The sequence below is a fragment of the Mytilus californianus genome, unplaced genomic scaffold (genome assembly GCF_021869535.1).
Source record: "Mytilus californianus isolate M0D057914Y unplaced genomic scaffold, xbMytCali1.0.p SCAF_8, whole genome shotgun sequence".
Lineage (NCBI taxonomy): Eukaryota > Metazoa > Mollusca > Bivalvia > Mytilida > Mytilidae > Mytilus > Mytilus californianus.
The window spans coordinates 104060143-104132231 of record NW_026262734.1 but is presented as its reverse complement, the minus strand read 5'-3'; the positions used below and the strand labels follow the sequence as shown (position 1 = coordinate 104132231).

The 72089-nt window shown below is 32.2% G+C and overlaps 1 protein-coding gene and 2 long non-coding RNA genes across 4 annotated transcripts; 1 reads left to right on the top strand and 2 right to left on the bottom strand.

Moving 5' to 3' along the window:
• Window positions 1-50668: 50668 nt before the first annotated feature.
• Window positions 50669-52002, bottom strand: LOC127712421 (uncharacterized). The gene is made up of 2 exons (XR_007987068.1): window positions 51940-52002; window positions 50669-51484 (listed from the first exon to the last, which is right to left on the bottom strand). It is a non-coding gene; the product is annotated as an uncharacterized LOC127712421 (long non-coding RNA).
• A 4647-nt stretch (window positions 52003-56649) lies between these two features.
• On the top strand, window positions 56650-58044 carry LOC127712946 (potassium voltage-gated channel subfamily C member 1-like). The gene is made up of 4 exons (XM_052219533.1): window positions 56650-56768; window positions 56858-56986; window positions 57343-57581; window positions 58034-58044. The coding sequence occupies exons 1-4, from the start codon at window positions 56650-56652 to the stop codon at window positions 58042-58044; spliced, it is 498 nt and encodes a 165-aa protein (XP_052075493.1).
• A 7467-nt stretch (window positions 58045-65511) lies between these two features.
• On the bottom strand, window positions 65512-66808 carry LOC127712420 (uncharacterized). 2 transcript variants are annotated; one of them, XR_007987067.1, is made up of 2 exons: window positions 66692-66808; window positions 65512-66306 (listed from the first exon to the last, which is right to left on the bottom strand). It is a non-coding gene; the product is annotated as an uncharacterized LOC127712420 (long non-coding RNA). The 2 variants fall into 2 exon arrangements; XR_007987066.1 differs by having other exon boundaries at window positions 66681-66802.
• Window positions 66809-72089: the final 5281 nt, after the last annotated feature.

Sequence of the window (72089 nt, the reverse complement as noted above, 5' to 3'; positions counted from 1 at the left end):
CAGCTTCAACTATAAATTATTATTATGATTATTATTATTTAGTATCATTATAGTAATTTTTTTGTTGCTGTTATTATTATTATTGTTATTTCAATCGATTTTATGCAAATTTCAATAAATATATACTTACAACTAACAGTTATGTTAATTTTTGATGAATCAGTTCCTACCCTATTTGTCACCTGACAGATGTATTGACCCATATCTTCTCTTGATACTTTATCGAAAGAAATACTGAGATATCCGCTCTTGATATGTTCACTTGAATTTGAACTTGTTTCTATCTTCTTCAGCCAGAGTATCTTATTGTATTGTATATTACTTGTATAGTTGCATGTTAAAGTCAACATTTGTCCTTCATTACAATTCGTTGACGGGTCCGCAGTGAGAATCACTCGAGGGCGCACTGTAAAAAACAAATTAGGCCGATGGCAATTTAAAGTTTTCTGTTAAATCATTTTATAAATCAGTGGTTTCAAATATCTGCGCAAGAATAACTATTTAATTATTGTTCAAATCAAAAACGCTTAAAATAATTGCTTGAGAGATAATGTCAAAATAGCATTCGAAATAACTTACGATTCACAAACAACTGTATTGTTCTTGTAAGAGGATAATCTGTAGCAGGATTTTGTGCGGAGCATGTGTATTTATCGCCATTATCCGATTCATTAGGAATAAAGGTTAAGGAAACATGATGTACGCCGAACAACAAGTGCTGACCATTTCGCATCCATTCAAGTGTTCCGACTGGTTTACCACTGTCTACTGTACAATTCAATGTAAATTTGATTCCTTCATCGACATCAAGAAACACGGTTTCTTTTTTCCCGTTTATCTTCATACCCGATGGTCTTTCTATATGAAAGATATGTTTAAAGCTTAAGTGATCATAGTTAAGAATAAGGTATAAAAATTATTGGGACAATCAACTTACTAATGATACGCATGCTACACACACGTTTATGTTAATCTTTCAGGCGCAAAGCAAATGTGTTAACTGTAAAGGAAAAGTAACATTTCAGCGAGTGTATTCATGAAAACACTACTGCAACAATCATATACATGTTAATTGCATTGAAATGATTAGGAATACGAATTTGAACAAACCGACATCATACAGTACAACTGAATAGATATGCTTGTACCATGGTCCAATTAAGTATTTGCATCTGACAACAATATTATGTTTTGGAAACACAATATATTCATGCCCTGTTTTAATCTAATTGTCTTTTACAGTTCCGTTATATTTTACATCGTATGTTATGCGACCACACAGGAGTGGTTTTTTTTTCTTTCATTGATCATTCAGTTTATAAAAATGACTTCGCCTGTTTACAAGATACTTTAAATCATATTTACGTGTGAGGAGAGGCTTGAAACTAAAAGTCTTGGGATGTTGTTTTCCTTGTTGACAAGTACAACGGTATATTCGTACATCACTTGATGTAAAGTTATGAATTATCAAATAAAAGTCCTCAGTTATTGTTAATCTAGGGGACATGTCCATATGTTTATTGGTTTCCAAACCAATAGCAAACATTTCTTTAGTCGCTGGATCGCTCCAGAAGATCACAGGTTTGTACGGACATTTTAAAACAACATTTGATCCTTGCTTGACATACATCGAATCCATGGTATCATATCCTGCAATAAAAAAGTTTCAATTTCCTGTTTTTTTTACAATTGAAACAAATTGCCAACAATTCTAAATAACAGATCAATTAACCTTATCAAGTGTATATGAAAAATCAGAAAATAAACATCACAATCGAGATATATTTATAATCATTAAAAAACATACGTTTTTTCTCAGTTATCCAACGTTTTAAATCAGAAAGGATGACTTGGAGTACTGCATAACCTTTATTCATTCTACTCTTATTTAAAATGTTCTATTCCTTGTATAATCAATTTAAATTCACGTTTCCATCGTTTAATAATATCTAAGAATTTTAAAAAAGAAATGAAATAACAAAATATTTTGGATAAATAGTTATCTTACTTTTGGATCGTCTACATGTGTGTGTTGTTTCCAATGATACGATATAAATTTTGTATCTAACTTTACCTTCAATTAAACAAAACATCAATATCCATTTGATGATTAGACCAGTCATGATATGGATATGGGGTTCAGTCCAAATACAAAATCAAAATTTGGTAGCCTGATGAAAAAGACATATATTGATAATTTGCAAGATATTGGAGATATCGAGAAGACCGTGTACAATTAGATGTAATATTGTTAATCCATGCAAACATAGTTTGTGTATAATTTAAAAGTGCAAAATATACATGGCTCTATAACAAATTTATTCAAAATCGTTTCTGCATTCATTTTCAATCAAAAAAAAAAAAAAAAACCAGCGAAATATTACAAAGTCAAAATTTGTATCCATAAAAAGCTTTTAAATTAAGAAAATGAAGTTGATTCATTTACTTTTGTTCTTGTTAAATTCACAGGGTCACAATCTAAGGATTGTCCAATGCTACCGGAAATTGTAATTAAATAACTAATTTTGAACATTTCATTACATTTATAATGTAATATAGTGATACGTGTTGCTCTTGAATGCAATTTGTTTAAAACAAATTCAATTTTTAGGGTTTTTGTATCTGCAGATGTCACCTAGAAATTAAGTTGTATATATCCGAAATAAACATTATAGTGTTACCTCCGTAAGAGATTTAGTTTTGGATAGTAATGACCAATTTATACATTTTTGTGATTAGTACTAAAAATTGCGAGACAAGCTGTAACATATGGGAGTTTTGGCTATATTTATGCATTAATAAAACGGTGATCTGTTTGGAAACAAGCCATACTTATTATATTGTTTAAACCGTGAAGAATACATATATATAGCTTTTCTTTTGTGAATTTCAATCGAAATTGCAATATGCATAAGGAAAATGGCTCGGTTGGGATACACATTCCGGAACAATGGGCCTTGCATATTCCGATATGTCATTTCAGAGATAAATGATTATATATGACGAAATGAAAAGCTCAAGTATGCCTACATCAATTGACTTTAAATTTTACACTGTTTTCGAGATTCGTCCAAGCAAGCTACTTGTTCATTTAAAACAAATTGCCAATTTGCTATTCAAACTAAACTATCAATATAGGATGTGATTTTATGCACCTAAGAATATACTCCTGAGGTTTTCTGCAGAGCTATTTTTACTGACTCCTAGTTCAATGTTTGCTACAATATGTCATACCTTTCGTGCAACAATTTCTAAATATACACCCGTACATATCATGCTCCTTTTATGCGGCTATTAAATTTATTTTGAATCTTGAATCCCCAGACCCAAGTTCTGTTAAAATGAACGTTTCACCTGCTCTTAACCTACATGCAGCAAGTTTTAAAAAAATGTCAAATCGAGGGATTATGTTACTACAAGCAAATATGGTGAAAGAATTAAACCTGATTGAGCCACTCCAGACATGTATTTATTCTTGCAAAGAGACGAGAGGAAAACATAAAATTTTGATATACGCCAAGGAGACTGCAAATCCACGAAACAAAAATAATCAAAATAGGTCAAAAGTCTTCAAGAATGAGCAGGTGCCAATCTCTTAATCACCAGAGTCTATAGATGTTATTAATAAAAGTAACAGAAACAATCGAAGCGGTGAAATATCTCCATGAAGCTGGCATGGACGGTATTCGTTCGCAAAATCGTGTTCACTGTTATGTATTCAAATAATTAAACATGTATTTACGAAGTGATTCTTCTTTATTTTTTACGATTACTTATTTCCCAAACAGAGATTATATGGCTAGCAAACAGAATGTGTTACCAACAATAACAGATATCAGATGAAACTTGACATTCAAAGTGATGAAATTATAAAGATATGTACGCCACGTTTGATAAGTCACAGTCATTATCATATACAAGACAGAAGAATTATTCCACTATTGCTATATGATATTCAATATATGAACCAACAAAGTACAACAAAATCAATATAAACCATTTAGTTTACCCTGGCCTGGTTTAATAAATGGACATTTTTATAATATGTTTTCTTTCACATGTTAAAGTGGTATTCACTTAAAAAAAAGTTTCACACATTGTTGGTGTCTCCTTTCAACGTGGACCAAGGTTAATACTTGATTGCTTGAGGCATATGACAAAACCAAACTCCTTTGTTGCCACTTAGCATTAAAAAAAAGAATTTAAATACTGTACTGCAGACAGTTTAAAAATCTATTGATATACTTATTTCCTTCTTCAATTAACTTATACTTGATGTAGCCGCAAAGTTATTTCTTACATCAAGAAATATGTGTTCAGGATGACAGTATCTTTTATATCTATTGCTATCAGTATCATGATATAACTTTTGATGAAAGAGAACAACTGTATGGAGGATGTTTAAAATTGACATATGTGAATAAACTCGTCATAGATACCAGGATTGAAATTTTGTATTTGCGCCAGACGCGCGTTTCGTCTACAAAAGACTCATCAGTGACGCTCGAATCAAAAAAAGTTAAAAAGGCCAAATAAAGTACGAAGTTGAAGAGCATTGAGGACCAAAAATGCCTAAAAGTTTTGCCAAATACAGCTAAGGTAATCTGTTCCTGAGGTAGAAACGCCTTAGTATTTTAAAAATTCAAAGTTTTTGTAAACAGTTAATTTATAATTTTGACCAAGTCAATGATAATTCATGTCAACACAGAAGTGTTTTGTATTGATGTACAATATCAAAATAATATTTTACCTACTAGTATTACAATTGAAATAAATTGAGATACTATGTACATAAATGCTCGCTTACCAAAGTTGACTTTAGATGAATTTGGCTATTTATTTTAGGTATTTTTGTCATAAAGCTCTTCAACGGTTTCGGTACTTATACATCCTCGGATTTCAAATGTTTGTATTTGAGCGTTCCTAATGAAGGTAAATCCAGAAAAGCGCTTTGAACGCATGAAATTATTTAACGTGTTGTTTTCAATTTTTTACATCACTTGGTCGATACCTCTGCTGGTGGACTATCAGTCCCCGAGGGTATCATCAGCTCAGAAGTCAGTACTTCGGTACTTACATGATTTAACTAACTTTTCTAAAATTGTCCGTTTTTAAATTTTTAAATTATTAAGAAACTAAGGTGTCACTCCCTCAGGCAAAGTTGACTTTAGATGAATTTGGCTATTTATTTTATGTATTTTTGTCATATAGCTCCTCAACGGTTTCGGTACTTATACATCCTCGGATTTCAAATGTTTGGCTTTGAGCGTTCCTGATGAAGGTAAATCCAGAAAAGCGCTTCGGACGCATGAAATTATTTAACGTGTTGTTTACAATTTTTTACCAAGAAAATATTTTATTTTATTATACTTTATGCAGATTTCTTATATTATCCATTCATTTCATTGGTCATGCGGCATTTGTTAATTTTCACTAGCCTTCTACAAGCCCCGCCATCCATAGCACCATGTGATAATAAAGGCAACGGGTGCTAATGCCTAAAATTAACACTCGCTGACCCCAAAGTTTGTCGATTCGGAACAATTAACACCTCCAAGGTCGAGGTTTACCGATTCTGATTTCTACCTCATTTCCGTTTGTTGTTGTTGTTGTTGCTGTTATTATTAAAAAAAACATGGTAAACTATCTTAATCTATTTTTTTATATTTTTGATAATTGTCCTTCTAATAGCATAGTGCACACTTGAATCATCAGGCATTCAGTATAATAAAAAAAACATTACTGCCCTTGGACGAAGCTGTTAGGGTGCTTAACTTACTCGATGAAAAATATTATCACCCGCGACTTCATCTTCGTCTTTGGTGATAATTCTTTCCCTCGTATATTAAACTACCCTACCACCTAACACCTTCATCCAAGGGCAGCATGTTTAAATTATTTTGGTACTTACTTTTTTATTAAATTCAAACCTATAATTTTCAATATTGTACCTTTTCAAACTAAACAAAACATTTAGATTTTAGCTAAACTGAAAATTTTTACTGAATTTAATACATATATACTTACTGATGCTGCTCGTTAATCAAATGATACAATAATCAATATAATATTTCCGTATGTTTGACTGAATATTTGAAAACAATAGTTAGTCAGGCATCCGGTGACATTTATTCTCATAAAAATAAACATTTTATTATGTCCTTGATAATATCAATTAGCAAGCTATTTGCATAAATAAATTAACCACACAAAAATAAAAACAACATCTTGCTATATCTTTTATTACGTTCCCTCTTCACGAATGTGACCTACCGAATTAGACTATTTACCGGCTTTGTAATAACATGAGCAACACGACGGGTGCCACATGTGGAGCAGGATCTGCTTACCTTTCTGGAGCACCTGAGATCACCGCCAGTTTTTGGTGGGGTTCGTGTTGTTGTTGTACCCCTTTTTGTGACATTTTTACCTATTGTGTCTGCTGTTTTGTTCACACATCGTTGTCAATATAATGGAATTTGATGCGACTGTCATACAAGTGAAAGGTTTAGCTAGCTTTAAAACCAGGTTTAATCCACCATTTTCTTCAAAAGAAATGCCTGTACCAAGTCAGGAATATGACAGTTGTTATCTATTCGTTTGATGTACTTGAGCTATTGATTTCGCCATTTGATTAGGGACTTTCCTTTTTGAATTTTCCTCGGAGTTCAGTATGTTTGTGATTTTACTTTTTCATACTTGTATAGGAAAATAAAACATCAAAAATACCTATACAAAAGTATTGTATAATACTCTTTTCTTTGCACAGGATACATGTTTCTTTATTAATCTATAAACCAATCACACTCGATTCTAATTTGTGATTGGATAGCCAAATATTTAACACATTCAAACCATTAAATCATCAAATGAACTAATAAAACAGTTATAACCGCCTTGGGTAAGTTTGTCCTGTTATCTATACATCTGTACAAGGCTGAACGTTAGGTAAGCTATCAATATACAAGGTTCGTGTCATGCCCTGTGGTTATGCGGTTAAATTATATTATGTTAAACATGCATAAAACAGAAATATACTACATACAATTTGGACTTGCAGTAAGTGCTTGATAATATTTATGCTCGTAAATTGTTATTGTAATGGGAACAGGGTTAAGCTGGGCGACTCTATTGCTGATTTATTATCCTTCTTTCATGAATCAAATTGTGCATTAAAAGTGCATGAAGACTCAAACGAAGTTGTAAGATGTCTTAACAGAACCTTTATAATACTTATTTTAGTCTAATCAATAAAACTTTTTATCTAATAATCGAATGCTATTTCGTTTCATCACCTTTGTCTTTATACAAGAAAAAAAAGTGTTGTGAATAATGTTAATTTAAGGATGTAGTATCATTTTAGGTTTAGGAATTTTTGTCAGATGGTCGGACTCCGTGGGCTTTTTCCCTACGATACAGAATAAAATATTTTGCCCCATATTACCTACTTTTCTTTCCACAGAAGACTTCAATAGCTCAATAAAGGTCATTACCAAAATTTAAGCAAAATCTAGATTTCTTTTCTTATGATTTGAGACCCAAATAATGTCAATGCTAAATATAAAGTAATAGTCCGAGTCAGCCTTTTCGCGTCATTTTTTTCACAGCTCAAATATCTAGAAAAGGAGTTCCATAACATATCAATATTTTTAGGTTTTTTTGTTCCTTCGCTATTGTTCTTCTGATATATATCGTATCAATTTTGAATTCCAGATTTTTTTAATTTCACATTACTACATCCTTAAAGACCATGATAGTAGACTTTCTCATTGAAATCTTTAGACACAAAATTGAGGTGTTGACAGGGGTTTTCTGGTCCCCACTTCCATAATTGCTTTTTCCCCCTCTACCTCCTTTTCCCTCCTTACTACTCCCACTGCCCTTGCCATACTCCAAGACGAAAATCGTTCAGATTTTTTTCCCAAAATATCCTTATTCTTATTTTCCACTCTAGCCCAGGCGATAGATGACCATACTGAACCTCAACAGAATAGCGAAATTTATCTAGATCAAATATGCCTGAGGGAGTATGGCCAGGGATTGCTGATATTGGTCCTTTGAGATGACAAAAAATAAAAAAAAGTCAAGGTGGATCCTTTAAAGGTAAAACATATTATCATATATCGTTATTTGTTATTACAGTCTAAAATGATATTTTTGTGACGTCATTAAGTTGCTTCAATACCCGGAATCAAACCGGAACTCTAAAAATATCGAAATTCTCAAAATATATTTCACACTTCCTGATCAAATTTCGCATTGGCCATAGGCCTCGACCAAAGTAATTGTAATCTTATATCAATTGTTTAATTGACACTTTGATGACGTTAGCAAAAATATTTAGCGTGGTCGAGGCCTGTGACCACATCGATAACACACGACTCCGTATTCGACTCTGTCATTTCCAAGGTATGATATATATTCTATGACGTAATATATGTACCAAGAACTTATGAATTATATAATTAATCTTTGTTTCTATTAATAAATTTTATCTTAATCATAATTTTCTGTTGGTATTGGAATTACCTTGCGCATGGTTGTGACAAGTCCCAACAGACATTTGGATGTCGAAAGCAGTTTTGCCACGTCATTTCGCATATCGTAATTTCTATATTAGCATTGTAGACCATTATGTGAATCTGTTCTTGGAACTGATGTGTAATTTTCGAGGGAGTGGAGGAGGCGCTTCCAAGAAAAAACGTGCTGCTGGAATAGGTCACATTTTCTAGCTTGAAAATATGTAAATTGGTGGGAAAACCTATCAGAAATATATGATGTCAATCAAGCTCCCATTACTTGTTATATGAAATCCCTGTAATTTTTGCACAGTCGAATGTCTCGCTGCTGAAAGGTGAACATTACATAAACTATCTGAGCACCAGATTTGACCTCAGAGCAAAGATGATATTTCCTTGAATATGTTAATATGTGGTACTTGTCCAAGCAATATTGGAAAAGGTTATAATTTTACCTACGCAATAGTTATCAAAGGTACAAGGATTATAGTTTAATACGCCAGACGCGCGTTTCGTCTACATAAGACTCATCAGTGACGCCCATTTCAAAAAAGTTATAAAGCCAAGCAAGTACAAAGTTGAAGTGCATTGAGGACCCGAAATTACAAAAAATTGTGCCAAATACGGCTAAGGTAATCTATGCCTAAGACAAGAAAATCCTCAGTATTTCGAAAAATTCATACTTTTGTAAACAGGAAAGTTATAAAATGACCACATAATTGATATCCATGTCAACACCGAAGTGCTGACTACTGGGCTGGTGATACCATTCGGGGACAAAGCCTCCACCATCAGTGGCATCGACCCAGTGGTGTTAATAGTTATCAAAATACCGGGATTATAATTTAATACCCAGGACGAACGTTTCGTCTACATAAGACTCATCAGTGACACTCAGATCAAAATAGTTATAAAGCCAAACAAGTACAAAGTTGAAGAGCATTGAGGACCCAAAATATGAAAAGGTATATATTTTTAAATTCCAAATTATATAAAAACTGTGGAGTGACAGACCCAAAGCGGCACCTAAAATCAATTAAGTATTGAAGTCACTTCAAAAAAATTTCTGATATTCACGCGGGATAGGGTGCATAACAGTAAAACTATATACAATGAGCAGTTAATTATTTGATCCCTTTTGTGGTGGTCTCTTTTAAAATTGGGTAATATTATGCTACAACCGACCAACAAAATGAATGAAATATCTATCAAAACACGCATAAGATATTTATATATTTCTAATTTTTCGATTTTTGTGGTGACCGGGTTGTGCGTCATCTGTAGTTACTTGTTTTATATTTTGTTTATCCTATTTGTTTTTTTGTCGCCTCTTTTTGGTCATGGTGTTGTATGTTTTTTTTTTTTACTAAAGATTCTTTATTCCCCTATTTTCGGGGAATTTTCTCTCCGTTTCAATTCAACGCGCGCAATGGTCTTGTTTCTTGATTGAAATTCAATCTCTAAATTGCTCTCCGTCATATATATGCATGATGTGTTTGCCACTAGCCATTCTCCTAACAACTATTATTCATATCACCTCGAAAAGTTCAGTACTTTAATAATAATGACTTTGAACATAATTAAATAAATAATTGAAAATAAATATAAAAGAATTGTTTAATCTTTTTGAGCTGTTACAGTCATGTATATACACTTTATGAAAAATAACCCTGCTTTGTACTAAACCGACACGCTGAGCCTTATTATTAACGTGCTAGTTCACAAGGTAACAGTCCGCAGGAAGACGTATCACCCTAGCCGGACATAATTTTTCTGCCTTCGAGTCTAAACGTCTTTGCTCCTACATGTACCTATTAATACAGCGTGATTAGCGGAGAAGCAAAGACCAATGTTAAAATCTTTAGTTTGACCAGTCCGGTGTTAGAAACCACGATCTCAAGCACTCGAGGCGAACACGCTTCAACGATGCCACCGAGACGGTGTTTGTTTGTCTCATGAGTTTTGAGCTGGATGGGAAAATGCCTGAGCAAGGAAAGCTGTGCGCCAAAATGTGCATGTTATTTTGAAAGATGAATGTCATATATTCACAAATAAAGTAAAACATACAAATGAAATTATAAATGTTTTACTAGTATATCTCAGTCTTAGTAAATAATACTTCACATATTATCATGATTAAAATTATCTTTTATTTCTAGCTGTATATTTTTATGCGCATTTGATTTGTGGTTTTTAAGCATGACTGTTTTCCCCGCTGATTATACAATTCGTAGTTTAATTGAGTGAACCTTTAAACGATTTTTTGGTGTAACATGTGTAATGGGTAAAAGAAATTGTTGTTCTTATGGATTGAATAAACGTTTGCTGAAATTACCGCATTGAACTGAACATGCAGATCAGGAACACGTGTAGTAGGAGTATTGCGTACATTGCCTCTTTACTCTTGTATCTAGGGTATTCGAATAAAATATAACTTTCATCATTGTTGGGTTTCTGTCACATTGACGTTTATCTCAATATTCGTATTGCTCTTCTATTTGAAAAAATATTTGATTAGATCGTAATTTTGTTTGGAAACTAAGGAAACTTTTTGAAAACTCTTAAATCATTTTTATTTGTGAATATACTATATTCATGAGACAAAGTTCACATTTCATATCACTTTTAAATGTTATTGCCTACAAGTTATAAAAGAAATAACATATGATATTTTTTTGGTTCAATCATTAATTAAAGTAAAATAGTAAAATAATAATTCGGTTTTTGCAGCCAGTTTGGTCCAATTTTGTCAAAAAAAGCTACGAAACATCGCATATTAATTATTCTCTTGCAAGTGAATACTTCGATCTCATTGAATCCGTATTCACGCGACCTTTAATTGAAACCCTTAGCAAGAGATAGGTTACGCATGAACTAGGCGTGTTCAGCTATTAAAAGGAAAAGAATGTCAACACTGAAAGAGAGAAAAGGGTAAACCATTTGGGTAACTGATTCGATCCACAAAAACTCATTCTTATACATGTAAACAACGATGATTAACATATTTTTTAACGTTTAACAGGAAATCAAACAGACAAAGAAAAATCCACTTGCACATTTTCACTATCTATTTACATCTATTTGTGTGTTTATTTCGGGTAATATAACCGTCGGCAGTCTTCGGAGGTCATATCCTTACAATCAACACCATATAGGAAAACTTATATTCATAGACTTCTATTAGTTTTAAAAAGCATCCATGCACGTCATTCAGTATCTTGTTTAAAGTTGTCTTCTTGGCAATACTATCAAATCTTTTTATTTTCAAACGGACTGGGGCATAATTCTGCATAATTTGACCAAATAATAAAGCAAATAATAAGCCAAACAAGTACAAAGGTAAAGAGCATTGAGGACCCAAAATTTCAAAAAGTTGTGCCAAATACGGCTAAGGTGATCTATGCCAGGGATAAGAAAATCCTTAGTATTTCGAAAAATTCATACTTTTGTAAACAGGAAATTTATAAAATGACCACATAATTGATATTCATGTCAACACCGAAGTGCTGACTTCTGGGCTAGTGATACCCTCGGAGACGAAACGTCCACCAGCAGTGGCATCGACCCAGTGGTGTTAATAGTTATCAAAGGTACCAGGATTATAATTTAATACGCAGGACGCGCGTTTAGTCTACATAAGACTCATCAGTGACGCTCAGATCAAAATAGTTATAAAGCCAAACAAGTACAAAGTTAAAGAGCATTGAGGACCCAAAATTTCAAAAAGTTGTGCCAAATACGGCTAAGGTAATCTATGCCTGGGATAAGAAAATCCTTAGTATTTCGAAAAATTCATACTTTTGTAAACAGGAAATTTATAAAATGACCACATAATTGATATTCATGTCAACACCGAAGTGCTGACTACTGGGCTGGTGATACCCTCATGGACGAAACGTTCATCACCAGTGGCATCAATCCAGTAGTATTAATAGTGATCAAAGGTACCGGGATTATAATTGAATACGCTAGACGCGCGTTTCGTCTACATAAGGCTCATCAGTGACACTCAGATCAAAATAGATATAAGGCAAACAAGTACAAAGTTGAAGAGCACTGAGGACCCAAAATATGAAAAGGTATACATTTTTAAATTCCAAATTATACAAAAACTGTGGAGTGACAGACCCAAAGCGGTACCTAAAATCAATTAAGTATTGAAGTCACTTCAAAAAAATATCTGATATTCACGCGGGATAGGGTGCATAACAGTAAAACTATAAACAATTCGGTAATATTATGCTACAACCGACCAACAAAATGAATGAGATATCTATCATAACATGCATAAGATATTTATATACTTCTAATTTTTCGATTTTTGTGGTGACCGGGGTTTGTGCGTCATCTGTAGTTACTTGTATTATATTTTGTTTTTCCTATTTGTCTTTTTGTCGCCTCTTTTTGGTCATGGTGTTGTTTGTTTTTATTTGACTTAAGATTCTTTATCCCCCTTTTTTGGGGGACTTTTCTCTCCGTTTAAATGTCAACACGCGCAATGGTCTTGTTTCTTGATTGAAATACAATCTCTAAATTGCTCTCCGTCATATATATGCATGTTGTGTTTGCCACAAGCCATTCTCCTAACAACTATTAATCATATCACCTCGAAAAGTTCAGTACTATAATGACTTTGAACATAATTAAATAAATAATTTAAAAAAATTATAAAAAAATTGATTAATCTTTTGAGCTGTTATAGTCATGTATATACACTTTATGAAAAATAACCCTGCTTTGTACTAAACCGACACGCTGAGCCTTATTTTTAACATGCTAGTTCACGAGGTAACAGTCCGCAGGAAGACGTATCACCCTAGCTGGACATAATTTTTCTGACTTTGAGTCTAAACGTCTTTGCTCCCACATGTACCTATTATTACAGCGTGATTAGCGGAGAAACAAAGACCAATGTTAAACTCTTTAGTTTGACCAGGCCGGTGTTAGAAACCACGACCTTAAGCACTCGAGGCGAACACGCCTCCACGATACCAACGAGACGGTGTTTGTTTGTCTCATGAGTTTCGAGCTGGATGGGAAAATGCCGAAGCAAGGAAAGCTGTGCGCCAAAATGTGCATGTTATTTTGAAAGATGAATGTCATTTGATTTGTGGTTTTTAAGCATGACTGTTTTCCCCGCTGATTATACAATTCGTAGTTTAATTGAGTGAACCTTTAAACGATTTTTTGGTGTAACATGTGTAATGGGTAAAAGAAATTGTTGTTCTTATGGATTGAATACACGTTTGCTGAAATTACCGAATGGTACTGAGCAGATCAGGAACACGTGTAGTAGGAGTATTGTGTAAAGAGCATTGAGGACCCAAAATTTGAAAAAGTTGTGCCAAATACGGCTAAGGTAATTTATGCCTGGGATAAGAAAATCCTTAGTATTTCGAAAAATTCATACTTTTGTAAACAGGAAATTTATAAAATGACCACATAATTGATATTCATGTCAACACCGAAGTGCTGACTACTGGGATGGTGATATCCTCGGGGACGAAACGTCCACCAGCAGTGGCATCGACCCAGTGGTGTTAATAGTTATCAAAGGTACCAGGATTATAATTTAATACGCAGGACGCGCGTTTTGTCTACATAAGACTCATCAGTGACGCTCAGATCAAAATAGTTATAAAGCCAAACAAGTACAAAGTTAAAGAGCATAGAGGACCCAAAATCAAGTCTTCTTATTTTCATACGGATTGGGACATAATTCTGCATAATTTGACCAAATAATAAAGCAAATAATAACAAAGTACACTCAAACTTTTTTAGAAATAATATAAAAAAGAAGATGTGGTATGATTGCCAATGAGACAAATCTTCACAAGAGACTAAATGACACAGAAATTAACAAATATAGGTCACTGTTCGGCCTTCAACAATGAGCAAAGCCCATACCGCATAGTCAGCTATAAAAGGCGCTGAAATGACAAATGGAAAACAATTCGAATAAGAAAACTGACAGCCTAATCTATGTACAAAAAATGAACGAAAAACAAATATGTAACACAGCAACAAACGACAACCAGTGAATTAAAGGTCCTGACTAGGAACAGGCACATACAGAATGTAGCGGGATTAAACAGGTTAGCGGCGCCCAACCCTCCCGTAACCTGGAACAGTGATGTAACAGTACAGCATATGAACAAACTATTAAAATCAGTTTAAAAACGGCTTAACTCATCCGATGGGTACAAATAGAAATACATCTTACAAAAACACAGAGTGAACTTGGCCGGGTACTTTTAAATCCCTTCAACAACAAAAATCAGAAAAAAAATACAGATCTGAGAGTACTAGCAGTTACTGTCAGCTAGCTCAAAGCCAATAACAACTAATAAAAAAATCATGCATCTAAGACTTAATTATCAATCAATACACATCCAACCTCCAATGATTGTTGTATGTTGATAACCAGGACACTTTGTCCACTAGCAGGACTAGCTAAGATAATAAGATAAAAACTAAATAAATACAGAATAAATTGACAATTGTGAAAACCTTAAAAAAGAATTGCATTTTAAAACTAAAAGAGAACACTTGAAATAATTAAACTATGTGCTCTTTTGAAACGGAATTAATAGAAACGTGCAATAGTCGGATAGATTTAAATAAATGTTGCTAAATCTCTAAATGAAATCGTCCACTATGGACCACATAACTGAGAATGAGTATTTTGTACAATATTTTAGCTTTTTAGACTATTACTTGAAAATAAGTTCTTGGATAATATAAAAAGGATTCATTAAACAATTTAAGAAAATTCCATTTTTATTTTGGAGGTGAATACATATTTCATTGGCTTTATGTACAGGGAGAGAGAGTATTACTATATTTATGTTATGTGGTCAGTGAAGTATAATTATAGTACTAGTATACTGATCGACTTTAGAAACGCAACACTAGATTATATTTTTAATTCCAATTCTAAAATATGCAATTTTTGTTAAACAAATATATAAACATAAAATTCATTCATTACTTCATTGTCTAAAAAATTTTACACTTCAAAAGTTCAATTGATTACGTCAAAATCATGTGGCATCAATGGATGTGCCACCGTCGAGGGCAACGACTGCCTGTAACCAAAGCCAAAATTATTGTCAAAAAGGTAAACCAATTCTGTTGGGCATGTTTTGACATCCGTTTTGTACCTTCTGATTTTGCCTTTGTCCCACCAATTACAGTGTGTTTTGGCAATAATGCGGTTTACACTTTAGGGCTTTAATTGTTTTTCTGCAGTCGAATCTTTGGCATTTCAGTTTATGGGAAACATTTTTGGCATAAATCTGACTACCATGGCATTCGGCGATTTGATTAACAGTTGACGTTGCGACCGTAAAGATGTCTTGCAAATGACGTTACGTAATCAAATTCTATTGGCGTGACATTGTCACTGCATATTGATTTGGGTCATTGATGGTCATCTACAAATCCTCTCTACCTGTATCGTTGTTGGAAGAACAGTCAGACGAGTTTTTGACGTGAAATTGTCTGGTTACAGCACGTTCACGTTTTCCAGCCTGCAATATTCTTATGAGCTGATTCAGATTTTTGTTGCTCAGTCTCGGCAATATGGAGATGCAACATTTTAAAACTGATTTAAGTGTGGGTATGGATTTAAAGAATTGTTTCACGAAGAAAAATACCTTAAAAAAATCATTAATGGGTTTTATATTTCGCTTAAAGAAGTTTGTTCGACTTCAATAATTCGGTATGTTCGATAACCACAGGTAAGTCAGATATTAAATTTTTCTAAACAAACAGAAGTATGGTAAGCATGAATAGTAGTTATTCAAGGATCAATCCTGATTTGGTTAAAAAAATCAACAAAATGTGTGTTGCGTTTTTAATGACGGTCAGTATATAAAATGAAACTATCGTTTGTACAAATGTTTAATTCTGAATGCTTATTTTTAAAGTAAGCATGTGATCCTCCGGAAAGCGCATGGTGTTTTTAAGTGCACATGTGGCTCTGGTGTCTGTCTGATTACTTTTATTTGAATATAATGTGTTAATATATTATTATTAAAGTATAATGATATGAACTGGTTATACCATTTGTTTATCTTTATTTATGTTTTTATTTTTATTTATATTCTAGAAAATAAACTTTTCTGTGTTTAAGTGAATCACGGTTTTTTTCCATTAACAAAAAATAAGATGATTTAAGATAGTTTACAGCTTTCAATAAGAATTCCTTCTTCCCCATAGAAAATTCATTGCTTATGTTTAAAAATCATTTAGGATTTTGATTTTAACATGTTAAATATATGCTATAGAATTATTTTTGTCTTCATGGTTTATGCAATTTCTATTTGGTGAACATCATTGCAGAAAAAGAGTATTCGGCCGGCCACTTCTACAAAATCCACATCTGTAAAAGGCCCTCCTTGTCTTGAGGAAAATATTGTTCTTTAAAAATGATTGAAACTTTTTATAAACAGTAAATTTTTAGACAAAATTAAATTATCTACAAACCATCACATTACAAACAGGGAAAAGAAAGAACGGCATTTTTAAATAGTGACCTATTTAAATAGACAACGACAATTGATGCGTTACAAAGCCTTTGACAAATTATTTCCTAGTATTGCATTGTATTTTTTTGTACTAATTCGAAAATCCCCACATCATCAAATTTTCTTGCACAATGCAAAAATATATCTTTTGTAGTTTTTATTGCAATTTGAGTTTGTTATTATTTCAAAATTTCTTTATTGTTGTTTATCTATATTAAACAAGTACGAATTACTTTTGTACAAGACTTTTTGAAATTTAATACTCTGAAAAAATGCCAGGAAAATTAATACTTTATTTCCTACTTAGATAATAAAGATTTTTGGCTGATCATCAGTTTCGGAATTGTTTTCCGTTGTTTTTTGTTTTCGGTTTTTTTCTTCATTTCATGTGGATATTTTAATGTAAAAGTAATAATTCTGGTACCTAAAAAAACATATCCCTTCCAAATTGAACATTTCACAATTTTTTAATGTAGATCTATGTCCTCTTCAAAGTCGCAACCGATTCTATATAAGATGCACGATTGTAAGTAACGTTTCGGTGACAAAAAAAAAAAAAAATAAAAAAAAACCAACACACACCTAAGCATTAAGTAGTTTAATAGTAAAGATCGTTAAAGTTATCAAAACTTCATGATGATAATTGACATACCCATAAATTATGTTTCCATCAATTCTTCCTCTGATGGTATTTATTGCGCTTATTAATATAGGGATCTATAGATTCGTATAATTCTAATATTGTCTCGCAAAAGGATTTTTAAACTATTTTATTGTATCTTCAAAGTCAAAAGTTGTTGTGTCAAATATTTTACTTGCGTTAATTGTTCTTTTTGGTATTTAATGTTTTCTGTTACATGTCTACAGCTTGTTTAGTCTCATGGCGGTTTTGACCTTGTTGTAATAACTGCGTGCTTGTCTCTCAGCTGGTTTGGACCTTCAAGGTTGACTGATTTTTTGTTAAGTGATCACTAAAGCAGTTATTGCCCTTTATTGATTTTTAACAAAACAACATATCATTATATTACTATTATTTGACCACAACTATAGATAAAAAAAAATGAATAGCAAAAATTATGAACAAAATCTGTCAGAAAATCAAATAGTCGAATTGGGCAGCTCACTCCTGAATGAAGGTATTGCCTCTTTACGATTGTAAAGACATTTTGAATTTTGTTTTGGCTATTATATTGGTAACTATAAAAGACTGATCGAAACTCAAAGTTTAAAAATTATCACCAAGATAATAAATACGAATGAGTCCGTATATAGCCGTATATGTCACGTTATATAAGTCATTGCTCTTCAATGATGATGTTTATTAATTTCTGTACTTTTGTTGAAAACTGTAATAAAAGAAAGAGAGATACCTCTATGACCAAAACGAATAACAAAGTAAGATCTCTAAAGCCAGAATTCGTCAGTTGACTCCATAAAGGAGTTATTGCCCTCAAATGATGAACTTTGCATATTCGTTTTTGTGTTTGGCAATTATCAATAGATGGAAAGCTTTAGAATAAAAACTAACAATTCAGCATGAAATAAAAGAAGATTGTTAACCGTTTGTCCACAATATGATAATATATTTAGTCATTCTGTAGACTGCAACATGATCATCAAGCTTACTTGACGGTAAGATCTACAAATTAGTCTACCCATGATCAAACAGATATAATAGGTTGATGTGACCACAATTGAGATCCAACAGCCAATACTGTGGAAACATACATCACAGACATACAACACAAGTGACTAAAAAATTCGAACACACATTAAATTAACCCCACAAAAACACCAACAAAAAAAGAGTCGAGAGCTAATACAGCTGAATCTTTACTAGGGTGAATATACCGTTCTGGTGATCGATCGACGGAAATGAAAAACAAAAATGATTTTAATCTAAAGTACACTCGGAAAAGCTTTGGAATATTTCCGTTAAAATGTGAATCAACGCGGAACATATTTTCAATATTTTGTGTTATTCTAAAGTAATTTGAAATATGAAAAAAACGTATTGTATACATCATAACACGAACTAAATTTTACGGGGCTCAAAATAAATACAACCGGAAGTGAATGTCATGTATATGCCATGTGATGGACCAAAAACTGTTTAAATATCAACTGAGCGGATCAATCAGAATTTCAAGTGCTGGTTTATCCGCAAAAGATCTGATTTGATCTTTTGATTTAATAATATTAATCATTATTTTACTTTGATGTTATTTTAAATGGATAAATGAACAAATTCTTTTTATTCTGATTTTGTCATACTTAAACATACGCAATTGGTTTTCAAACGAAAGAGTGTGTCTCTGTTACAATTTCATCAAATGGTTACATTCTTTTGCTTTTTTTTCTCAATTTTCAATTTTTTTAGGAAGAAAATTTTCCATATTACGCTACTCGAGTGATCTGGGTTTCAATTTGAAAGAGTATACATGACGTCATGAGCTTACTTCATTGATTCCTTCTGGGGGAAAAGCGATAAATAGATAAGCAATGGTCCTCCAATCTTGAGGAATTTTCTAGACTACTCAAGTAAGAGTTATCACCCTTCAGTAAGATTGTAGCTGAGAAACTCTATTTTGTTTGATGAACCATTGGTAATCTATATTATTATTCTATTGCTTCCGTCTAACTAAAGGACTTATCATAACCATATGTCTAAGACAGAAGGACATCATCATCAAAGTCCACAAAACACTTAAAGACAACTTCGAATTGAGCATAACAAACCAAACATCATCGAAAACTTGGACCTAATTTATAAAAATAACGCCACGCACTTGTTTTTAGCCTATCCCATGCCTAGAACATAATTTGTCATATCTTAATAATATTTGGGTATTGAAAGAGACATGAATATAAAGCTCATTTATTTTAAAATTTGCTCAAACTTAAATTATAATATACAACAGTTACCATGGTTACTATATAAATGACACTTATTATCCTACTCACAAGATTAATTGGAAACATTTAGTTTCGGTTTGAGTACGTTTACGTTCTTTAAAAAACCTGTTCCTGCATTTCATATCTATTATTTGAAATCGATGAAGAGATACAGTTGGAAATCTGGTGACTAAACAAGAACTTTCTCTAAATGTAATTCTCGATTTTTTGTGACTTTTTAGGTCAGACACTTATTAATTTGATAAGTTTATTCCATTTTCAAAGTGTGGTTTTGTTTTCAAATAGAGAATGTAACGGCTTCAACACGGAATCAAATGTGAAATGGTTAACTATCTGTAAAGCAACGCAGTATGTAATCTTTCAATTTCGTATTATCGGAAAAGAACATTTATAATAAAATGTTATCCATTGATTAAGAAGAGAGTGCAATAAGGTTTTCTTAAGACAACCGAAAATAGGTTGATTTTACGTGTATTCTGTACAAATATGTTATTATCTTTTAACAAATGGTATTTTATCAACATATTTATCAACACACGATTTCATTTCAATTATCAAATTGAGGTATAAATGACAAAATCTTACTTTCAACTCTTATTCAAATCTTTGAATCCGTGCGTTCATTTGAACCTCCGGTTTTTCCGTACCGTATCATAATAACGTTTTTAGGCCAACTGTCCGCTATACTTCACTATTTTTATAACTTGATTTTTCCTGTGGAAAAACTTGTAGACAAAACATCAATAATATTTTCCATAGGACAATGCCTAACTCGCACTATTACATTTCCACTCCTTATTCGGCATATATAGTAAAAAGTTCACATCACCGGTGTATATATGTTCAATGTAGACGGCTCTTATCTGATGGCTTACATTAGCGGAGTATAATCTGCGTATCATTCAAGTTCACCTTAAACCCCTTTCCCCAATATTTGGTTACAGGTTTTTTTGCACAGTCTTTTTTTTCTATGAAGAGTATTGTGAAGTCGTTTGTCTTTTCGCCATCTTTCGGTTTCTTTTCATGGCGTTTTCAACAAAGACGGACGAAGGATACCAGAGGGACAGTCAAACTCATAGATGGAAAACAAACTGACAACGCCATGGCCAAAAATAAAAAGACAACCAGACAAATAATAGTAGAGATGACACAACATAGAAAACTAAAGACTAAGCAACACGAACCCCAAAAAAACTGGGGGTGATCTCAGGTGCCCCGGAAGGGTAAGCAGATCCTGCTCCACAATTTACCACGACTTATGAGTTTTAATTGGCCTTTTTTGACAGGTATGTTAAAGGACGTTTGATAGACGTTTCACCATTAATATCCTGCATTCCTTATGCCTATATTTTTTATTAATTAGATATAAGAAGATGTGGTATGAGTGCCAATGAGACAACGCTCCATCCAATCACAATTTGTAAAAGTAAACCATTATAGGTCAAAGTACGGTCTTCAACACGGAGTCTTGGCTCACACCAAGCAGCAAGCTATAAAAGGCTCCAAAAATGACTAGTGTAAAACCATTCAAACAGGAAAACAAACGGTCTTATCTATATAAAAAAAGAGAAACGAGAAGCACTTATGAACCACATCAACAAACGACAACCACTGAACATCTGGTTCCTGACAATACGTTTGTTAAAAAAATAAACCAAGTATTCTGTTTGATAACTTTAAAAACAAATATAGACTTCACTTGTTTCCAAACAAATCACAATTATATATCACAATGATCATATTCGTCCTCGATATCAGATGACATACCACGATAGACAAAACCGTGTTTAACTGTATGTAAACGGGGCCAGCTGTTTAATAATCCTGGCTGAAGACTAACATTTTTCAACTGCACTTAGTTCTCCAAATTGTCGCTTTATTCGGAGAAAGTCTATTTTTGAAGGTGTAAAAATTGTTTGTATCAACGATAATGTAGGTGGATTGTTGTTGTCAGATTCTTCATCGATCTCTTCGATAATTGACTTGTTGTGTGCATTTTTTCAGAGGATCTCCTCTTTGTTGGAATCTCTTACGTTATTTATAATTTCTACAAGTTTTGCTGCATGAAGATCCACCTCGTTCAACTGTTCATCTAATTGAACCTTCCATACTTCTGTATATATTTGAATATGTTGTGCAAGTATTTCATTGCAAAGTATAACGTTGTTTGGTCTTGAAACTGATTTTAAAGCATGTCTTGCGAGTACTGATTCCACGCATTGATCACAAATGAATTGATTACAATCTGTGCATAGAAATGTAGTTTTTTTGTTATGTAACGAACAAAACACGTGCTCTGTACTCCTTTCTAAGACTGCACACTGCCTTCCTAACATGGCCGGAGTTTCAATTGGTCTATTTAACGAATAAAAAAAATAAATTAATTAAATCATTTTATAACTTAGCCAGTTCTTAATTTTGCCATTTCGTAACCAAAGTGACCATTTGTCACCAACATTTTCATTTTTACCAATTATCATGACAATTGTATACTCGATGGGATTACTGCATAATACATTTCGTACCCTATGGGCCAACTGCATTATCCATATCGTATCTTATGGTACGAAACATGGTTACTATTTCGCATACTAAATTTGTACATCTTTGAAATTTTGTACCAACATCGGTATTGGATATTCTGTACAACATAGGTAAATAATTCAAAAGATTCTTGATGGTGTCTTACTATGAGATTTTTAAATGTTTTATTTTCAATAAATTTTAGGTCCATTCAACAAGGTTAAAATATGTAAACTTTTTGGAGTAAACATAGACATTTTGAGATCATTTTAGAATTTTAAAATAACGTATTGTAACACAGTAAGGTAAAAAATGCTTCTAAAGACCTATAATTGGTTTAATTAAGGGTGTATGGAAACTAAATCGTTTTAATTACGCTTTGTTTGTGTTCAGGAATTATACATTATTGATATTTTCGTTCTAAAATTAATGAGTTTAATTAACCAACAGAACAGGACACACGTTGATATTCACATTAGAAGGAAGCCATAATATAAATGTTATTAAAAAATGGTACTTTATGTGAATAATAAAAAAAACTCACTTTGGCTTTGTTAATTTGAGAAAATACAAACAACTAATAGATACCTTTTTCGAAAGATGGTCGTCCATGTAATACATATACATCTATTATAAGATACAAATGGCATTGATATAAATCTTCAATAAGGTACAAATTGGCATATACATTAATCTTTCATAAGGTACAAAATGGCATAAATATAAATCTTCCATAAGGTACGAAATGCATATACATTTTCCACGAGGGCGGTACGAAAGGGCCAAGAAACGAAATAATAATTCACAGGGTCCGAAATGGACTGTATGAAATGGTTAGGTAACACAATTACTATAATTCAATTTAAACCAAAAGTATTCATATTCCTTTGTCTTCATTCTTTTTGTTAACTGTCTACCGTTATGTGGTAACTTTTGTTGAATAACTGAAAAGATAACATTCACTAATACATCTATCATTTTCATCGTTTTGCTTTCGAGTGCCATTTTTCATATTATGTGTTTGTAAACAATTCATTTGGAATGTGTATCTAATATAAGATAATAATTCTTCTTTTTTTTTTCATAAATTTACATGATACTTTTTGGACAGAAGGCAAAGTGGAAACCACAAAAACAATACCAATAAAATCTATATAACTGATTTTTTTTCGCAGCCTTTTAATCACAATTTATAACAATATTATTAGTATAGCCAGACTGAAATATCTAAATTGTAAAAAGTGTCGATTGAAAATAATGAGTATTAACTATTTTGATTAGAATACGAAATAATCATAATTCATAGTTACCATATCCTTACGTCTTCTTTTACGCATCATCTTCAGTTTAGAAAATCAATTATATGTATTGTTATTTATAAAGTCTTATGATGCGGACACTTATTGTATGTATTGTTCTACTTTCGAATCGAAATAGCTTCAGTAAAATAAAAGATACACATACAGGGAGGAAGATATTAAATCGAGTTTCGGTTTTATAAATCAATGCAGAGATTGATGGTACGATGAAAAAAAAAACAATCACGAGTTGTTGACTCTTGATCCATGAATAATAAGCAAGTCATGTGTATGTGTAGTAATAATGTAAAATGATGTTAACGATTTTGCAATAAACGTGATATGGTTTAAATTGTGACGGTATGTGCACTTTTTAATGCATTTCCAAAAAAAAAAATGCCGTTTTGCATGTTAGTATGACATTTTTCTATAATCATTGGCTTGTTTATTATAACTTCGTTCCTTTTTTATTACAAAATTTCTTGAACAGCATTACCGTTGTTTATTTTTTTTGGTAAAAATCTGATGGTCAGAACTGTTTTGGTTGTCTCGTGATTACAAACCGTCCTCGACTCGAGTGCGGATGTTGTAAGTGTAAACCCGGCTGGGTCAAACCAAGAACTTGAAAACTGATATTTACTACTTCTTAGCTAATTTCAGGATATTAAGAGTAATTACTTGTCGGCTCGGAGTAAGACTTCTGTGTAATGGTGTCATGTAGACTGTCCCCTTGTGCAATAACACGGTGAAAAGCTTGATAAGCCTGTTGGTATAGTACAAAGCATAATGTATATTCCTATCACATTGTCGTGTTATGTCCTTTCCTGAACATGCGTCAATAGCCATCCATCATCCATCATCCGTCATTATTATCTTAAGGTTAGAAAAAAAGCATCGAATAATACAATAAGGTATAAAGTTTCATCCCGACTGTTTCATATATATATAATATTAATATCATGTGTCACATGTATGTGTCAAAAGTGCTGCAAACTTCGTTTGGTTATATTATAACACACATTTTAGGTATGGCTTTTGCTATAGATGTAGTACGTACGGTGACCTGTAGTTATTTTAAGCACTTCATTTGGACTCTGTTGAATTTTTATTTTTTATAAATGTAAGCATTTACACTGGTATATAAATTTGCATATATATTGGAGTTGGTAATTCCGTACTGTTGAGACATATATGTGTGCAGTTAATTCAGTAGCATTTTAGACAACATGTTGATGTCAATAGTTTAATACCAGCTGCTGAACAGTCAGAACCCAATATTAACAGCAGCGAATTGTCTAAATAGTTCTGAACTTACAGAGGCGGATTAATGGGCAGCTGGGGGCCCGGGCCCCCTCTTGACGGAAAAATTTGGTTGATTATCAAGGGATTCATTGGAGTGGGCCTCCGTGTAGGGCAGTCAGTGGGTCCCCCCCCCCCCCCCCACCCACCCTCCTTCTATGAAAATTTCTGGATCCGCCACTGATTAACCACATTCGATAAATCTAAAAATCGACTTAACGACTGAACATGACTTGATCATTTATTGTTTACTCTTTCAAGACCTGTGCATTTAGTGTTACTGGTTGCCGATAAAATATTCATTTGTGCCTTCGATAATTAAAAAGAAAAGATCGCGCTATCTCAAATTAGAGCGACCGAGACCAGATGGGTTAAAAGAGTAAGTTAACAGGAACAGTAGTATACTACATTCTAATTTTATTTCAGGCTAAAATACTTTGGAATGAATTTATCTTTGCATTGCCAATTTCTAGCATCGATTTCTTGCAATATACTCATAAGAATATTTCGCCTTTTTGTGTTGAGGCAGCGTAAACTAAACAACTATCAGTCAATCATCAGAATATAAAAATATCAACCAAATTAAATAAATTGTCAACCACGCTTTACCATTACTTATAAACAACTGTCAACAAAGTGTGGTATGTCATTGTATAAAAATGTTGGAAATAAGATATAGTATGATGGCATTTTAAAGTTTAAATCATACTGTTTTTATTTAGGAGTATATTTGAAAAATGGTCATTCCATATTATTTAAGCCCTCGTTTGTTTCATAGTATCAAATCATAAATTATGTGTTGCATTTATAAGAGATCAATAAATGAGGAACAAATATTTGCATTTTTAAGGATGTAAGCTATGCAAATGACGTCTTCCTCAATTACATACATTTAAATATAGCATTTTAGTACAAACGTGATTCTGTGTTATTTCAATTTATTACACGATTCGATATTTTGTTTTGAAAAATAAAGCTGGCAAAATTGCATAAACAAGTCTATAAATAGGCATTTAACAATTTTCATGCCAAAAAAAAAATGCAACATCGGCTTCAATGAAATGTTTTGCAAGAAAGTGCATTGTCAAATTGATTTGCGCTTTTAAGAAGTAAACGGACAGATGCAATGTCCTTGATAACATATTGGATTTCATGTACATAACATATTGCTTTTTTGTAATAGTTCTTGAACCCTATTAAACTGTTATAAAATTTGATTTACTGTTTGCTAGCACAGTAGGACTTCGTTTATGAACATATCAAATTTCTAGTAATTTTGACCACTCAACCATTTTCGTACGTTTTGAACTTTGTCAGTTAGGTACGTTACTAATACCTTTTCGAAATAAAATCGAAAGGCTTTATTTTTTCTTATTGCAAAGTTTTTTATAAAATTTAAAAACAATTTGATATTTTCTACGATTATACGTTTGTTTTCCTTAGACGCTTTTAAAAAATAAGTCAGATTCAACGTCATTTTAAGATTAAAGGCCAATAGAATAAAAAAAAAACACTTGCACATTTCTCAGACTAGTCAGGTGTCAAAATATCTTAACTGTTATGTGATATGCAAATGATATAATGAATATAACAACAAAGCTATTCAATGAATAAAGTACTAAATAATCTTATCCTATTTAAGTTTCAAAGTTGTGTCTCTTGTGGTCTTATTAGGAATAAGTCATTTCTATTCTAGACTCTATTCTGTTCTTTTATATTGCATCAAATGTTCAATTGCAATTTGATATTCTGTAGTAACACTTTTTTATATTTGCAGAACTTGAAGTGCCTGTGTTTAAAGAATTGTTAATCGATATTAAACAAAATCGATAAATACACTTGATGAATACTTTAATTTTTTCACACAATTCGCATCTATGTTTATTTTCTGGGCATTAATTACACATCATGACGTTTTTTAAATAGGACACGATTAATTTGTCACCTTCCGCCCACTCCTTCGTTTAAATAAAAATTTAGTTCTTTCCTCTTCCCAGAAGTAAAGAGAAACATTGCATGGATATTGCATTCCATTTCTCTGTCAATTCACCTGAACATTTAATAGTATTTATATTGACTACACAGAACTTTGCTTAAGAAAAGAAAGAAAATGCCCTAGCTTGTCGGCGTTAAAAGACAAATTTCGAAGTTACCGCTTGAATCGCCATATCTGGCGTTATGTCCAGCGAAGTGATTAAAAATAAATATATGACTATGTACTGATACTAACATATCAAAAACTAGACCACTTGGTTGGGAAAATATGACTTTACATTTTTTCAGTTATAATAAGCAAGAGCAAAATGTAAATGAACAATAAATGAAAATTACTTTTATGATTGATAACAATCGTACAAAGAGGGACGAAATATACCAGAGGGACATTCAAACTCATAAATTGAAAATAAACTGACAACGCCATGGCTAAAAAAGAAAAAGACAAACAGACAAACAATAGTACACAAAACATTACATAGAAAACTAAAGACTAAGTAACACGAACCCCACTAAAAACTGGGGGTGATGTCAGGTGCATCGGAAGGGTTAGCAGATTCTGCTCCACATGTGGCACCCGTCGTGTTGCTCATGTTAGTACAAACCTGGTAAATAGTTTAATTCGGTAGGTCACATTCGTTACGACATTAGGAACATATCCGCTATCATCTGTGAAACGGATATTCAATAACGGTCATCAAACTCGTGATAGCGTCCGTAAAATTTACGAAGGAATGATTTCAACTTCACCACTTGGAACTATTGGTTCAATAGCTTCCTTGTAAGCAGCAACCTTCTATCAAGGATATCATGATAGGAAATACAATGCCGGGGATATCATCAATTGGAAGATATATATTCCGTATGCAGGAGCTGCTGGAAAGTTGCTACATAGAAATGGAAAGTTCACAGTTGGGAAGCTCAAATCATCTCCTTTGTCGTAAAGTTTTGTTTTCAACCGACCCTCATTGTCAATTTCTAGATGTAAGTCAATATATGAGGCAGACTTAACTGTATCTGTTGTATCCTTTATCTCAAGTTCGATTATACTGCTTACTTCTTTTCTATCATCCTAAGAAGTTCATGTATGAAGTCAGCCTCATGCATAAAGGAACAAGTCACAGTTGGTTCCCATGGGAATTCCGATAGTTTGTTGAAAAACACGTCCTCCAAACGTAACAAATATGTTGTCAATCAAGAAATCAAGCATCTTGACAATGTCATTTTCAGAGAATTTGATGTTAGAATCAGAGTGATTTTTTACAAAGTAGGATTTATCCCTCCCTAAGACAAGATACTTGTATCTACGTTGGCCATTTTTTTATGGAACAAAGCAATACTAACTCTTTCAATTAGTCTTTTAGTTTGGAATCGGGGAAACTACAAGTACATAAAATAATGTTTTTCCAGATTTGTACTTGAACCCTATCAAACAGTGACATACTTTGTTGTTGTTTACTAACTCAGTATGACATCGCTTTTAAACACCTTCAATGTTTTGTAATTTCGTTCTCTCAGCGAGTTTCTTACGTTTTAAATTTTTGAATTTTTTCAGATCGGTACGTTCGAAATCTAATCGAAAGGCTTTTTCACTCCTATCAATTTCATAAACATTTTAATGTTTCTACGGTTGCCCCTTATGTTCCTCAGAAACTATTAAGATAAAATAAGTACGGTTTGACTCATTTCAATATAAGAGGCCAAAACAAATAAAACACTGAATTTTACTTGCTATTCACAAAAAATTATGAAATGTTGATTATTTCATAATGTCTGTTTTAAGTAGGACACGATTAACCTGTATTCGTCCGCCAACTCCTTCGAATTAATAGAAATTTGGGGCCTTTTTCTTCTTCTGGGAACTGAAAGGAAACATTGCATGGTTATTGCATTCAATTTCATTATCATCTTACTTAAGCATTTAGAAGTATTAAAATTGACTACAAACAACTTTGCCAAAGAAAAAAAGAAAGAAAATGCCAGACGCGCGTTTCGTCTACATAAGACTCATCAGTGACGCTCAGATCAAAATAGTTATAAAGCCAAACAAGTACAAAGTTGAAGAGGATACATGGCATGATATTCCTTATGAAGTGCTGACCAAGTGTTGTTACTTTGTAGCAAATCCATCAACCAAGATGGCTTCCAACGGGTGACATAGTTTAACAAAGGACCCTATGGGAAATATATACAATTGTCTTCTTCTAGAAAACCGCTAAATGGATTGAAAACAATCGTGGTATGAATGTTTCTTTTGAGGTGCTGACCAAGTGTTGCTACTTTGTAGCTGATTTGTCATTGTCCTTATAAAGTCATGTTTTTACAATTTCAATGAATTTATTGGTTATTTCTGTAAATTTTACAAAAGTCTTCTGCTTTTGATTAAATTACGGGGCCAATATTAAACCAAATTTGGCCTCAATCATTATTAGGGTATCTATTATGATTTTAATCTATTTTTACATGATTTCCAAAACCAAAGTAGAATCAGTTGAGCGACAAAGGCTCTTCAGAGCCTCTAGTTTAATTTACCTTTATCAAAAACGCTCAAACTTACACATTTGAAAGCCAGGGATCTATGAATACACAGAAACGTCTCGAACTGTATGACAAAATGACCTCAAATCCCAAACTCATCTTAGGTCAAAATTGTACAAGTGAGTTAAATCCTTTTATGTTTCATAATGATTTCTTAATTAATCAACGGTAAATTATGATAAAATGTAAGAACGATACAACGCATTATTGTTCTGTGCAAGTTGCAAAATTAATGTTGAATCAGTTAAATCGTTAGAATTATTTGGCCACGGATGCATTCCTGTTTCATTTTGTCTGCGGGTCGTATTAAATTCTGTAAAATATCGTAGCTGCTCAAAATCATTTTGAAATTTCAGTTGTTATTTTTATGTCACACAACTGGAATAAAATTCATGTCAACAATTATTAAAGACAATGAAAACATTGTTAATTTCGACAATAACCATGTGATTCGCTTTGATACAGTGTATAAGAATAAAGGGGGTGACTGTCAAAACCTGTAAAACACATTGAAACAGAAATTAATAAAAAAATCTTCAGCACATGGTGTACACGGATACATACGATAAAGACGAATTTGTTTTCCTGAAGTAACATAGCTGTGATGATACTACATAAAAATGATAATATGTTCATCAGATCTCATGGCATGCGCATGATCACAATGGATCAGTGATTGACTACTGGCATAATCCTTCTCCGGATTTCTGATTGCACTTTGAGCTATGTAAAATAAAGATGCCTCAAATCTATTTTAATTATTTTTATTTATTGGTATGTTAGGTTCTTAAAACATCGAAGGTTAAACTTCTTATCCATGAAGCACCTGAGTACATCTCCGTTTTTGTGTGTTTCGTGTTGATCAAACTCCAGTATTCTGTTATTGATTGGTTACTTGTTTATTCAATTTTTACTTCGTTTGTTCATGATGTTGTCTGTTTTATCTTGGACTTACGGTTTATAATTTCCCTCCGGTTCTTTTTGTATCCCTTTTTTTAAGTGTACCAAACTAAAAAAAAAAGAATCTCGTGACTAGGATTCAGCAACGGTACTTAGTAAGATAATCAAACGTTAAAATTGTTGTATTTTCAGTGGCTTGAAAGACATTTTATATTGATTTGAGAATTGATATTGATAGTCCAAGGGCAATAACTATAACATTTTTTTAATTATATTTACAGTTATTACACAAGATCGTGATTTTATCAGGTCTTCACTATTCATTAATGCCATCTCTAAATAAACAGCCCTTTCGTTTTAATATATGAAAGAGATGTGCTTATGCTTATACCTCTGCATACAAAATATCATTGATATACCACTAGCGGTTCCCCTTTAAGTGACTTAATCAAACTAATCCATTAAAACTAAACAAAAGTTACAAAGTCAATAAACCCTGAATGAGGGGGGCGGGCCAAAATAATCCCTATGGGAATGACATGTGCCAATTGTAATACAACTGCATACCAAATATAATTGATTTACCATAGTTAGTTCCAATACAATGATCTAATCAGAAACTAATACATTGATACTTTAAATACAGAATAAAGCAGTTGACTTCAAATACAGGTGTATGAAAAGACGTGTTGAAGAAGAAATACAGTTGTTCTATTTGCCACTTGTTGTAATATGCTGGTTTATAATAATATAATTATATAAATTATCTTCGATTTAAAACAAACTAGAAAATCAAGCTTTGAAATGACAAGAAACAAGAAAATAGCAAAATGCATAGTTCGTTCACATCGTATAAGATGTGAAGTAATGTATAAACGATAAAAAAATCATTTACATATTTAATCTAAATATTTGATCATTAGATTTTAATGATTAAAGACATCGTATTTTTGCATTTAGTCCGTGACAGTGTAAAAACCTACAGATATTATCAAATATGTGATATTATTGACTATAAACTTTCTAATTGTGTAATATATATATATATATATATATTTATTGAGACATGTTCAGATGTTATTATAATAAACAAATTATTAACATCCTTATCATTTTTTAACAACATTCAGTTTGATAATTTAAAAATCAAATTAAGAGATCACTTGTTACCAAAAACCAAAGTCTTTTATAAATCACAACGATCATTTCCGTCTTCAGAATCAGATGACATACCATGATAGACAAAAGCGTGCTAGCCTTCCGTTGACAGATTTTTCACTCGAAACTTGGTCAGCTGAATCCTGGCTGCAAATTATCATTTGTTGCATTTGCACAAAGTTTACCAAACTCTCGCTTTATTCCCCGTATATCTATTTTTGAGGGTGTAAAAGTTATTTGCATCAACGATAAAGTAGGCAGAATATTGTTGTCAGACTCGTCTCCGATCTCCTTTAGAATTGACTTGTTCTGTGAATTTTTTCGGAGGATCTCCTCTTTGTAGGAATCTCTTACTTTATTGAAAATTTCTACAATTTTTGCTGCATGAATATCAATCACTTTCATCTGCTCTTCCAATTCAACCTGCCATACTTCCTTAAATAATTTAATTTGTTCCAGAAGTATTTCATTGACAAGTATATTTCTATTTGTTCTTGGGATTAATTTTAAGTACGTCGTATGACAACTTTTGTAAAATAAATAAGAATATGCATTCACACTTTTATTTATCATATACATCGTGTTGTTTTCAATTGATTATTTGTAAGTAACCAATGCATTTGAAAATTGTTTCTAATATAAATTGATATTTCTTTCATATTTTTACATTATCATTATAATAGTCAGGCTGATGTATTTTGCATGATAAAATAATTTCCATCGTTCTACAAATAATGAATATTTATTATTAATATTAGAATACGATTTGATTTCATTTGATTTTTGGTGTTTAACGCCACTTTTAAGCACCGCTTTTGGGCTATTTCGTGGCGGCCAGTTTTTATTGGTGGAGGAAGCCGGAGTGCCCGGAGAAAACCACCGACCTTCGATAGAAAAACTGACAATCCTAGTCAATTAAGATTGGAGTCGAGTGCACCCGCACGAGCGGGGTTCGAACTCACAACCTCAGTGTTGACTGGCTAGTGATTACAGTAGTAACTACTTAGACCAATCGGCCATCGAGGCCCCCTATTAGAATACGAAATAGTAATAATTCATAGTTATCATATCCATACGTATCCATTCACACAACATGTCTAATCAAGGAAATAAATGATATGTGTTGTTATATATAAAAAATTTTGATAAGGAAACTTATTTCATTTATTGTCCTACTTTCGAATAGAAATGGCCTATATAGTAGAGGGGAAGTGTACAATTGATTTATAATTGGCTACACATATAAAAATAACTTTCGGTTTTATGAACATGAAAAGATTGGTAGAAAAATGAAAATTCACAAGTTGTTGACCACTGACTATTGACCCCTGAGTCATGTGTATACGTAATAAAAATGTCAAAGGTTGTGATTGATTATACAATAAGGATGATGTGTTTAAATTCATGACGATGTTGAACTCTTTAAAAAAAAATAAAGATCTTTATCGTTGTGAATTTTTTTATGTGAAAATCTTTTTCCAAACATTGAGTTATTTATAGAAAACCTTCTTCAAAAATTCAAATATAGAAAAAATCTTTCAACTAGTGACCAAACAACACATTGATTCACGAATGCGCATAGCGCATGAGGTAATTATTAGTATTGTTTGGTCACAAGTAAGATATTTTTCTTTATTCGAATTCTCAGATAGTTATTGTATTATTATAATGAATTTATTTTCTTTTAGAAATAAAGTAGAAAATGCAAGGAATCATATATTTTTTATACATTCTCAAATTCGTTTTGATGCAAAGTAATCAAAAACCTCTTGACAACACACCATGTTGTTAGACATTAGAGGAGTGAAATTGTCTGAGTTATTAAATTACCGGTTTTTAATTCATCAGTAAACCACGATATTTTATTGCAACCAATGTAATAAGATATTTCTAAATCATCATTAGCATTGTTTTTCACTCTGACCTATTTCAGTTCTTCTTTCATTACAATAGTTTTACAGCATTCCTCAGACATAATTCAATGTGCAAAATTGTTACGAATCAGTAACAATGTGATTTGTGTAACTTTTGCTTAGATTTTATGTCGATGTTTTATTTGTTTGTGGTTCATCGTTTTGATGACACAAACTGTTAGTATGTCTATTTTAAAGTTTTGAACTCGATCATGTTTAAAGGTAGCATATTATACATAATCGATGTTTTATTTATTGTATGATAATTCATGTCAAACCGCCTCAATAATGTCGTGCTAGCAAACTGGTCTGCGGGAGGGAGTCGTAAGTTAGAACCATGGCCAAGTCAAACCAAGAACTTGCGAATCGGAATATAGTGTTTAATGTCAAGAATTTTTTACCAAACAGGGATACTTTCCATCAATATCAAACTCAGCAAATTAACAAACTTGATAACGACTCTAAGCGTAAATAATAGCAATATCTAGGAAAGATTACATGTTTGTATACAATATGAAAACAGCATGGCTTTTTTCTTATTGCTGAAGGCCGTACTGTTGCTTATACGCACTTCATTTGAACTCTGGTGAATAATTATCTCATTGGCAATTATACCATCATCTCCTTATTTTTATATACATTGTAATTTTATTTCAGCATTTAAAACTTAAATTAACTTATCTTTTTGTGTGTGTTTTTTTTTTTTTGCTGTGTATGTACTGATTTTGTGTCATGAATGGATATCTCATATCTTGTTTTTTGCTATTATGTATTTGCAATGATAATTTTTAAACATCAACTTCATCCAATATACAACCTCTGTTATGCCTATAAAAATACAAGCATCTCAACTAAATCAATTAAATGATTAGCCACGCTTTACCATTAGAAATAAAAAATAAATAAATAGTCATATCATTAAAGTGTGATTTGTCTCTTTAAAAAATTGTTGGAAATCAGGAATTGTATAAAATTTTCTAAATATTTCAACAACATTTTTGTGAGAAACACATCCAATTTAAGTTCCATGCGTTAAAAATTAAATCGTTATCTATTTAATTGGATGATAGCTGAATCTTAAATGGACAATAAGACATTGTAAAGTTTAATTCACACGTGTTAAAAATACATTTTGAAACATATCAGAGGCTAATATTTTCAACTCTCATCTCGTTAACATATCTACATCATAAGTCATGTGTAACATTCTATAAATCATTACTGAATGAGGAAGAAACATTTTCATTTTTAAGGACGTTTGCTGTGAAAATTCAAATTACTTCTTCCTAAATTAGTAATTTTACATATATGATGTTTAATAAATGTACAGACGTTATCAACGCACGTTATTGTGATAATGCAGCGAAATCCTACGCAACACAATTATAACCATCCCTGTGTCGTATAAATTATCTGTAAACATATAAACTCATTCTATTTTCTAAACAATCAATTGAAATTTATCTCACTTTAATTTGCATACTTTATGATATTGTTAAATTCGCGATAATTGGTTTGATATCTTCAACCTATCATCTTGGGCTTCGGTGGCTGAGTAGTCTAGGTAATCGAACTACTGTATCACAAGCCTCTCAACAATGAGGCTGTGAGTTGAAATCCCGCACGTGGCAGGTACGCTCGACTCCAATCTTAATTGACTAGGATTGTCAGTTTCTCTACGAAAGGTGGGTGATTCTCTTCGGGTACTCCGGCTTCATCCACCAATAAAAACTGACCGCCACAAAACAGCACTATAGTGCTGAAAGTGGCGTTAAACACCAATCAATCAATCAACGTATAATAATTTTCTGATGTTATCATCGAATTTGCGCTGATTCACTGGCTAAAACTAGTTTTCCATATGGTCAGATTTCAAAAAGTTGTTAGTTACCAAATTCTATGGATATTTTAAATACTAAAGTATAAGACGAAAAGACATTTCGTTTGGTAAAATGAAGCTAGAAAATGTAAATACATAGACTATTTATAAACCGGCTTTCGCAACTTTCACGTCACAAATAAATATGCAATGGCGGCTTCTTGTAAATGGGTTGCAAGAATATCCATAGTAATATTGTCTCGCGCTTTTAACAAGTAAACTGTCAGTTACAATGTCCTTTAATCAAATATTAGATTTCAAGTACATAACATATTGCTTTTTCGTAATTGTTCTTGAACCCTTTTAAACAATTATATATTTTTTTGTATTGTTTGCTAGCACAGTAGTAATTTGATTATGAACAAATCTAATGTCTCGCAATTTTAACCACTTAACCATTTTCGTACGTTTTGAACTTTGTGACGTCAGTGCGGTACATTATTAATACCTTTTTGAAATCAAATCGAAAGGCTTTCTTATTCCTTATTGGAACGTTTTTATCAAATTAAAATCAATTTAATAATTCCAAGATAATGTCTGTGTGTACCTTAGAAACCTTATTTTAATATTAGAGGTTAAAAGAAAAAAAAACACTTTCAAATTTAGCGAATTATTCAGATATAGAAATATTTTTACTGTTTAGTTGTATGCAAATTTTAAAATAAAGAAAACCACAAAACTATTCAATGAATAAGTTACTAAATGCTCTGTAAAATTTGCTTAATTTCCTTGAAATTCATTAAACATCATGACGTGTTTGTTTTTTTTTTTAATAGAACACGATTAGCTTGTAATCATCTGCCCACTCCTTCTAAAAAATGTAGAACTTCTTTCGTTCCATTTTCCTGTCATTTAAACATTTATTAGAATTTATATTGACTACACAAAACTTTGCCTAAATGCCTTCGATTTTTGTCGTTACACGTCAAGTTTCGGAGTTACCGATTTAAACGCTATGTCGTTCGTAACATCCATTGAAATAGTTGATAATAAATGTATGACCGTGTTCTTTGTTTAAGAGGTACAAATATATGAAGAACTAAGGCACTTGGTTGGGAAAGAAATACCTCGAGATTTTTAAATATGATAACCAAGAGCAAATGAAAATAAATGAAAATATCACTTTATAAATTTTATATCAATCGTCAAAAGCTCTTTTCTGTAATTACCGTCATCAGGAAGGCAAAAACGTAAATATTTGAAAGCCAGGAATGTATAAATACAGAAAAAAGTTAGGAAGACCTAGAATCTCAAACTCATCTTAGGACAATCTTCCCTAAGGGTGTTGGAACCTTAAAACGTATCTATTAATCTACGGTAAATACTAATAAAATGAATAAAATATACAACGCATTTATGTTGTGTGCAAGTTGCTAATGTTGAATAAGTTAAATCGTAAGAATTATTTGAATTCGGATGTCCTCTTGTTTAATTTGCCTTCGGGTTGTCTTCAATTCTGTGAAATATTGTTGCTTTTCCAACTTATATTAGGATTACATGTTTTAGTTTCAGTTCAAACGACTAGAACAGCATTCACGTCAACGATTAGTAAAGAAGTTGTTATTCTTTGCGATAGTCATGTGATCCGTTTTGATACAGTGTATACACATAATAAGGGCGACAAAAATGGTCTTACTGGTATCATCATGTGTAAAATGCAAGGCCTATTCGCTTTCGATGTCTATACCTTTGCAGAACATGTAAAATATGCACATTGTATTCACGGATGCCTACTATAAAAAATCAATTTCCGTCGGAAGTAACATGGCTGTGATGATACTACAGAAGAAATGATAATAATGTGTTCATCAGATCTCATGGCAGTGCTCATGATCAGAATGGATCAGTGATTGACTTTTATTTCGCCACTGTTCTCTTTTTACCTCTTTTTTATTAAATAAAAGTGCACCGAACTAAACAAAAATAATATACGTGTGACTAGGATTCAGGAATAAATAACCGTACTTTCTTAGTAAGAAAATCAAAAGTTGCAACTGTTGTATCTTCAGTCGTTTGAGTGGAGTTGTTTATTTTACATACATTCATTTTACAAGGTGAACATAGAATGAACGTGTCATATTTTATCAAGGACATTGTATATTTATTGAAGAGTTAATACTTCTTTCAACAGAAAATAATAGAGCAGAGTTTCAATTCCCCCTACCGGATCATATATCTTTTCTGTCCAAAGCCAATAACTATCATATATATTTTTTCTAATTCTATTTAAAGTTATTAAACTATATCCTGATTTTATCAGGTCTTCTCTAAGCATTTACAACCACTCTAAATAAATAGCCCTTTGATTTTAATATTTTGATTTAATATACGAAATGGGATGTGCCAAGGTTAAAACATCTGCAAAAAAAATATCATTGACCTAAAACTATTGGTTACCCTTAAAATGACCTAATCACAAACTAATACATTAACACTAAGCAAAAGTTATAAAGTCAATAAACCATGACTGAGGAGGCGGGCTCAAATGATCACCATAGCAATGTGCCAATGGTTATACAACTGCATACCTAATATTATTGGTTTACCACTAGTGGTTTCTAATAAAATAACATAATAAAAAACTAATACATTGTTGACGCCGTAACGTCGCTTTGTTCTTGACATATTAACAGGTGCATGAAAAGACATGTTGTATACGTAATATAGTTGGTCTGTCTGTTGCCACTTGTTGTGACATGCTGGTTTATATGATGAAAAATAATATATTCATTTTAATTATCTTAGATTTGAATCAAACTAGAAAACTGGACTTTGAAATAACTTTCCAAGCAAGAAAAATGTGTCTTTTTTCTTTTCCGTTTTCATCATTTTATTTGGGGAAGGGCGAGGGTAGGAAAAATGTTAATTGATCATATCGATATGTTTTGCGACTTTCACACGTAGTATGACAACTTTTGTTAAATAAATTAAAATATCACTCACAATTTTATTTATCGTTTACATCATGTTGTTTTCAATTGATTATTTTTAAGTAGCCAATGGATTTGAAAATTGTCTCTAATAGTATTTTTTTTCATATTTTGTCAAAAAAAGTTTACTTTGATAGTTTTTTTGTATTAATAAACTTTTATGATAATGATACTTATTTGATGTATTGTCCTACTTCCGACAAGAAATGGCTTATAAAGTAGGGGGAAGTGTACAATTAACTTATAAGTGGCTTCCCATATCAAATCAAATTACGGTTTTATAAATCAATGAAGAGATCGGAAGAAAGATAAAAATTTACAAGTTGTTGACTATTGACCCTGAATAATAAGTGAGTCATGTGTATACGTAGTAAAAATGGCAAAGGTTGTTATTGATTCTGCAATACTCATTTGTTTAAAATTGTGACAGTATTGCACTGTTTATTTCAATTAAAGATATTTACCGTTTTGCATTTTTGTTTAGTTATTCTTTTATTATATTGACTTTTCATGGAAATAAAGTAGAAATCCAACGAACTATATCTTGTTTATGCATTATCAGTTCGTTGTGATGATAAGTAATCGACAACCTCTTAGCAACATTAAATGTTGCTTGACATTAGAGGAGTGAAATTATATGAATTATTTCCAATGTGAAGTTATCGGTTTTTAATTTACTAGGAAACCACGATATTTTATTGTAACAAATGTAATAAAATGTTTTTTATTTATCATTAGCATTGTTGTATTTTGACTTCGGTTTTTTTTTTATTTCAATATTGTTTCCAAAATATCATACATTCAGACCTGATTCATTTAGACCAATCAAAACTTTTGACAAAAAGAAATAGATGTGTCGAAATGTCCAATCGCAATTGTTTGTAAGGTTTGCTTCCATAATGGTGTTTGTAAACTTAAAAATTGTTGTTCAATAGATTTTGGCATCAGCAACTTGTACATTTCTTTATTTCTGTAAACATAAGGTTAGTTTTTGTGGTTTTCTCATCACTTAGCGTCCATCGTCCGTCTTCGTCGTTAAATTTTATACATTTTGAACTTCTACTAGAGTACCAGTGAATGGAATGAAACCAAACATGGCATGAATGTTCCTTATGAAATCTGGCCAAGTGTTGTAACTTTGAAGCCGATCCATCATCCAAGATGGCCGGCAGAGAAGGTTAGTTTAACATAGGACCCTAAGGGAAATACATGCAAACGTCTTAATTAAGAGAACCACGGAATGGAATGAAATAATACATGGCATGACTGTTCCTTATGAGGTGCTGACCAAGTGGTGTAACATTGTAGGCGATCTATCATCAAAGATGGCCTCCCGCGGGGGACTTCGTTTAACATAGGACCCTATGGACAATACATACAAATGTTTTCTTTTAGACAACCACTGAATGGAATGACACCAAATATGGCATGAATGTTCCTTATGAGATGTTGACCAAGTGTTATTACTTTGAAGCCGATCCATCATCCAAGATGGCCGCCAGAGGGGGACTAAGTTTAACATAGGACCCTATGGGAAATACATACACATTCCTACTTTTAGAGAACCACTAAATGGAATAAAATAAATATGGCGTGAATGTTCCTAATGAGATGTTGACCAAGTGTTGTTACTTTGTAGCCAATCAATCATCCAAGATGGCTGCCAGCGGGAAACTTAGTTTAACAAAGAACCTTATGTAAAATACATACAAAAGTCTTCTTTTAGAGAACCACTGAATGGAATGAAACCAATCATGGCATGAATGGTCCTTATGAGGTGCTGACCAAGTGTTGTTACTTTGTAAGAAATCCATCGACCAATATGGCTGCCAACAGGGGATTTAGTTTTACAAAGGACCCTATGGCAAATATATACAAATGTCTTCTTCTAGAAAACCGCTTAATGGTATGAATGTTTCTTTTGAGCTGTTGACCAAGTGTTGTTTCTTTGTAGCTGATTTGTCATCCAAGATGGCTGCCAGCAGGGGGAGTAAGTTTAACATAGGACCCTATGGGAAATACATACCAATGTTTTCTTCTAGAGAACCACTAAATAGAATGAAACCAAACATGACATGAATGTTCCTAATGAGGTGCTGACCAAGTATTGTTACTTTGTAGCCTAATTATCATCCAAGATGGCCGCCAGCAGGGGACTTAGTTTAACATAAGACCCTACGGGAAATACAAAAGTCATTTTCTACAATTTCAATGAATTTATTGGTAATTTCTGTAAACTTTACAAAAATCTTCTGCTTTTGATTAAATTACGGGGCAAATATTAAACCAAATTTGGCCTGAATCACTATTTGGGTATTTGTTATGATTTTAATCTATTTTTACATGATTTCCAAAACCAAAGTAGAATCAGGTGAGCGACACAGGCTCTTGAGAACCTCTAGTTTATTTCACAGCCATTTACAAAAATGTTAAAGTTCACATAAGACATTTTTGAAGAAAGCATTTACACAAAATTTTCAAAGCCTGTTTGTGAGATATTTTTGTTGTTGAAAAAGTAGTAATTTCTACATTTTTGAAGCCCATCGACAATTTATTTTATCAGAATTCAGGTCAGAACCGCTTTGGTGGTGTCGTGGTTGCAAACTGTCCTCGGGTTCGGGAGGGGGGTCGTAGGATCGAACCGTGGCCGGGTCAAACCAGGTACTTCAAACTTGGTATTCAGAGCTTCAACGTCACGAAGACAAACAAAGAATCCACAAGATTATTTGACCCTCAAGGAATAGTTCATATCAATATAAACATAAGCCAATTGACAAACTTGATAACGACGTCCTTAGCGTATGACATAGCAATAGTCAGATAGTATTGCTACTGATTTTTACAGTATGTTCGGATGCTGCGCTGTTACACCACCACTGTCCCAGGTTAAGGGAATGTTGAGCGCTCACAAGCATGTTTTTTACCGCCACATTATTCTTGCGCCTGTAGATCAGTGGTTGTCGTTAGTTCATATCTATCATATTTGTTTTTTCGTAAATTACTTTGTTATAAATTAGGCCATTTTTATCGTTTGAATTGTTTCATAATTTGCATACCGGGGCCTCTCTTAGTCGACTTAAATATATAGAGTTTTTCTAATTGTTGAAGGCCTTACGGTTGCTTACATCCATTTCAGTTGAACTCTGTTAGATAGTTTTTAATTGGCAATTATATCGCATTTCCTCCAACTACTATAATAAATACATTACATTACCGACAAAATGATTACCACAACGTCAGAATGGTGCACGTTAGGCATAACAAACTATACGCATATTTGCATTCTTTATGATACTGTTAAATTCACGACAAATGTGCTTGATCTCTTCAACGTATTATATTATTTATGATTTAATAATTGAAATCTCGCTGATTCACTGGTCGAAGCTGGATTGTGCAAAACCTTCTAGTTTTCACCATGGTCAGATTTCAAAGAGTTGTCAGTTATCAAATTCTATGGATATTTTAGATATAAGACGAAAGACATTTCGTTGAGATAAACAAAGCTTGCAAAAGTGAATACATACTATTAGACAATTTATAAACCGGCTTTTCAAAACTTTCATGTAAGAAATGGCTTCTGGTACATGTGTTGATGGAATGTGCACTGTCAAACTGCTTCGGGCTTTCAGGAAGGAAATTGTCTGGTTCGATATCCATTGAGAAAATATTAGATTTCATTATAAGCACATAAAATATTGCTTTTTCGTAATTGTTCTTCAACCTCATTTTAAGATTAGAGGCAAATAAAAAAACTCTTTCAAATATCGTTATTTATTCAAATGTCTAAATGTTCTTTCTTTTACCTTAAATGTGAATGGCACAATGAAGATAACAACACAATTATTTAAAGAAGAACTTATTTAATGATCTTATCCTATTTTGAGGTTCGAACGTTGACTGTATTGTGCTCTAATTAGGAATAAGTAATTTCTAATTTAGACTCAATTCTGTTCTATTTTATTTGCGTCAAATGGTCAATATACAATGTGTTTTTTTGCTGCAATTCGCTTCATATCTCAAAAAAACAAAATGTTTGTGCTTAAAGAGTTGCATCTCGATGTTTAACAAAGTCTATTAAAAATATTGATGAACACTATTACTTTTTTATACAACCTGTTAATTTTATAATTTCCTGGAAGTTCATTAAACACCATGTTGCGTTGGTTATTTCATAATGTTTTTGTTTTTTTAAAGGACACGATTAACTTTTTACCATTCGCCCACTCTTTCGATTAAATGAAAATTTAGGACTTCTTCCCTCTTCTCAGAAGTAAAAGGAAAAGTTGCCTGGATATTGCATTTAATTTCTTTGTCATTTTACTTAAACTTTTATAAGAATTTATATTGACTACACACAAATCTGCCTAAATGACCTCTTTTTTCGGCGTTAAACGTCAAGTTTTGGAGTTACCGATTGAAACGCTATGTTGTGAGTAACGTCCATTGAAGCAATTGAAAATAATTGATTGATTGATTGTTGGTGTTTTAACGCCACTTTTAAGTACCACTTTTGGGCTATTTCGTGGCGGCCAGTTTTATATTGGTCGAGGAAGCCAGAGTGCCCTGAGAAAACCACCGACCTTCGATAGGAAAACAGACAATCCTAGTCAATTAAGATTGGAGTCGAGTGCACCCGCACGTGCGGGGTTCGAACTCACAACCTCAGTATTGACTGGCTAGTGATTACAGTAGTAGAACTACTTAGACCACTTGGCCACCGAGGCCCCCCTGAAAATAAATGAATGACGTGTTCTTTATTTTGGATATAGACATATTTGAAGAACTAAGACACTTTTTTGGGAAAGAAATACCTCTAGATTTTTAAAATATGATAATCAACAGCAAATGAAAATAAATGAAAATTTTATATCAATCATCTAAAGCTCTTTTCTATAATTACTTTCATCAGGAAAGCAAAAGCGTAAATATTTGAAAGCCAGGGATGTATAAATACAGAGAAAAGTTAGGAATTGTATGTCCAAAAGACCTAGAATCTCAAACTCATCTTTGGTCAACATTGTCCAAAGGAGTTGAAACCTTAACATTTTCTTGATAATTTATCAATTAATTTACTATACATACCAATAGAATGTATGAAATATACAACGCATTTATGTTCTGTGCAAGTTGCTAATGTTGAATAAGTTAAATCGTAAGAATAATTTGGATTCTGATGTCCTCTTGTTTAATTTTTTTCTTTGGTTGTCTTGAAATATTGTTGCTTTTTTTCAAAATCATATTAGACGATAATGATACATAAACGATAAAGAAATAGTATTTACATACTTCATTTAAATATTTGTTAACTAAATTTTAATGAGTTGAGAAATCTTATGTTTAGATATAGTCCCTTATAGTGTATAAACATAGAGATTGTGTCAAATATGGGACAGCATTGACAATAAATGTGTTATATTTATTGAGACATGTTCACAAGCTTCTATAATAAACACATGTCTTACCTACTTATACATTTAAAACGATATTCAGTTTGATAATTTAGAAATCAAATAAGGATATTTCTTATTACCAAAATAATCAAAGGTCTGTTATGAATCAAAACGATCATAATCTTTTGTTAAATAAATTAAAATATCACTTATAATTTCATTAATCATTTACATCATGTTGTTTTCAATTGATTATTTGTAAGTAACCAATGTATTTGAAAATTTTCTCTGATATAAATTTATATTTTTTCATATTTTGTCATAATTTGTCAAAAATTTATTATTTTGATACCTTCTGGAACGGCAAGCAAATTGGCAACCACAAATAACATGAATAAATGCAGTCAAAATCCATATAGCTGAGCTTTACTGTTCTCACAACCTGTTAATAACTTTTTATTACATTATCATTATAATAGCCAGGCTGGTGTGTAATTAATGGTTAAAAAGTGTCAATGTATTAAAGAAAAATAGTATTTATTGTTTAAATTAGAATACGAAATAATAACAATTCATAGTAACCATATCTTTGCGCCTCCGTTCACATAACATGTCCAATCTAGATAATCTATTATATGTCTTGTTATCTATAAACTTTATGATAATGAAATTTATTTACTTCCGAATAGAAATATCCTATATAGTAGGGGAAGTGTAAAATTAACTTATAAGTGGCTACACATATTAAATCAAATTTCGGTTGAATAAATCAATGAAGGGATTGGTAGCAAGATAAAAATTTAAAAGTTGTTTCCAACTGACCCTGCATAATATGTGACTCATGTGCATACGTAGTAAAAATGTCAAAGGTTGTTATTGATTACACAATTAGCGTGATTAGTTTAAACTTGTGACGGTATTGCACTGTTTTAACGTTTTAATTATTCTTTTATTATATTGACTTTTCATGGAAATAAAGCAAAAAATTCAAGAAACTATATATTGTTTAAGCATTGTCAGTTCGTTTATGCAAAATATCCGACAACCTCTTGACAACACTCAATGTTGCTTGACATTAGAGGAGTGAAATTATCGGTTTTTAATTTCCCGGGAAACCTCGATATTTGATTGCAACAAATGTAATAAGATGTTTTCAATCATCATTAGCATTGTTGTATTCTAACTGCAGTTCTTTTTCATTTCAATTTTTTTGTGGCATTCCGCAAACAAAGTGTACTGTATAATATTGTAATGAATCAGTTACAATGGGATCTGTAGGGTTTTTGTTTTGCTTAAATATGATGTCGATAGTTTAACATTTCTGTTTCAACATTTGTGATGAAAAACTGCTCTATTGTTTATTTTTAAGTTTTGAATTCGATCATGTAACTGTTTAAAGGAAACATTTTATCCATAAACGATGTTTTATTTCGAAGCTCATCGACAATTTAGTTTTTGATAATTCAGGTCAGAACCGCCTCGGTGGTGTCGTGGTCGCAAAATATCCTCGAGTGCATAAGGGGGTCGACTGTTCGAACATCGGCCGGGTCAAACCAAGAACTTTAAAAGTGCATTAAAAATGCGAATACATATGTTCTTTTAGGTCATTTTTTAGTAGCAACAAACAAAAGAACTATGTCAATTGGACATGCTTTGACCCCATATCTGCCCTTGAATTTTTACTTGATAACATTTTTGTTCGCTTTGGAGATTCCGTATATCGTCAAGTTACCGGAATTCCAATGGGGACTAACAGTGCACCACTTATTGCGGAACTGTTTTTGTATTGTTATGAGTTACAATTTATGACTAAAATCAGCTAAGACCCATCGAAACAACATCTGATACAAAAATTTAACAATACTTTTAGATATTTGGATGATATATTGGCTCTCAATAATGACGACTTCAGTATGTATACTAAAGAAATTTATCCTGTTGAACTTACTTTTAATAAAGCTAATACTAACAATGACCACTGTCCTTTCCTCGATCTTGATATCTATATCATTAACGGAAAACTTAATACAAAAATTTATGATAAAAGAGATGATTTTTCATTTCCTATCGTTAATTATCCATTTTTAGTTGGTGACGTTCTCTTGTCGCCATCTTATGGTGTTTATATATCTCAACTTGTACGATTCGCTCGTGTATGTAAAAACGTATTAGATTTTAGCGAGAGAAATTTATGTATTACTGAAAAATTATTACACCAGGGTTTTCGATATCATAAACTAGTCAAAACATTTACTAAATTTTATCATCGGTAAAAGGACATCATTCGTAAATATAACTCAACATGAAGACATCTTATACGTTCGGGTATTTCACATCCAGTCTTGTATGGTAATATTCTTTACAAAGCACAAAAATGTCAGTATTCACCTCAAAAGCTAACACAACCTTTAAACAGACTTATTAAGAAGGGATATAGTTACGATACTGTTGTCAGGTCATTAAAGATTGCATATTTTGGCTTTAATATTGTTTCACTTATAGGGTCTTTGCATCGGAATTAAACATATTTATTCTAAAACCAGTTGTTGGCATGGCACGGGTTATGTTCTTCTCATATATTTTATGATGGTATAATACTAAACCCCTAACAGGAGGGATTGTGCCTGATATTCATATGATGAAGACATAATCTTTCAATCAATTTAATTGAGGTCTGGAGCTGGCATGTCAGTAACTGCTAATAGTCTGTTGTTATTTATGTATTATTGTCATTTTGTTTATTTTCTTTTGTTTCCTATTCTGACATCGGACTCGGACTTCTCTTAAACTGAGTTTTACTGTGCGTACTGTTGTGCGTTTGTTTTTTCTACATTGGCTAGAGGTATAGGGGGAGGGTTTAGATCTCAAAAAACATGTTTAACCCCGCTGCATTTTTGCGCCTGTCCCAAGTCAGGAGCCTCTGGCCTTTGCTAATCTTGTATCATTTTTATGTTTAGTTTCTTGTGTATAATTTGGAGTTTAGTATGACGTCCATTATCACTGAACTAGTATACATATTTGTTTAGGGGCCAGCTGAAGGACGCCTCTGGGTGCGGGAGTTTCTCGCTGCATTAAAGACCCATTGGTGGCCTTCGGCTGTTGTCTGCTCTATGATCGGGTTGTTGTCTCTTTGACACATTCCCCATTTCCATTCTCAATTTTATTAAGTGTTTCAATGCAACGAAGCCTATCAACGAATCAAAAAAAAAAAATTGACCCTATAGGAATACTGCATACCGACAAAAAACATATACCAATTGAAAAATTGATAACGACGTCCTTAGCGTATGAAATAGCAATAACCAGACACTACCGCTACTGATATTTACAGTATGTCATTATTTTGTGATGATACACCATCACTGTCCCAGGTTGAGGGAAGGTTGAGCGCTCACAAAAGGTTTATTGCCGCCACATTATTCATGTGTCAGTAGTTCAGTGGTTGTCGTTATTTCATATCTGTCATATTTGTTTTTCGTAAATTGTTTTGTTATAAATTAAGCCGTTTTCTATCGTTTGAATTTATTCACATTTTTCATGTCGGGCCTTTTATAGCCATCTAAACGGTATAGGAGTTTTCTCATTGTTGAAGGCCTTATGGTTGCTTACATCCACTTCAGTTGAACTCTGATAGAATGTTTTCTCATCATCAATTATACATGTTATATCACATCTCCTTATTTTCATATACATTGTTATTTGATTTCAGCATTTAAAACGTAAAATAAACGTATGTGTTTGCATTGATATTTTTATAATCAACTCCATCCAATTAACAACCAGTGTTAAACCTATATAAATACATGCCAACTAAATCAATTACCATAAGATATATAAAAATAAAAAAAAACTCTATAAATGAACTATTGTTGGAAATAAATAATAAATAACTGAAGTATAGCTGAATCTTAAACGGAACGATATGACGTCTTAAAGTTTAATACACACTTTTAACAAAAACTACATTTTAAAAAATATTAGATACTATTATTTCAATTCCCATTTCCTTAACATCTTTAAATAATAAGTCATGTGTACCATTCTATAAATCATATCTGAATGAGGAACAAAATCTTTCATTTTTAAGGATGTTTGCTGTGAAAATACATAGATAAGATACCTTTACATTAAATTTTATGGTGTTTAATACAGACGCTATTAGCGTACGTTTTTGCGTTAATGATGCGAAATCATACACAACACAATTATCAGCATCTTTTTGAAAAATCGTAATCAGGATCTGTAAACCTATAAACTCAACGGGTTTTACTGTTTCTAAACAATCAATTAAAATTGATCACACTGTAATTAATACTTTACATTGCCGACAAAATAATTATCACAACGTGAGAATTGCACGTTAGACATAACAAACTATACGCATATTTGCATTCTTTTGGATATTGTTAAATTCACGATATTTCAACGTTTTATATTATTCATGATATTATCATTGAAATCGTGATGATTCACTGGCTAAAACTGATTTTGTGCAAAACCTTCTAGTTTTCACCATGGTCAGATTTAAAAAAAAGTTATCATTTATTAAATTCAATGGATATTTTTAGTAAATAAGACGAAAAGACATATCGTTAGGATAAATAAGGCTAGCAAAAGTAAATACATAGACTATTTATAGACTTGCTTTTCACAACTTTAATGTGAGAAATAAACATGCAACGGCGGCTTCTGTGTTGATAAAATGTGCATAGTCAAATTATTTCGCGCTTTTAAGAAGTAAACTGTCAGTTGCGATGTCCTGTGATAAAATATAATATTTCAAGTACATAACTTATTGCTTTTTCGTAATTGTTCTTGAACCTCATTTTAAGATCAGAGGCCAATTCAGATGTCGAATAATTTTAATTGTAATGGTATGTGCAAATGATAGAATTAGATAAAAACAAAAATATTCTATGAATAAATTATTAATAGATCTTATCTTAATTAGAGATTCAAAAGTTGTGTTTATTGTAAACTGATTAAGAATAAGTCATTTCCTTTTGAGACTCGTCAAACATTTAATTGCAATTTGATATTATGTTGCAATACGTTCTTACACAATACGATACTTTCATAATTTCCTGCAAAATTATGAAAAATCATGACATGTTGACTATTTCATATTTTTTTTTTTAAATGGGACATGATTAACTTGTTACTATCCGCCCACTCCTTCGTTTTAATGCAAATTAAGGACGTCTTTCCTCTTCCCAGAAGTAAAAGGAAACATTGCATTGATATTGCATTCCAATTCCCTGTCATTTTACCGAAACATGTATTAGTAGTTTTATTGACTGCACACAGCTCTGCCTAAATGCCCTCGCTTTTCAGCGTTAAGCGTCAAGGGAGGAGGTCCGGTAAGGGCTAATTTTGGCTTCATATTTGTAGTACATCTGATTAAAGATTTTTGACAGGTTTTAAAAACTTAAGTGTCTACTCCTTCGATTCAATTAGTTTATGTAAAATATTTGAACTAATTTTTTTATTAAAGACGCTCAAATTCAAGCCTGAATATCAAAAATATATCAAATATGTCATAAAACGTCACTTTTTAAGATGGCTTTGTCTAAAATGTAAGTGGTCGCATTCGTTTTCAGTCTGAATCTTTATACATGTTATGTATAATCATCAAATACAACATATATTCAAATATCTAGACTGCACAAAAGAGCTACCACTTTCGTTTTAGACACAAAACCGTCTAAAAATTAGCAAAAAAGCTAAAATTGTAAAGATTTCAATAATTTTGCATGAAATACTGATGCTGGTACCTAATGCATGTGCATTGTATTGTCAAAAACAGCCCATATTTATGTAACAAAAGTATTTTTACTGTCCAATAAATTACTAAAATAAAATTGAGAAAGGAAACGGGGAATGTGTCAAAGAGACAACAACCCGAAAAAAGAGCAGAAAACAGCCCAAGGTCACCATTACGTCTTCAACACAACGAGAAAATCCCGCACCCGGAGGCGGGATTCAGCTGGCCCCGAAACTAAAATGTGTACTAGTTCAGCTAAAAATGTTTACATTTTTAACAAATATATGAAAATGATATATTTTGGGGCCAAAAAGTGGTCTAATCGGGCCAACTCCTTTCGGACTCTCGTACTTAACGTTCATCGAAGTATTTAAAAATACATGTATGACAGTGTTCTTTGTTTTAGAGAAACACTAGGACACTTGGTTTAGACAAAAATGCCTTTAGATATTTCAAATATGATAATCAAGAGCTAATGAAAAATATATGAAAAAAAAACTTAATGAATTCATAAATCCTCCAAAGCTCTTTTCTGTATTTACATTTATATAACGCAAAAACTTGAACGTTTGAAAGCCAGGGATGTTTAAATACACCCAAACAGTAGGAACTATTTGACCAAAAGACCTCAAATCCCAAACTCATCTTAGGTCAACCTTGCCAATTTTTTTCAATTCTATTTAAAGGTACTAAATTAAATCCTGATTCTTTTATTCATTTACACCCTTTCTAAATAAACAAACCCTTGTTATACATATATGAAAGGAGATGTGCTAATGCTAACACATCTGCATACAAAATATCATCAATATACCACTAGTGGTTTGCCTTAAAATTACCTAATTATAAACTTATCCATGAAAACTAAGCAAAAGTTACAAAGTCAATAAACCATGACTGAAGGGATGGCCCAAATAATCTCCATGGAAATGAGATGTGCCAATGGTCATACACCTGCATACAAAACATCATTGATTTACCGTAGTGGTTTCTAAAAAAATGACCTAGTATGCCTAAATCTCGCTTTGTTCTTGACATATTAAGAGGTGTATGACAGATGTGCGGTAGACATAATGCAGTTGGTCTATCTGGCACATGTTGAAATACGCTGGTTCATAATAACGAAACAAAATATTTATTGAGACATTTTCAGAGATTTCTATAATAAACAAGTTACTTACTTATTAATTACTCATAATTGTTAAACGATATTCAGTTTGATAATTCAAAAATCAAATTAAGATATCACTTGTTACCAAAAAATACAAAAAGTCTTTTATGAATCACAACGATGATTTTCGTCTTCAAAATCAGATGACATACCACGATAGACAAAATCGTGTTGACCTTCTGTTGACAGATTTTTCACTTGAAATAAACTTGGCCAGCTGAATCCTGGCTGAAGATTAACATTTGTTTCATTTGCACACAGTTTACCAAACTCTCGCTTTATTCCAAGTATATCTATTTTTGAGGGTGTAAAAATTGTTTGTATCAACGATAATGTAGGTGGTATATTGTTGTTACACTCTTCTTCGATCTCCTGAAGACTTAACTTGTTCTTTGTATTATTCTGGATAACCGCATCCTTGTAGGAATCTCTTACTTTATTAATAATTTCTTCCAGTTTTGCTGCACGAAGATCAATTACTTTCAACTGATCTTCCAATTCAACCTGCCATACGTCCTTATATAGTTTAAAATGTTGTTGAAGCATTTCATTGAAAAGTATATTGTTATTTGTTCTTGGAATTGACTTTAAGGCATGCCTTGCGTGTACTGATTCCACGCATTTATCACAAATAAATTGCCTACATTCTGTGCATAGAAAAGTAGTTTCTTTGATATGTAACGAACAAAACACGTGCTCTGTACTTCTTTCTAAGACTGCACACTGACTTCCTGACATGGCCGGAATTTCAGTTTGGCTTTTAAATAAATAAAAAAACAAAATTTAAACTACAATTGTTCATTTTCTTTTCCTTTTTAATAATTTTTTAAGGGAGAGGGGGTGGAGTGCTATTATTTGATCATATCGATAAGTTTTATGACGTAGTATGATAACTTTTGTAAAATAGATTAAAATATGCATTCACAATTTCATTTATCATTGACATCGTGTTTTTTTTTTCATATTTTGTCATAAATTTATTATTTTTATACTTTTTGGAACGGCAAGCAAATTGGCAACTGCGAATAAATGCAATCAAATTCCATATATCTGAGCCTGATTTTTTTCGCAGTCTGTTAATTATTGTTTACAATATTATCATTATAATAGCCAGGCTGATGTATTTAAATGATAAAAAAGTGCCATGGTGTTAAAAATAATGAGGATTTATTGTTTACATCAGAATATGAAATAGAAATAATTAATAGTTACCATATCCATAAGTCTCTATTCACACATGTTTAATCAAGAAAATCAATGATATGTGTTGTTATATATAAACTTTTATGATAAGGAAACTTAAACTTATTTTTTGTTTGTCCTACTTCCGACTAGAAATGGCCTATAAAGTATGAGGGAAGTGTACAATTAACTTATAAGTGGCTACACATAATAAATCAAGTTTCGGTTTCATAAATGAAAGAAAAGATCGGTAGCAAGATGAAAATTTACAAGTTGTTGACTATTGACCATTGAATAATAAGTGTACAGGTAATAAAAATGTCAAAGGTTGTTATTGATTATGCAATAAGCGTGTTGTATTTAATTTCATGGCGGTTTTGCACTCTTTTAAAACAATTAAAATAATTTACCGTTTTGCATTTTTTTTTTTGTCAAAATCTTTTTTTTTTTAATTTAGTTATTTTTAGAAAACCTAATGTAAATATAGAAAAAAAAATTCAGTAAGTGACCGAACAACACATTGATTCACGAATGCGCGTAGCGCATGAGTTAATTATCGGTATTGTTTGGTCACTAGTTGAATATTTTTCTTTATTCGAATTCTTAGTTTAGTTATCCCCTGTTACATTGACTTTTTATGGTAATAAAGCAGAAAATGCAAAGAAACATATTTTTTATGCGTTCTCAAATTCGTTTTGATGCAAAATAATCAAAAACCTCTTGACAACAGACAATGTTGTTAGACATTGGAGGAGTGAAATTGTCTGAATCATTAAGTCATCGGTTTTTTAATTCACTGGGAAACCACGATGTTTTATTGCAACCAATGTAATAAGATATTTTTGAATTATCATTAGCATTTTTTCAATCTGACTTCAGATCTTCTTTCATTAAAATAGTGTTAAATCATTTCTCAAACATAGTTCAATGTCAAATATTGTTACGAATCAGTAACAATGTGATTTGTGTTACCTTTGCTTAGATTTAAAGTCGGTAGTTTAATAGTTTGTGGTTCATCGTTTGTGATTAAAAAAAAACTGCTCGTACATCTATTTTAAAGTTTTGAATTCGATCATGTTTAAAGGTAACATATTATACATGTTATACATTACCAATGTTTTATTTGTTGTATGATAATTTAGGTCAGAACCGCCTCAATTGTGTCGTGGTAGCCTCGAGTGCGGGAAGGAGTCGTAGGTTGGAACCTCGGCCGGGTGAAACCAAGAATTTGAGAATAAGTATATAGTGCTATAATGCCACTTAGCCTATCAACGAATCCAAAAGAATGTATGACCATCCAGGTATATTTCCTACCGTTATCAACATAAGCCAATTAACAAATTTGATAACGACGTTCCTACTGTAAAAAATAGCAATAGTCAGAAAGGATCACATGTTTGTATAGAATATGAAAACAACACGTTATTGAAGGCATGTGTCCGAGGCGCTTTTTTTTTATTTACCATGATATGCAAAAGTCCAGAAATATATCCCTTATAGTCTATGAAACATATTTTCTGTAATTTTTAGTTAGCATACGTTCTACAGTAGCTACGCTATTTCTCTTTACAAATAATCAATAAACCAAATTGAATACATATAATTTTTGTAACTTTAAAATATATGAGGTTTTTGGCCAATTTGAACTGAATCGGATAGTGGTACTTAGATTTCAAATAATACATCAAGGTAGACTCAGTTTTTATTTGTTACCTGTACCTTAATTTATCTTTTTTTGCATCGCTTTACGTGAATTGAACATCGCTTAACTTTATTTTATTTAGTACTTTTTAATCACTAAAACAATTAGAAAACACATATGATATGAAATCATTAGTTTGAATACAACGCTTCAATATTCTGTTGTTTTATTAGCAAACATGTCAACGTCTGTTTATTACATTACCTATAATCGATTTCGTTACATTTCATTTGTCAACCTGATTGCAAAGTAATTTCAAAGTGATAACAGTTTCCAAGTGTTTTCATTTGAAGAATAATTACATCGGATGGGCAAGCAGCATTCAGTTGAAGAATAATTACTTCGGATGGGCAAGCAACATTCAGTTGAAGAATAATTACATCGGATGGGCAAGCAACATTCAGTTGAAGAATAATTACATCGGATGGGCAAGCAGCATTCAGTTGAAGAATAATTACATCGGATGGGCAAGCAGCATTCAGTTGAAGAATAATTACATCGGATGAGCAAGCAGCATTCAGTTGAAGAATAATTAAATCGGATGAGCAAGCAGCATTCGTTGAAGAATAATTACATCGGATGGGCAAGCAGCATTCAGTTGAAGAATAATTACATCGGATGGGCAAGCAGCATTCAGTTGAAGAATAATTACATCGGATGAGCAAGCAGCATTCAGTTGAAGATTAATAACATCGGCTGAGCAAGCAGCATTCAATTGAAGAATAATTACATCGGATGGGCAAGCAGCATTCATTTGAAAAATAATTATATCAGATGGGCAAACAGCATTCATTTGAAGAATAATTACATCAGATGATGGACAAAAAACAGCATTCAGTTAAAGAATAATTACATCAGATGGGCAAGCAGCTTTCAGTCGAAGAATTATTACATCGTATGGGCAAGCAGCATTCATTTGAAGAATAATTACATCGGATGGGCAAGCAGCAATCAGTTGAAGAATAATTACATCGGATGAGCAAGCAGCATTCAGTTGAAGAATAATAACATCGGATGAGCAAGCAGCATTCAGTTGAAGAATAATTACATCGGATGGGCAAGCAGCATTCATTTGAAGAATAATTACATCGGATGGGCAAGCAGCATTCATTTGAAGAATAATTACATTAGATGGGCATGATGAAATTCATATAAACGTTGGAGGTACTCTCTTTGTTACAAAATGGTCAACATTACAGAGACATGGCGAAACGTTATTAGGAATACTAACAACGACATCAGAATATTACAATAATGATAAAAAACAGTTTTTCTTTGACAGAAATCCAGACTTGTTCAACACGATTCTAGATTTTTACAGAAATAGAGTCATTCACTTTCCTACCCATATTTGTGGTTGGAATTGGAAACAGAAACTTGAATTTTTTTAGAATTCCCTTTACAAACATATCCGAATGTTGTTACTCAACATATATTAAATTCGAAAAAGATTAGAATTTGGTATTAGGGTTCAAATGAAGTGGATGTAAGCAATTATAGGCAACCGTACGCCCTTCGATAATGAGAAAAACCCATGCCGCATAGTCGACCATAAAGCCCCCGACATGAGGAAATGTGAAACTATCCAAACAAGAAAACAAACGGCCTAATTTATAACAAATCAATTTACGTAAAACAAATATTACAAAAATTGATAAGAGGCACAAAACAACTGACATAAAAAGAGTAGACACAAAGCATCGAAACAGTAGTATTCGCAGTTACTGGAAGATAAATCAAAGTCAATTATAGGTTGCACTTCTGTAAATATAGACAATGCAATTTTCCATAGTAACTCCTTTACGGGCTAAAACTGTGCAATTTTTACTATGAAGTTTCGTATTAAATCATATCCTAGAATGGAAAGTTCATATGCACTACTATTTTTTTTAAAGGTCAAAAGATAGGGCTGTGCGGCATATTTTTAACATTTATATGCCTCGAACTTCTAGGAGTTTAAACTTATACAAAAATTCTGTACTATCCCTCCTTTCACTTTAAGTCTTAGTCAGAATTCAATTAGGCCGCTATCCATTTGAATGTATAGTGGTAAATTTCCCAAGTTATGTCTCTATGAGATGAAACATAGAGATCATATCTGGGAACTAGTAGGTAAACAAAACAAAATATCTATGAATATTATATATCTCACCAAAACAGGCTTGGTTTATGAAACATATGTACAAAGTGCAACATATAACAAAAAAGTAAATAATGTTCTCCAAGACTAAAGTGTTAATCAGTACACTTCCAACGGATTTAGTTTAAGACGTCATAAAAAGTGTGCATAAGCATAAATATAAATGGACAGACAAACATGTGCAAGCATGTAAAGACGATTATTCTAGGTCTGTCATATATTTTTAAATTACAAAAATGTACTACGATTTTGAAGATGAAAAACCATATTTGATAACTTAATTCCTGTGATATTGGCGATGAGTTTTAATACATTTCAAAATGTTCTACCCATGACGAAAGTAGTGAATCATTCTTGAAAATCTGTTCCTTAAATATAGCAATATCTAAAGATTTCAAGATCTAATGCAAAATTACAGTCCATGTATACTTAACAAGTTGAGCAAGTTATCTGAATAATTAATATATAATCTCCTTGGTAGCCACTTTATATATCTGCCTTACATGCGTATTCACATTTTATATTATGATATATGTTAACTGTATTTGTATTTCCCTGTACCATTGTCCTTTCAAGAGTGAAAAAAATATATATATCATCAATGAAAAACCTAAAGAAGTCCCCATGATTGGGATTATATCATCAAATTTTCAATATTGAGATACATGTCTTCAACTTTAAATCGCCCAATTCGAAATTATATGACATGAAAGACGTTTAACAAATCTGGAAATGCAGTTATTATATTTTCATGGACATTGTGTATAATTCTACATGTTCAACCTTATAAAAACATAGCACGTAGTGAAGGTGTAATCAAACCGTAAAATAATAACTTATTTTTTAGATATTTAGTCCCATCTACCTTTTTATAGTGCTGTTGTCTGCAATTACACCGATGATAGCTACACACCCGGATGTGCGACAGAAAGTTGTAGATATAGATATATTGATTTACTGGGTAAATTTGAATAGACTAAATCTATGGATAGACAAAGGAAATCCAAAGGAAGTCATGTTTGTAACAACAAAACCGCCTCAATGCAATGGCTAAAGGATATGGAACTCTTCATAACGATTTTCTTTTCTTGTGAACAAATTTTAAGATTTGTCCCCTGTTCAAGAACGAAAGAGTTCTTCAAAGACTGGTTAAATGTTCTTGATGAAGTATTATTCATCGCTATGTGGACTATTTTCGTTATTGATAAATTATTTACCGAAAAATTACTTGAAAAGTTAGACCTGTTAATATTCTATTCTGTGTGTTATTGTCTCGTTGTTTTCCGACTTCTTAGATTCTTTAGGATCACGAAACAGTACAGTGCGCTTCGAATCTTATTGATGTATGTGAGAGCTAGTATAAAAGAACTGGGTTAACTGAGTAATGTAAATTCAGAAATTATTGCGAGGTTTTTATTAATGCGAATAATGCAACTGTTTGAGTATCGCAATAATAAAAACTCGCATGCTCATATTTAATACATATATATGCACACATATTTTTCCGATTTCGCAATAATTAATCTCGCATTATTGTCCAATCTTCGAAAATCGCAAAAATAAATGCACGCAATAATTTCTAATTTTACAGTATAACATTTCTTATTTGTGTATTGTTGTTTGCAAACCTCATATATTTCGCCGAATTGCGGGATCCAACGACCTCTTCGGATATGGTTATTGGCCTTTGGTGGTCTGTCGTTACTATGACTACAGTTGGATATGGTGATGAGGTACCTAAGTCTGCTCTAGGACGCATTTTTGCATCATTGTGTGCCGTTTCCGGTCTGTTACTTCTCGCTATGCCAATTGCTGTAATTGCCGGAAAACGTAATGACTTGTATGAGAAAAGTGCTAACAGAGAGGATTTTAAACAACTACACACCATTCAAAAGATGAGTAAGGTTCATCCAAGCAATACCATGACTTTGCAACAAAGTAAAATTCTGAAAAACAGAACTAACCTAAATACCAAAGACCTGGAATATAATGATGATAACAATCTTTTCGATATAGATGTGTAAAAATCGTGGATCTACATTGATTCTTCCTGTACAGGTGAAAATTTTGACGAAAAATAGGACACTTTGACTAAAATAGATTTTGCTTGTTTAATTTTCATGAAATTTTGACAAAATATTTACTTTGACCTGTTGATAAAAATATAAAAATTTCAAGAAAGTTGAACCACACAATTGACAGGAATAATTTCATTGGATATATAGCAGTTAGACAAACACTAAGTTTGATCATTGAGAAGCTTGATTTATCTTTATTTATAGTATACGATTAAAACGCTCAATTAATTTTAAGAGAGTTAACTGCCTTAGGTGTTCTGTACCCCCTTAACCCATTTGATATCTGCAAGCATTGATCACTTCGTATTATTTACAATGTGATTTGAACTGAATAATTGTATCGAGAAAATTGTTTTAATCTTAGAGCGCAAATTTTCGTATTAAGTTATGAAGATCTGCAGTTTCTTGTATAGGAAATCATCGTGGAACATGCTTTATACACATTTTATGTATCAGAAGGAGAAGGGAGAAAGGTAAAGTATTCTCAACTTTTTTTCAGAATTTCAATCGACACACACAGTAAAACCTCATGCATATCACCATCATGATATTTATTCACATGATAATTGAAAAAAAGTCTCATGTATATTTGATTGAAAGTTAGTTGACTGTGAGAATACTGTTTCTTGGTAGTGAAAATGCACATTGAGATCCGGAATCAAGTGTGTCTGTCTTAAACAAAGCATGGCAGCTTATATCTTATTAAAATGTTTTCGTATTTACAATGTTTTGAATATCAATGTAAAGTTTGCTGTATTTGACGTCAATCAACCATCAAATAATCAATTCATTTGCAAGGACCGCAATAAGCTGCCTGACTGACCATGTATACATAATGGTAACAACTAAAACATATGTACAATCACAGTGCATAATATATCAAGAAAAATCCAAGGACACTGACATGAAATTAATGATTGAACGTGGCAGTCAAAAGAAAGTTGTGCAAAATTATAATCAATCTCGAATAATTACATTACCTATCAGTTTCTTAAGAATCCGTAAAAGTTGATTGGCTGACAACGATCGCGTGGCACTCCAATCTCATATTTTACTTCTGTATAAAATACAACCGCTATGACTACACGTGCTGCTCGTTACAATTGCAAAATAATGTATTGAAAAACAAACAAAAAGCTTGATATAACTGTTAATTTCATGGTAGTTGCATCAAAATGAAATTATAAGAATTGAATACTTCTCTTTATAATTTTATAGGGTGCAAAAGAGTTGATCGTGGGCACATTTTAAATATGAACCGCTTCCGCGCTTCATACAAAATGTGCTTCGGTCAACGCTTTTACACCAAAATAAAATTATAAAAAGAATTATTAAATTCTCAAAAAAGTATTTCAAATGGTTTATATATGGAGATCATGGTAACTAACATAATCATAATGAAACCCTAAGTAGATAAATAGACACTTTAAAACACAAAAATGATCAGCAAGGCAAGATCTACTAACAAGTCAAATTTTACCAATATAGGTAGTAGATTGTCGCTCTTTATAGAAGTGATTGCCCTTAAATGAGGATTTTTTTTTATCCTCTTTTGTGTTTTGAGCAAAAACTAAAGAAGATAGAGAAAAAATAAACAGATTAAATAATCAGCAATACAAGATCAGCAAAACAGATTTTTGATGTGAATTCTATTCTCGTCTACAATGTTCCTTTGTTGAATATGCACAAAGACCAAGGTGAGCGACATCGGCTCTTTAGAGTATCTAGTTTCATTTTATGTGGATATTTTAAATATAAAAGTAGAAATTCTAGAAATTTAGTTCCTCGTCAAAGTCGCAACAGGTTTTATATAAGAGCATGACAGGCGTCATTTAAGGTCAATAATTCCAATAAGGAGTCGTCGGACGATTTCCTCTAGATTTTCATAATAGTAGATCTTTACTTGCTGATCATTTGTGCTTATTTAAGTTTCAAATTTATCATAATTTTGAAGATATAAGCCAAAAACGCAAAACAATTGTAAAAATCACCATCAAAGGGCAATAACTCTAATAAGGAGCTCGAGTCGGCTGACGATTTCGACCTTTAAACTTATTTGTAGAACTTGTCTTGCTTATCATTTTTGCAATTTAAAGATTCTCTTTATCTATTATAGTTTTCAAGATAATAGGCAAAAATGAAAAGATGGTAAAATTTGTCAATTAAGGGCAATAATTTCAAGAAGTCATCTGACAGTTTTGACGTATATGGACAATTGGTAGAGCTTAACATTCTGAACATTTCTGCTCCAGTCAGATTTTCTCTACTTATAACGGTTTTCAACATAATAGACAAAACTTGCATTTTACCCCTATTTTTTTTTAGCCATGTCGGCAGTTTTGGTCGGCAGTCGGGGTCATCGGACACATTTTTTAAACTAGATACCCAATGATGCTTGTGGCCAAGTTTGGTTACATCTGAACCAGTAGTTTCAGAGGAGAAGATTTTTGTAAAAAATAACAGACGACGATGACAACGGGCGACGACTACGGACGACGGACGACGGACGCCAAGTGATGAGAAAAGCTCACTTGGCCCATAGGGCCAAGTGAGCTAAAAAAACGGAATATTTTTCCAAAACTGATGACCAGCCGATAATCTTTATTATCTAACAAGGAAAATATTGTTGCAATTTTTCTGGCATGATCAAGAGTATTAAATGTCAAACAAGTTTGTACAAAAGTAATTTATACCTGTTTGATATAAATGCACAACAATAAAAGGCATTTTGAAATCAACAAACTCACAATGCAATAAAACCATACAAAAGATATGTTTGTGCATTGTGTAAGAATAATTGACGATGATGGAGATTTTCGAATTTGTTGAAATAAATCCAATGCAATACCAGGAAATAATAAGTCAAAGGCTTTGTAACGCATCAATTGTCGTCTATTTAAATTGGTCACTATATACAAAAGCTTTTCTTTATTTTTCTAGGTTTGTAATCTGATGATGTGTAGATTAAATTTCAAACATTGTATAAGCTGTGCTGTATTAGTCACAGGCCATTCACGCCACGGGAAAAAAAATTTTCAATTTCAATGTCTGAAAATTTACTGTTTATAAAATTTCAATGAAAATGAAATTATATTTTCCCAAGGCGTGAATGGCCTGTGACTAATGCAGCACAGCTTATCAATGTTTGGTTTTCAGTACTCTTAAAAAAACGAAAATAGCTATTTACAGATGTTATGCGTCGGAAGCTTTACCTTCATCAAGAACATTTTATACCAGAAAAAAAGGAAAGCCAAAAAAGATGTTTAACTAGTTTAACAAGTAAAGAGCTTTATGATTAAAAGAACGAACCATAAAAGAATAACCAAAATCCATACTCCTGACATATTTTGTCATATCTAAAAATGTTACAGCTTATTAAACGGTATGGGTTGTGGTCATTGTTGAATGCCGAAAGGTAAACCGAGAGTCGCTTACATCCGCGTATGTTAGTCGTGTATTGTCTAACAGGCAATCATACCACTTTTACTCGTATTTCATTTTCGAAAATGATTACGTATACTTTGATGTTTTTATGGAATGTAAACATTTATTGTCCACTTGACTTCTATATATTTGCAGAAACATATTCTTTCAGAATTCGTCAGTTGACTCCATATAGGAATTCTTGTCCTCAAATGACGAACTTTACATATTTTGTGTAGTCTTCGGCAATTATCTTGATAATTATAAATATATCGAGGGAAAAAATGGTCAGCATGGAATAAATTACCAGTAGACCTCTTAAATGAGTTTTTGCACCTGAAATGACGATTGCTAGCCGTATTTGTAGACTTTGATAATAGATTTAGCCAAGCTGTAGACTGCAAAATGATCAGCAAGCCTACTTAACAGTAGGATATAAATATTAAGACAGCAGTAGTCTACCCATGTTCAAATTTGACGAATAGATTAAGAAGACAAATCAAGGTAACAACGAAAAACTTGAACACCAAAAGGAGCGAGACCGGGTCTTTTGACAGGGTAAGCGTCTTCTGCTAAGCATGCATCACCAGCCATGTAAATCCACAATCAGTTAACACGTAAAATTCAGAGAATTGGCAAAATCATGGAACAGATGTCTATGCTGGCATCTAAAGATCTTAGACCGCTTAAATAATCTGCTTCTGAGTTAGAGACACAGACACATCATACACATCATATCGGTCAACCAAAACGTGGTGGTGAAAGTAAAACTTGTGTAGTGTCAGTTTAATTTGTTCTTCCTCGTTACTCTTTTGATGCAGTTTTTTTTTGTGTAAGGAGCATGCCCCTTCTAATGAGGTCAGTTAAGGAGCATGCCCCTTCTAATGAGGTCAGTTAAGGAGCATGCCCCTTCTAATGAGGTCAATTAAGGTGCATGCTCCTTCTAATGAGGTCAGTTAAGGAGGATGCCCCTTCTAATCAGGTCAGTATTTATTAACCATGCACAAATACGTATTAACTGACATAATTATGTAAACGCCATAAAATTGGTCAGAGGGTATGTTACGTCTACAAAATGCGAATTTGACAAGCTGAAAGTCAAACACTGACAAGGCATTAGAGCTATGCATAGTGTTATTACTGGCGGTTTCTGTATTGGCCCTGGTATAGACAAAAAATATGACAAAAATACCGAATTCCAAGGCAAATTCAAACGCTGTTAATCAACAGAACAAGTGAAAAACAATTGCCTTATTCCTGACTCGGTACAGGCATTTTCAGAAAAAAGTGGTGGGTTAAACCTGGTCTTATAACTAGCTAGCAAAACACACACTTATATGATAGTTGTTTATAGTTCAAGTTGTGTGCAACACAAAACAGACGTAATAGGTGAATGTGACCATAATTGAGATCCAGCAGCCAAAACTGTGGAAACATACACCACAGACATACAACACAAGTGACTAAAAAATGCAAACAAACATACCAATTAATCTCACAAATCAACAACGAAAAATAGTCGAGAGCCAATACAGCTGATCGAGAATATATACCAGGGTCAACATATCATCTGCGTTCTGTTGATAGATCGACGGAAATGAAACAAAAATGATTGTTATCTCAAGTTCAACTCGGAAAAGCGTTGGAATATTTCCGTTTAATAAAAATGTAACTAAACGCGGAACATATTTTCAACTCTTTGTGTGATTCTGAAGTAATATGAAGTATGATAAAAATGTGTTGTATACATCATAGCACTTCCTTGCTTTTATTGCACTCAAAATAAATGTCATGCATACACCATGTGCTGGTTCCAAATTGTATAAATATCAACAGGGCGACGCTATCGGTATTTAAAATACTGGTTTATTCGTAAAAGATATGATTTGATCTTTTCATTTAATGATATCTATCATTTATTTTACTTATGACTGTTGATTTTTTCAACGGTATAAAGGAATTTATTGTTTTTATTCTAAGTTTTGTCAGTTTATCGATATTTTTTCAAATTTTTCTTTGTTTTTTTTTAGAACGATAATTTCCCATATCACGCTACTCGAGTGATATGGGTCTTTTCTGAATCGAGTAGAAAGAGAATAACTGACGTCATTACCCTACGTCATTGGTCTATCCTAGGAAAAAGCGACAAATAAATTAGCAATGGTCCTCCACACTTGGAGAAGTTTCTCGACTATATCTCATCTCATTAATATTGTCATTCAATACGAGTGTAGCCGAGAAACTCCCTCTCGTTTGAAGAACCATTGATAATCTATAGAATTATTCTACTGCGTTCGTCTTACGAAATGAGTCATCATAACCATGTGTCGAAGAAAAAAGGAAATCATCATGATCAAATGAAAAGGACAATTGAAATACAACAGTCCACAAAACACTAAAAGACAACTAAGAATTGAGCATAACAAACATTAACGGAAACTGGAACTTGATTTATCAAAATAACATGTCAGGTTTATTTCTTAACGGAGACAACTATTTAATGGTTAACTATCTACTAGTATACTACAACGCAGTTGGCGACCTTTCACTTTTGTATTTTCGGAAGAGAAAATTAGATAACGAAATGTTATCCATTGTTTGGGAAGAGAGTGCAATAAGTTATTCGCAAGACAATCAAAATACTTTGTTTTCGTTGATTTAGTGTGTATTCTGTACAAATATATATCTTTTTGTAAATGGTCTTTTATAAACATATTTTATCAACAAACGATTTCATTTCAATTATCATATTGAGTTTGAAATGACAAACTTGCTTTCAACTCTTACTTAAATCTGTGAATCCATGCTTGCATTTGTCCTTCCGGTTTCCCGTACCGTATCATAATTAAGCTTTAGATAAAGATAGTCTACCATGAACATGTGATCAAATCAACTTAACACTCAGTACACGTCTTCTCTATGATGTGAACGGTACAATCCAAAAATAATTTTAACCACATTTCGCGCTTGAAATGATACAATTCAAGTGGGGATTAATATTGTCCTAAGGACATATATTTTTGGAGGGTTTTTGTTGTTCTTCTTTCTTTCTATTCTTTCTTTTTCTTTTTTTTTTTTTGGGTTGAGGGTTGTGAGGGTCATTTCCGTTTATTAGGGTTTTTTTAATAATGTGGATGTGAGACCTTCGATCGTCTGTGTTAAGCTATGCGTCTAGACTCAAAGGGGATACACATTTGTCGAACTTTTTTGTTGAGTGTCATTCAGGCTGGTTTAGTGCTACCGACGTTAAATTTTGTCGTTTGTCACTAAGGGAGGTTAAGATGTTCTTATATGAAGGGAGTGCATATCACTTCGGATGGTGTAGACCATGCCGTAAGATTTGCCGCTGGTACTCAGTGTGATGCGGTAAGTGTCTGTGTTTCCAAGCCTGGACTTTTAAGTTAAAACTTTTTATGAAATAATGCAAATTACTGCCCAAAAATGAAATCCAAATATTTCAACAAGTAAAATAAAATAGTTGGCTTGACAAATCAGAGACAACCGAGGTCTAAAATCAAAATTATCGGTATCAATATATCAAAATTTGAAAAATATTGGTCGAAAAGTTCATAATTTGTTGCACAGCCTCTCGCAGACCACCACCCGCTACACTTCACAGTTTTTAAAACCGGATTTTTCCTTCGAAAATCCTGGTAAACTAAACATCCATAATATATTTTCATAGGACAATGCCTAGCTCGCGCTATTACATTTCCATTACGAAATGAGGGTCAAACCCCTAATTTGGAATATTTAGTTAAAAATTCACTTCATCGGAGTTCATGTTTTACAGGTGGACAACCTTAATTTGAAACAAGGAAATGCCTGTACCAAGTCAGGAATATAACATTTGTTTTCCATTCATTTGATGTGTTTGAGTTTTTGATTTTGCCATTTGATAGGGGACTTTCCGTTTTGAATTTTCCTTGAAGTTTGGTATTTTTTATATTTTACTATTGACGACTATCACTAGTGGAGCAGAATCTGCTTATCCTTCAAATATTTGACGGAGTTTGTGTTATACAAGCTTTATGTTTCTAGTGTGTTGTGAACTTGTTTGTCTTTTTGCCATCTTCCGTTTTTGTCATGGCGTTGTCAGTTTCCCACGACTTATGGGTTTTAAATGGCCTTTGTAACTTTCGCCTCATTTTGGACAGGTATAGAAAAGGACGCTTGATAGACGTACCACCGTTGGTGTTCTAATTCTTCATACAATTGTATCGGACACTATTTCAATAAGCTTGCTTAGAATAATCAGCCAAATAATAAATTATAATTTCGAAACGATATTCCGTTTGATAATTTCTAAATCAAATTTAGACTTCACTTGTTTCCAAACAAATCAAAATATTATGTTATACATCACAATAATCATATTCGTCCTCGATATCAGATGACATACCCCGATAGACAAAACCTTGAAAGTTTTCTGTTGCCAGATTTTTAACTGTATGTAAACGGGGCCAGCCATTTAATAATCCTAGCTGAAGACTAACATTTTTTTCAACTGCACTTAGTTCTCCAAATTGTCGCTTTATTCGTAGAAAATCTATTTTTGAAGGTGTAAAAGTTGTTTGTATCAACGATAATGTATGTGGATTATTGTTGTCAGACTCTTCTTCGATCTCCTTAAGAATTGACTTGTTCTGTGTATTTTTTTGGAGGATTTCCTCCTTGTAGGAATCTCTTACTTTATTTATAATCTCTACAAGTTTTGCTGCATGACGATCCATCGCGTTCAACTGTTCATCCAATTCACCCTTCCATACTTCTTTATATATTTGAATATGTTGTTCAAGTATTTCATTGCTTAGTATAACGTTTGTTCTTGGGATGGATTTTAATGCATGCCTTGCATGTACTGATTCCACGCATTGATCACAAATGAATTGCCTACACCCTGTGCATAGAAATGTTGTTTCTTTGCTATGTAACGAACAAAAGACGTGCTCTGTACTATTTTCTACGACTACAGACTGGCATCCTTCCATGTCTTGAACTGTAGTTGGTCTATTGGAACTTCCTTACATAGTGTTGTAAACTTTGTTGAGTAACTGAAAAAATGCATTCACAATTTCATTTATCATTTTCTTCCTGTTGCATTTAAGTACCATTATTCATATCATGCATTTGTAAACAATTTATTTGGAATGTGTATCTAATATAAATTGATAATTCTTTAATTTTTTCATAAATTTACATCATACGTTTTTGGACGGAAGGCAAAGTTGAAAACACAAAAACAATCACAATAAAATTTATCTAACTGAGATCTATGTTTTCCGAGCCTGCTAATAACTTTTTATAACAAATTTATTAATATAGCCAGACTGGTGTATTTAAATTGTAAAAAAAATGTCATCGTATTAAAAATAATGAGTATTTACTATTTTGATTAGAAAACGAAATAATATTAATTCATAGTTACCATATACTTACGTCTTCGTTCACACAGCGTGAGCAGTTTAGGAAATCTATTATATGTATTGTTATTTATAAATTCTTATGATACGGAAACGAATTTTATGTATTGTCCCACTTCCGAATCGAAATGACTTTAGTATTAGGCGGGAAGTGTAAAATTAATTCAAAAATAGATATACACGTATAGAGAGGAAGATATTTAATCGAGTTTCGGTTCTATAAATCAATGAAGAGATTGATAGTACCGATGGAAAATAACATCACGAGTTGTTGACTGTTGATCCCTGAATAATAAGTGATGTGTATATGTGTTAATAATGTAAAAGAATGTTATTGATTATGCAATAAACGTGATGTGGTTTAATTTGTGACGGTATGTGCACTGTTTTATTGCATTAAAAAAGAATACATCGTTTTCCATGTTAGTAATGATATTTTTTCCATTATCATTGGCATTGTTCAATTCTAACTTTGATCCTTTTTAATTACAATATTTCTTGAACAGCATTCATCAAACAAAGTTCAATGTGTACTATTGTAATTACTGTTTAATTTTTTGGTACTAGTAACATTTAGTGGTCAGAACTACTTCGGTAGTCTCGTGATTGCAAACTGTCCTCGACTCGAGTGTGGATGTTATGAGTTTAAACCCGTCTGGGTCAAACCAAGAACTTGAAAACTGATATTTACTGCTTATTAGCTAATTACTTGGCATTCAGGATTAAGAGCCAAAACCTGTCGGCTCTAAGTCAGAATAATGTGTGAGGGTATCATTTAGACTGTCCCCTTGCGCACTAGCACGTTGAAAAGCCGGCTGAGCCTGTCGGTATAGTACAAAGCATAATTTATATTCCTATCACATTATCGTGTGATGGTCTTGTCCTGAATATGCGTCAATAGCTATCCATCATCCATCAAAATCATAGTTATCTTAAGGTTAAAAAAAGGCATGGAATAATCCAATAAAGTATAAATTTTCACCCCGACTCTTGCATATATGATATTTATATCATGTGTAACGTGGCTGTGTCATAAATGCTGCAAACTTTGTTTGGTTATGTTATAACACACTTTTCGGTATGGCTTTCGCTATAGGTGTAGTACGTACGGTGACCTGTAGTTACTTTGGACTTTGTCAGATTTTTATCTCATTTAAATGTAACCATTCACACTGGTAAATAAATTTCAGTTTTAAACGGCAAATGTCGACCTTAACATAATGAGATTAGTCTAAAACTGACAAGGTAAGTCTTGTTAAGAGTTTAAGTAAATTTGCATATATATTAAAGTTGTTAATTCCGTACTGTTGAGACATACATTTGTGCAGTTAATTCAGTAGCATTTAAGACAACATGTTGTTGTATACAGTTTAATAACAGCTGCTGAACAGTCAGAGCACAATCTGAATAGAAGCGAATTGTCTGAAAAGTTTTTTTAATGAGTTAATTTCCATTTATATTGAAGTTGTTAATTACGTATTGCATGTATTGTTGTGACATATATGTGTGCAGTTAATTCTGTAGCATTTTAGACAACATATTGTTGTTTACAGTTTAATACCAGCTGCTGAACAGTCAGAGCACAATCTGAATAGAAGCGATTGTCTGAATAGTTCTGAATTTACCACATTGAATGAATAAAAAAATAAACTTAAAGACAGAACACGACTTGATAATTTACGAGCTGTGCAGACCAAAATTGGCAAATAGTGTTACTGGTTGCAGATACATGTAAAATATTCATTTGTGTCTTCGGTAATTAAAAAGACGGGATCGCGCAAAATCAAATTAGAGCAAGCGAGGCCAGATGGGCTCAAAATTACGTACGTAAATTACAGGAACAGTAGTATACTACATTTTAATTTTACTTCAGACTTAAATACGTTGAAATGAACTTATCTTTGCATTGCCAATTTCTAGCATCAATTTCATGCAATATACTCATAAGATTATTTCGACTTTTTGTGTTGAGGCGGCGTAAACTAAACATATATCAATCAATCATCAGAATATAAGCATATCAACCAAATTAATTAAATTGTCAACCACGCTTTACCATAACATATAAACAACTATCAACAAAGTGTGGTATGTCACTGTATAATAATGTTGAAACTGGGTATAGTATAAAATCTTATAAATATTTAAACAGAATTTATGTGAAACACTTTCATAAAAGGAACCTGATGGCATTTTAAAGTTTAAATCACACTACGTTTTACTAAAGGTACAATTAAAAATGATCAGTAAATCTTATTCAAACTCTCATTTGTTTCATAGTATCAAATCATAAAGCATGTGTATTATAAATGATCAATACATGAGGAACACATACTTTCATTTTTAAGGATGTAAGGTATGCCAAATTACACCTTCTTCAATAACATACATTTAAATATTGCATTTTAATACAGACGTGATTCTGTGTTTATTGTAGATTATAACACGATTCGATATTTTGTTTGGATAAATAAAGCTAGCAAAATTGCATAAATAAGTCTATAAACCGGAATTGTACGATTTTCATGTCACACAAAAAATACGCAACAACGGCTATGTCAAATTGCTTCGCGCTTTTACATGTTTTAGGAAATAAACTGACAGATTTCATGTACATAACATATTGCTTCTTTTATAGTAGGTCTTGAACCTTATGAAACTGTTATATATTTGTTGTACTGTTTGGTAGCACAGTAGTACTTCGTTTATGAATATAAAATAAAACACAAAATATCTTTGACCACTCAACTATTTTCTTACGTTTTGAACTTTGTCTCTTCGATACGTTATTAATACCTTTTCGAAATAAAAGTAGAACGGCTTTCTTATTTCTGATGGCAACGTTTTTATCAAATTTTAAAACAATTTTATATCCCTACAATTATACATTTGTTTTCCTTAGACGCTTTAAGAATAAGAAGTCAGATTCAACCTCATTTTAAGATTATAGGCCAATAGAATAAAAAACACTTGCACATTTCGCAAACTATTCAGGTGTCAAAATATTTTAACTGTCATGTTATATGCAAATTATAGAATGAAGATAACAACAAAACTATTCAATGAATAAAGTACTATATAATCGTATCCTATTTACGCTAAGAAACGTTACGTCTCTTGTGATCTAATTGGAAAAAGTCATTTCTATTCTATACTCTATTCTACTTTATTGCATCAAATGTTCAATTGCAACTAGATATTCTGTTGTAATACTTTTTATATTTGCAGAACTTGAAAAGCCTGTGTTTAAAGATGTGCATCTCGATATCAAACAAGGTCGATAAACACACTTGATGAATACTTTCATTTGTTCACACAACCCGTATCTATGTTAATTTTCTGAGCATTCATTACACATCATGACGTGTTGGTAATTTTATAATGTTTGTTTTTTTTTAAGTAGGGCACGATTTACTTGCAACCGTCCGCCAATTCCTTCGTTTAAATAAACATTTAGTTTTAGGTCTTCTTTCCTTTTCCCAGAAGTAAAAAGGGAACATTGCATGGATTTTGCATTCCATTTCCTTGTCATTTTATCTAAATATGTATTTATATTGGCACTAATATCGATTTTGTCATCAGCAAATTAAAACATAACTAAATTTGTATTCTTTTCAAACGGGATGTATAAAGACACACCCACGTTCATTTTGATCTATAAAGCGGTTAAACTCCTAACTATCCTACTGTCTGTCGATACATTTATTTTTGTCATTGCACAAGTCATGTCTAATTTGACTGTCCATGACGTAAAAATACTAAATCCCTGGGATGTGTTTTAGTTGATTTTAGTTTTTGATGCATGATTTTTTTATTATTAATTGTGTTGGCTTTTAAATAGCTGCCAGTAACTGCGAGTACTCTCAAATCGTACTTTCTTGTTTATTTGAACTGTTGCTACTAATTGTAATGCTTTTTTGTTATTTAATGTTATTCCGGGTTATATCTGGTTATACCCGGAATAACATTAAATAACAAAAAAGCATTACAATTAGTAGCAACAGTTCAAATAAACAAGAAAGTACGATTTGAGAGTACTCGCAGTTACTGACAGCTAATTAAAAGCCAACACAATTAAGAATAAAAAATCATGCATCAGAAACTAAAAGCAACTAAAACACATCCCAGGGATTTAGTATTTTTACGTCATGGACAGTCAAATTAGACATGACAGCTTTGATAAGTGTTTGGTATTACTATAAATTTTCACTTCGTACTATGAACATCAAAATTATTTATTTTGTAAAAATATTTCCTTTCTCTATTAGAACTGTACACGTTAACCTAACAACAAAATTAATTTCATTTACCTGTGTTTAAATTAATTGCAAATGGCTGATATTTTTGTTTGAGCATATTGTTTTTCTTAAATTGTTTAACATTTCATACCGGTATTACATGTTACTTTTATTATTCTTCCCTTAGTTCATTTATTTTGTATTTACATTGCATCATAGGTCAAATTTTTTTGTTCAGTGTATGTTCACTGGTGTTAATATGTCCTTTGATTGAGTTAAGCTATTTCAGTTGATATTTTATAGTGTGTTTTTATATGTTGTGATTTTACACTATTGTTTCAGAAAAAGGATGAAGGTTTGGTACCATTAAAACGTTTAAACCCGCTGCATTTGTTTGCACCTATCCTAAGTCAGGAATATGATGTTCAGTAGTTGTCGTTCGTTGATGTGGTTCATAAGTGTTTTTCGTTTCTCGTTTTTTATATAGATTAGACCGTTGGTTTTCCCGTTTGAATGGTTTTACACTAGTAATTTTTGGGGCCCTTTATAGCTTACTGTTCGGTGTGAGCCAAGGCTCCGTGTTGAAGACCGTACTTTGACCTATAAAGGTTTACTTTTATAAATTTTGACTTGGATGGAGAGTTGTCTCATTGGCACTCATACCACATCTTCTTATATCTAATTAGTATATATACAGACAACTTTGCTTAAGAAAGGAAAGAAAATGCCCTCTCTTTTCGGTGTTGAAAGTAAAATTTCGAAGTTACCGCTTGAATCGCTATATCTTGCGTAATGTCCATCGAAGTGATTAAAAATAATAATATGACTATGTACATTGTTTGAGTGATACTAATATATGAAAAACTAGACCACTTGGTTGGGAAAATATGGTTTTAGATTTTTCAGCTATGATAATTAAGAGCAAATGTAAATGAACAACAAATGAACATTACACTTTATGAATATATAGCAATCGTCCAAAGCTGTTTTTAGTATTAACCCAAATCTAGAACGAAAAAACGTAAACATTTGAAAGCCAGGGATATACAAAATATCATTGATTTGCCGTACGGTTCCCTAACCTAATCACAAACTAATATATTAAAACTAAGCAAAAATTACAAAGTCAGTGAACCATTACTGAGGGGGCGGGCACATACAAGTTCCATTGGAATG

What these genes read in the sequence shown, in the direction of transcription:
- LOC127712946 (XM_052219533.1), top strand. Translation starts at nt 56,650, where the DNA reads ATGATAGCTACACACCCGGATGTGCGACAGAAAGTTGTAGATATAGAT. An exon ending in GGAAATCCAAAGGAAGTCAT is followed by an intron (nt 56,769 to 56,857) that starts GTTTGTAACAAC and finishes ACAAATTTTAAG; the next exon opens with ATTTGTCCCCTGTTCAAGAA. An exon ending in ACCGAAAAATTACTTGAAAA is followed by an intron (nt 56,987 to 57,342) that starts GTTAGACCTGTT and finishes CTAATTTTACAG; the next exon opens with TATAACATTTCTTATTTGTG.